The 72,089-nt window shown below is 42.7% G+C and overlaps 1 protein-coding gene across 1 annotated transcript; it reads right to left on the minus strand.

The window, feature by feature from the left end:
* Positions 1–11,699: 11,699 nt before the first annotated feature.
* On the minus strand, positions 11,700–60,210 carry PLP1 (proteolipid protein 1). The gene is made up of 7 exons (XM_029607368.1): positions 59,906–60,210; positions 25,055–25,241; positions 19,678–19,942; positions 18,749–18,917; positions 17,934–18,007; positions 14,549–14,614; positions 11,700–13,977 (listed from the first exon to the last, which is right to left on the minus strand). The coding sequence occupies exons 1-7, from the start codon at positions 59,907–59,909 to the stop codon at positions 13,900–13,902; spliced, it is 843 nt and encodes a 280-aa protein (XP_029463228.1). The 5' UTR covers positions 59,910–60,210; the 3' UTR covers positions 11,700–13,899.
* Positions 60,211–72,089: the final 11,879 nt, after the last annotated feature.

A 72,089-nucleotide genomic window follows, 5' to 3' on the forward strand; every position in this document is an offset into this window, starting at 1 on the left:
CAGGTTAACCACAGCACCCCGGACGTTCACCAAGGTGTAATAGTAGTGGTGGTGGCAACACTGAGGAAGGAAGGAATACTCTTTCACCCTTACCTGGACGATTGGTTGATCAGGGCAAAGTCACCGGAGGAAAGCCGCCAAGCAACCAGCAGAGTCATAACTCTACTGGAGAGCCTAGGATGGGTGGTCAACACAAACAAAAGCTCCCTACAGCCCTCACAGTCGCTGGAATACCTAGGAGTCCAATTCGACACCAAAGAGGACAAGGTCAGCCTGACCCCCACAAGCAGATCAAAATTGTGGAACCGGCTGCAAACCTTGCTTGAACGATCCTCGTCCCACAGCATGGGATTACCTGCAAGTCCTCAGGCTGATGGCATCCACACTGGAAGTTGTGCCATGAGCGCAAGCCCACATGAGACCCCTACAGCGCTCACTTCTATCACTGTGGAGCCCACTGTCCCAGAACTACACCGTACGTCTATCACTCCCGGGCAGAGTTCGGTCCCAGCTATGGTGGTGGCTGCAGACCAGCCACGTGAGCCGGGGATCAAGACTGTCCTCCCCAACCTGGACCCTATTCACCACAGATGACAGTCTACGAGGATGGGGAGTAGATTGCGAGGAGTTATCCGCCCAAGGGCAGTGGAACGCAGAAGAGGCGGGATGGAACATCAACCGCCTAGAGCGCGGGCAGTCAGACCAGCCTGTCTGCGGTTCGCTCACAGGCTTCGAAGCAAAGCGGTCTGAGTAATGTCGGACAACGCCACGACAGTGGCCTACATCAACCGGCAGGGGAGAACCAGGAGCCAACATGTGTCCCCAGAAATAGACCCCCTGATGGCGTGGGCGGAAGCAAACCTCCAGGAGATCTCTGCCGTCCACATCGCCGGGAAAGACAACATCACTGCAGACTTCCTCAGCAGGGAAAGTCTAGACCCAGGAGAATGGAGGCTGTCGTCCGCAGCCTTCCAATTGATAGTGAATTGGTGGGGGACCCTGGACATGGACCTTCTGGCAAACAGATCCAACGCCCAAGTATCCAGATACTTCAGCCGCAGGCGGGAACCGCAGTCCCAAGGGATCGATGCCCTGGTACAGACCTGGCCACCGGGGACTCTACTATACGCCTTCCCGCCATGGCCCCTATTGGGCGTGATCATTCACAAGATACAACTACACAAGGGGCTAGTTCTTCTGGTGGCTCCGGATTGGCCAAGAAGACCCTGGTACGCAGACATGAGAAGACTGCAGGCAGGGAACCCTCTACCGCTGCCCCCCACACAGGGACCTGCTACAACAAGGTCTGATCCTCCACGAGGACCCAGCTCAATTCTCTCTTACGGTCTGGCCATTGAGAGGGCCCGCCTGAGAGAGAGCGGATACTCGGGGGCGGTAATCGACACTCTCCTCCGAGCACGCAAGTTCTTCACATCGTTAACGTACTTAAGGATCTGGAGAGTATTTGAAGCCTGGTGCGAAGACCACAACATCAAGCCATGCTCATTTAAAGTTCCCGTGATCCTGGAATTCTTACAGAATGGACTACAGAAGGGTCTGTCCCTCAACTCCAAGGTACAAGTGGCCGCATTGTCATGCTACGGCTCCAAGAGCGAGGACGACAGCATAGCTTCTCACCCGGACGTGTCACGCTTCCTGAAAGGAGTCAAACACATTTACCCACCACTAAAGTGGCCGGTACCTCTGTGGAATCTCAATCTCGTTTTGGACTTCCTAGCGGGAACCGCCTTCAGACCCCTCCAAGGCCTATGCTTCCGTCTGTTAACCTTAAAGACTGTGTTTTTGCTTGCAGTGTGTTCAGCCCGCCGCATCTCGGAACTACAAGCCCTGTCCTGCCGAGAGCCGTTCCTCAGGCTCACCCCGGGGTCCATCCAACTACGCATGGTTCCCTCCTTTCTCCCCAAAGTGGTCTCACACTTCCACGTCAACCAGATCATCTCGCTACCAATGACGGATGGCTTGAAGAATTCGGAAGAAGCCCGTAGTCTACGCCACCTCAACATCGGCAGACTCCTATCCAGATATCTGTAAATGTCGGAACCCGTATGAAGAATGGACCACCTTTTCATCCTTCACAGTGGAAAGAGACAAGGGGAAGCGGCCTCGCTGGCAACCATCGCCCGCTGGATCAAGGAAGTCATCAAGGCGGCCTATGTAGAAGCAGGCAAACCACCACCTCTACAGGTCAAGGCCCATTCTACCAGAGCCCAGGCAGTATCCTGGGCAGAAACTAGAATGCTGTCCCATGCCGAGATCTGCAGGGAGGCTACATAGTCTTCCATCCACACCTTCTCCAGATTCTACCGTCTGGATGTTCAGGCTCGGGAGGACACGGCATTTGCAAGGACAATAAAAGGTGGACCATGGGCAGCCTCCCACCCAGTTCGGGAGTAGCTTTTATACATCCCATTGGTTCTGAGTCCATCTGCTACACGCTAGGAAATGGAGAAATTACTTACCTGATAATTTCGTTTTCCTTAGTGTAGACAGATGGACTCAGCATCCCACCCTTGGCTGCTGTTATGCATGGTCTTTCAAGTGATTCAAGGGTAAGCCACGTTTTCATTTACCCAGGGCATCCACCCTGCCGGGTGTCGACGCTTTCCGGTTGAGTACACTGGCGGTCTCCAGCTATAGTCAATCAACCAGTTCAAGTTAACCAAGTTAATCAAGTTTTGAACGTTTAACCAAGTTATGAAGTTAATCAATCAGTCAGTCACACATATATCCACAATGCTTTTCAAGGAGAATACTGAAGAGCTGCACTTCCTCCAGGGGTACATGTACTAGAGGCTGACGTTAGATTGAAATCTGAACCGTCTCCAACTGCTAGCAGGAGTTCACTATATCCATTGGTCCTGAGTCCATCTGTCTACACTAAGGAAAACGAAATTATCAGGTAAGTAATTTCTCCAATTCTTAGGCACCTAAGGGCCTGATTTACTAAGGCTTTTCTCCCCCTTCTGTGTCTGTGGGAATAATGCTTTGTAAATGTGGCCCTAGGTTTGTTGAAAATAGACACCTAAAACTGAGGTACTTAAATTGAAACCTGCTATTCACTCACCCAACTTTATATGAATAGCTCAGGAAATTAGTGCTGAGCACCTAACTTTGTTCCCCCAACCTGACCTCTCCCCTGGCCCCACCCTATTTTGAGGTGCCAAAGTTTAGAAGCCTTATAAAAACAGGCATCTAAATTTAGGTTCTCAGGTAAAAAAAAATTCAGTTTGCTCGATCTAGGCATCTAACTCCTTAAGTTTGGAGCCTAGAGCTTTTGAAGATTGGCCTCATCGTTTTTAAATCCAGAGGCATATGTCTCTTGTTTCTGAATCTGCCAGGTAGGTAGTGTGAGTCACGGGATTAGTCCATGTTTTTCCTTGTTTGTTATTCATCTATGTAATTTTTTTTATAGTATTAGTTCTGAGCAGAAAGGATCACATGTGAAAAATAGAAAAAAATGAGTGTGATCACATTTGTTCCAAAAAGTTAGCCCAGTGTAGTGACCATATCTTTATAAAAGTCTGCAAGAATAAAATCAGGAAATAAATAAGTTTGAGATGACTGTTTATATTATTCATACTTAACAGTTCACCAAGCCTTCCATCAATTAAACCTGAAGGAAATCATTTATGTAGAGATGCTCTGCATTAGGGATGGCCAACTCTGGTCCTCTAGACCAGTGGTTCTCAACCTTTTTTCTGTCGGGACACACCTGACAGATGGTTCTCACATGCATGACATGCTGAACCCATGATCGTCATGGGGCTAGATGTAAAAGTACAGTTTCCATCCACTTTCTGTCACCTACACACACCCCAGTCTCTCTCACACACTGTCACCTTACCAACCAGCCTCTCTCTCATGCATGCACACACACAGACTTCCCACTCCCATGCTCTCTCTCACATATACAGCCTTCTCAGTCCCATGCTTTTTTTCACACACACCCCAACAATACCAGGCTTCTTACTCCCATGCCTTCTCAAATACCCAGACTTCTCACTTCCTCTCTCTCTCTCTCACACACACCCACACACCAGACTTCTTACTCCCATGCTTTTTTTTTCTCTCTCTCACACACACACACACACACTCCAGTCATCTCCCTGACCAGTCACTTTTATTGTCTCTCACATATACACACATCACCTCTGACCAGTTTCTCTCAATCACACACATGCTCTCTCACACATTTGCACACATGCTCTCAATCGCACACACATTCTCTCACTTACAGGCTGGCTGTCTTCTCTCTCTCTCACTCACTCCCCCCCCCCCCCCAGCACAAATGGTAGCTGCAGCAGCCTCCTCCTCCAGCCCCTGCAGGCCAAGAAAGAAGAATCCCATCGGCCGCGGGAGGCTTATACTGCTGTCTCCTTTGCCGATTGCTGGCTGCTTCGATTGCTCCGGGCCACGCTACTGCTCAGGGGCCACTGCTACTTTTCCACGCGGCTCGGCTCTTTCTCCTTCCCGTGCACTGCACTGTGTATCACTTCCTGTTCCGGGGCAGGCGCGGGAAGAAGAAAAGGCCAGCCGCGGGTACCATAGCTTCCTCTAACAACGCTGCCGTTCCCATTGGGCTTGAGCATGCTGTTAGCCTGGCGGCAACGGCAGCAGGGAAGGAAGAGCAGCAGGAGAGACCGGGAGCACGCGACACACCTCTGCCGGTGCTTGGCGACACACTGGTTGAGAAGCGCTGCTGTAGAACCTCGAATAGGCCAGGTTTTCGGATATCCACAATGAATGCATGCATGCAGATCTATCTCATGCATATTCATTGTGGCACTCCTGCACTATATAATCTACCAAGGGTCTCCTATAAAGGTGTTTATAAATGACTTCTCTGATATGTGATAATTACCACCTATCCAGACTTATAGAGAAAATCACTCACATTTTGCAAGAATGATTCATATTGAAGTAGGACAGAGGGTTCATTTTGATTTTAGAGATTGTTGGTTTGAGTGACAGGTTTTCCAGCTGATTGATAGGGAAGGAAAAGCTATTTAGGAAAAAACAAGTCCTTATGATCCTTAACTAGGAAGAAAAGCAGTGAGAAGCTAAAGAAGAGCCAGAACAGTGGGATTTTATGAAGCATCTCACAATGGGTAAAAAATTATGTTGATAATTCACGACAAGCCAAAAAATGTGACACAAGCTCAGTGTCCTTTTTCTGCTGCTCTGGTTTGGTTATGTGCAAGGCCAGGAACTGAGTGCCTCTCTTGTTCTTTTCTGTCATATGTGAAGTGAATCCAAGCACTTTTGTTTAAGTGTTGCCTGGTGATATTGGTCTCCTACAAAACAAAGACATGAGAAATTGTTCTCTGATCTATTCAGGTTATTTTCTGGGCAATGCATTCAGTCTTAAGGGGGCCTTAAATCCCCCTAAAAGAATTATCATCACAGCTTATGGATTTGAAACTAAGAATTTTTTTCTCTGCTTGTAGTGCCATTCAAGGATGATGTGCCATTTGAATAATGTTGTCTATAGATGATACCAATGTACTGTCCCAGCCTCTAGCCAGTCACATGTAGGAGGCCTCAAATTTTGCTTTCGTATTCAGGTGTTAAATACACTGGGAATAGATGAGCAAATGTTTGTGTACTTAACAGCTGCAACAGGTTGAATAGTTCACTTTTTTTTTCTACAGCACTATAAACAGTACAAACTTCTGCTTCGCTGAGGTTTGCACTGTTTATAATGTTTGATCAAGGCTATAGACTTTGTTATCCAATATAGACCCGGTATAACACGGGCAATGGAGTCCAAAAATTTGGTCTGCATTATAGATGAGCCTGCATTATATTGAGTTTATATATTTTGCTGTTATAGATAAAGGTGTAATAATCTTATACTGTACAATGTTTTGGATACTGTAAATAAAGATGATATGGAAATAACTGCTTTATTACTAAGAACAAAGTTGCTAAGAACAAAACACCTGTACTCTTATCAAGTAAAACCATCATGAAATAACAAGATATGTTTTAACATTGAAAAAATTGGGAGCCAACCTTTGACCATGTTATAAGTGATTTTGTGTTATAATGAGCAACATTATATTAGGTCTACAGTGTACTTCATCTTGTTGCATTCAGGCACATTACATTTGTATATGTCAACCATATTCAAAATAACTAGCCCATCTTAAACCCCCAAAAAGTGTGACTATTAAGTTAGGGACTTCTGGTTAACCATTGTTACCTGGTTGTGTATTATCAGGTTTATTCTAACAAGACAAATGCACTTCTAGACCCAGAGCTACCAAAACAGCATTTTTAGGCATCCCCATATAGTTACAAACTGCGTGAACAAGTTTCTGTTGAATCAGAGTTTCAAATGGATTCTGCTGATGCTTAGACCGGGAATACCACCTTTGTTTGCAACCAAATCAAAGAACTCATTCCCAGAGTTTTATGAAATTGCAGCTCAAATTATTTTTTGGATAGGTGGCAGAGGTAAAAACAGAAGTTGAGAGACAAGAATTAATGAAGTTTCTTCAGAATGCCTTTGTGTTTTCAGGCATGTCTTCTGATTACATGTTTATTTTTTCCCAAGATCATGTGTTTGTATCACGTACAGAAGCATGAAATACATTGGTAATGTACCTATACAGTTGATCTACAGCAGATATATTTATTGAAGAGGTATATTAACTTGTATCATGTCATCTGTATCTAGTAAAGATGTCTTAAGTAGCATGTTGTTCGTCTTTACTGACTTACACTGTATTACAAAGATTGTAGAAGTATGGAACTTAATGTTTGTTCTTGTATGTCACGTTTTACTTAAAATTAAAAACATTAATGTAAATTTTTCTCATTGTTTTTATGTGGGTAATTGCAATATTTCAGATTAAAAACAAACAAACAAACTGTAGGCAATGATTGTTTCCCCGGGCACAGCAGAAAGTCATTTCTGGAGGAGTCAGGAAACCAAAATGTAAACACTCTGGCTTCCCAGCAGAGATAAAGGAGGTGTAGGATACTTTTATTTGGCCAATACAAAAATGTTAGTGCTTAAACAGAAGCCTCAGTGTATAAGGCATTTATTCTCAAGTAAGGACTCTGTGGACTTGTGAGCTAATTTATTAAATTCAAGTATTGCTTCGATTACGTGAATCACTTCTTCCTTGTTCGGATTGATTTTTTAGAACCTGAACTGTTGATATACCTTTTTGCTGACAAATACAAAACTTTGTTTAGAAACACTTATTTGTAGCAAGCACCAGACCTTGGATCGGATGTTAGAGGGGTATTGCTCAATTTGTGCTTATATGAAAAAAGTTTTTTTTTAAATTTATCTCTGTATTTGTCTCATAATTTTGTATATCTATGCAAAATAACTAAAGGAATAAACATCAGATTTCTATCCAATTCCTCCTTTTTTGAAAATGACAACCCCCCCCCCCCCAAAAAAAAAACCCAGCTGAATTAATTAGCTTTGAGATTTTTCATACGTCTCTACCATTAACACTATTTGAACTTACTTTGAACCAAGGAAAACATCTCATGTGATTATGTAATTATTTTTTTGTTTTTGTTTTTTTTTTACCGTGAAGGCCAATGTACTAACCCATGGAATTTCCTGTGGGTTAGTGGCCTCTTTGCATGAAAGTTTGCTACCTCTGGAAATAAGCTGGGTCGAAAACTTGTGTGTGAAAATTTGCATCTGGGACAGATGTAAAAAAAAAGTTAACCATATCTCATTTTTTTCCAAAAACTAGTGAAGGTGTTTTTGTGTGCCAGTTTTCTACTAATCCAGAAATATAATGAGCTGTTTTGCATGTTTTAATTTCAATAAACATTTGCATGTTGCAGACTGTGCATGAAAGCTTACTGTGGAGGCTGTGAAAAGTATGACTATTTTTTTTTTGCAAGAGTGGCTACGTGTGGGGAAAAATGTGTGAAAACAAAATTTATCCATTTTGAGCATTTTTATGTCTCTTTTTTCCTACACATAGCTCCTCTTGTGAAAAAATGTTGCAAGTTAGTACCAAAGAATATTTTCAATAGATATAGTCCATGAGGTACATATCCGGCCACTGTTTCTTACATATCTGCAGAGTCCTAAGTAATTGAAACAAGGCATCAATTTAACTTATGATCCTTTCTTTCATAAATGCAGATTTAAAAGCTTTTCTCTTTCCCCTGTACTGGAAAATATATAATGTGAAGAAAGGAATTTCTGGAGCCACTTTCATTTTTCATAAATGTTTTTTTTTTATTTTCATATACACATAACCATAGTAATAGAGGTTTTCTACCTTTCAATTTTTATTTAGTTATTACAGAAGAAAAAAACTTGTGAGTAAAGAGAGTGTTTACATATGCAAATGTCGATACCCCATTGATCAAATATTTTACCATCATGAATTTATAAGCAAGGAGTCTTCAGCACATTCTAATATCTTTGTAGTAGGAAACTCAGGTGAGGAAAAGGCCTCAGTAACATGAGCTGAACAGGTAAATCCTTTCAGAAAAGTCGCAGCTTGGAGGAATCAGCTACATTACTTCAATGGACCTGAACACTGTCAGGTAAGCATGCATTTTTAACTTGCACGGTTAAGGAGAAACCTACATAGTATCACTGAAAAGTGCTGGTGTTGACCTACAGATCTCCATTCCATCTAACACACTTCCATTGTTTTGGTACAACAGTATCAAAGACAAACCTTCAGATTTAAATTATTTGTACCAGATCAAGTTAGAGGCCATTTTTTTTTTAACTTTTTTTTTTAACCTGGTCCACTTTACACGCTAGACTACTTAGTGAATTTCCTTATTTGGATCCGTCACAATCTCGCCAAGCTCCAGGACCTCTTTCTTTGGCGGCTCCTTGTTCTTTTCCATCTTAATGGTGCAGTGGCAGTACGCCCTGTTCGCAGAATGGCACATCAGGGCATGTATCTGAAAGAAAATGCAGACCAGCATCCACCTTTACTTTAACACAAATCTGCCATCTGTCACATTTCTTTTCTGCACCTGTACAATTGTGGGTTAATATCAAAATCTCTAGCAGCAGTATTGTTGGGGGAATGTTTGTTGTTGCATTGGTTTTAGTATTTTGTCCATGGATTCTCAGATGAGTCACAAATGATAGGGGAATTCTAAAAGCTGAAGGCTGGTCCCGCCTGCACAAGCAGGGTGCCTTGTGTTGCCATGGAAGCAACAGGATGGATTTCAGCCTGTTGGTGCACGGATTTCCTCCCTGAGGTAGCAGGAAAGTGTACCAAATACATTTTTGGACCAGAAAATTCATGTCCAGTGGAAGCCCCTCATCTACCCTCAAGGCTAGATGTTTATGTAGTGATCGACTCAGAAGAGTTAGAGAAAAAAAGAGTAAAACAAAACATATTATGCCATTGCTGTGGATCATATATTGCCTCCTATGTCATGAATAAGATGGTTGACTTTTACAGGAGGAAAACTGAAGACCTTTTATAATTAAATATAATAGCATTGTATATTATGAAATCATTGGTTATAACTTCTGAAATTAAGATGAATTAGGGGGTAGCACAAGCTACTGTTATATTCCTATAGGTAGCAATGTAAAAATGACAGTGCATTTATATAATTTAAATCAGGTTCAGTAAGTTCAAAAGATAAATAGGTTTTGAAAATCCAATGCTAAATGCCAGTTTTGGAAAGCAAACTTGTAAACCCAGTTAATGCATGCTTTGCCATGGCAAAAGAGATTCAAAGCTTAGAATTTCTAGCACTGTCAGCATAGAGACATTAGACATCATTTTGCATAGATCTGATGTCCTAGAAGCTGCTCTTCAGTTAAAATAAATTGTGAGAAACCCAGAATATGCCAACAGATAAGGACCAAAAGCCCATCTGGTCTGCTCAGCTTAATCCCTGTTGCATTGCCTTAGGCCCCAATTGATCTTGCTTTTCCCCTTCACTCCTTTGTAATCAGGGATTCTCTTTGTTTCAACCAAGAAAATAACCGATGTGTATTTTGTCACCTAAACTAAGATTAGGAGTTGATGTTTACAGCAGCAATTAAAGTCTCTGCTGCTGTGCTTCTGAAAAGTCAGATATGGACTGAAAGAGGTAACCGTGTCTGCTGCATTGGACTGTTTGCCATAAGTAGAAATTAAAATTAACTTGTTTCTTTGGGCATGAGTGACTCATACGCTTCGAGAACAGGAATAAGAACACTATATGGGTTGATTTACAAAGCTTTATGTGCTTAAAATAGGCTTTTAATGCATATTTAACTGTTTAAAAATTCTCCCCCTTTCCCTATTTTGCTAAAATCTGCACAAAATTTCTTTGTGCATAGATTTAGTCAGATAATAAAAGAGCTGGGTTGGCGCATGCCCGGGGTAGGGTTTTTTTTTTAAGTTTAGCCTTTTAACATGATAATGTTAACTTGACTACATTTGTCTGCCTAACTGCGACTGCACAAATGGTGCGCAGGTTATGTATGGTTACATTTAATCGCATATTCAGCTGTAACTTTTGCTGGTTAGCTGCACCTGAACATCTGCTTATCTGTGCTGCTGAGCAACGTTTTGAACATCTACCCTCAAGTGTTTTGGGTGCTTTTACAAAAAAAAACAAACCCAAAAAAGGCGTAACTTTTTCTTGCTCACTTCCTGTGAAACATGTAGGAGTGGTTTTACTGTCAATTTTGGGGTTCCGGAAGATTCGCTCAGCCTTCCTCTGTCGTTCTTATTCTAGAAACGTGTAAGACTGCTTGTAGTGAATAGTATCTCTCTTTGATCCATTAATAAATAACTGCTATTAAAATGTTATTGTCACAGTATTCAATAGCCTTTGAATGTATAATAACAATCTCCTCTCCCAGCTTCCTGCAGAACTTAGAAATATCATTGCAAGATTTTTCCCTTAACAACTGGTTTTTACTCCAGTTTCGAGGCCAGATTCACTCTCCATGGCCCTTCCTGCGATATTGCCTTTATTGCTCCACTAATAAATATAGCTTGCAGCGATCACCTTGCTCTGTAGCAAAGAAATTCATTCTTTACAAGATTCTAAGCCCTTCCTGCCACTCTCTCTCCCCCACAACCTTCCTCCTCTTTATATCTTTTCAGTCTGGCCCCTGATAGAGAGGAAGTCTGTTCTGGATGGGGGGAGGGATATTAAATAAAGGTAAAACTTGACAGTGATGCCCCTAAGTCTAGAGAGCTCAATCCCTCATCTAAATGTCAGTTTGGGAAGATAGGGTCACATGGCAAGGGGATGGCCAAATCAGTAGAATTTGGGTATATGTTTGGCAAAGACAAAATATCCTATATTGTGCCCCAGCTATATATAGATTTCAAAACAGCATTATTCTTTTCAGTTCTCACCCTTCTGCTCATTTATATTGCCCGCCAATGCTTTTTCTTGATTTCGTTTTAAAGAACTAGACTATAAAAATAGTTTAATCAAATACTGCAAACTGGATTTACTGTAGTTCTTTTTATGCCCAATACAAAATACATTGAGTATAGGAAGACAATGCAGAGTACACTGGCCATCTCTTTACCTTCCCCTGTAAGGTGGGTATTTTCATCAAACGACACACAGACTAAAGTTTGATCCAGAATTGTCTAAATTTAATTGTATTTGTTTCTTTAACTCCATAAAATACATTTTTCATACGTTTCAAAACATTCTGGTTTTTTTTAAATTGGAGTTCTAGATCATAAATAAAAGTAATTTTCAGATTTATTAATTTAGTGGAGTTTGTTTGGTAATTTGTTATAATGGCAATTAAAATAAAATACAAGACAGCGTATTTCAGTTTTCCTGATCTTGATCGGTTTCTCACTCCCCCACTGCCGAACACAGACCAAAAAATCCATTTTGACATACTCCGTATTACTTCTTCCTATAATACCTATCTGCTCATTGTAATGTCTATGGTCTTGCTGAAGCTAGTTTCCTAGCAATGACCTTTACTGACTTATAATGTTTCTCACTAAAGAAAGCTCCTTAAAAAAATAAATCCACACTTTTCAATATAAGCCTTGGTAATCTTTAGCCACAACTTCCTTATTTTGCCTTTGAAAAGTTTTTCTTTAAACTTTTTCTAGAAGTGGTTAACAACTGAAAGGATGACCTCTTATCAAAGGCTGCATTTTATCTGGTCAAATTGCCAAATATTAAAGATAATCCTCATCTAAACCCTTCTTGAATAATGCAAAGAAAAGTGTGAAATTCTTGCCTAAGTCCACTCATATGCAAAGGGTGGATTTTGTCTGACGCAGCCCTCAGAATAAAGGCAGTTTGTACAGAACCAGCCAGTTTAATTACAAGTATCTAAAGTGATCATTCTAGAAATGTCCTATTAACCCTACCAAATATTTTGACCCCTTTTCTAGTCTCATATATTACATCTAAACTTAGGTCAAATGCTTACAAGATTCAGTGAGATGGATACCTGCCTTCACACATTGGTCTTTTTGTGTATCCCCTTAGATTAACTGCCAGATCTGGGCTGTTTAAAATAAGTGTTCAGCTTCTGAAATAATTTGAAACAAGTTATGGTAGTGCATATGGTGAGACTCAAATCATTTTGATACTTAGCCAAACTCCGGCCTACAGTAACTCTGCCGTTACCAATTTGATGCCCTACAGGCCGAAATGTTTGCCAGTACTTGTATTTCAATGTATTGAAACATGTATAGTCCAATCAAATCCAGTAAACCGTACATAAAGAAGGTCAAATTTAATGTTTACTATAGTCAGAAACAAATCAAGATCCTAGATTTACAGGCTATTTACTTTTAAAGGAAACATAACCCAATGATAGGAGCACCATTTTGAAGATGAAACAGAATTCAGTGTACACAAGTGGTTAAAGGGAAAAATGACAATACCAGCACATAACAGACTAAAGGGTTACCATATATCTACAAGAGGGACCCATGGAGTTACACTATCAGTCAGTAACAGCCTTTTTAGAATGATCTTTCTATTCAGTTCTGGTGTCCATTTCTTCCACACTGTTTAAAGACTGCAGGGATGTCACGGAGAGCTGTACTTAAGGAGAAGCAAGTGGACAAAAACACAGCTAAGGTTCACTTTATGTTCTGTGTTGTTGAAAGTATAAAGCCAAGATCCCTCTTTGTGTAAAAAAAAAAAAAAGACACCAAACTCCCTTGTGCTTTAAGCAGGATCAGGAAGATTAGAAAGGCAATGATTCCACCACCACCATTTGGTGGATCATTAGGGCTAGTGCTCTCTTCCTCGTAATCCGGAAGATCCTTGCTCTAACCCATTTCACCCTAACTGCAGTAAGCAGTCCAAAGCAAAAAAAAAAAACTTTTTTTCTGTAACACACAGGAAACCTTCCCTTTTCCCCTTCACTTGTAAAAGGAAGATATGATCAAATTCTCTCACATAGCAAAGAAAACCTCTTGTTTCCAGAGAGATGACAAGGGTGATCAGAGTTCTTTCTCTCTCTGTGTAACACATCATGTCTGTCTCTCTCTGAGTGCCCAACAGTAGCAGGGCAATAGCACTGACTTTTGCTTTCCAGAAGCAGAAAAGATCTCTGGTACCTTAAGCTCTGCTGGGAAAAAACAGAATGAATTCCCATTTTCTTTTGCTTAATATTTGGTTGGGAAAGTTCCTTTCCCAGCAGATCTTGCTGCGGAGTGACATTGCTATTCAGGTACACAGAGAGAAAAGTACTCTGCATAGACGTAGGGAAATATCCGTTGTCTGAATCTATCTGAACTCAACTCGTTGAGTTTTGTACCCAAAAGGAAGAGGGATACTTGGCAATGAAGGCGTGGAGAGTTAAAAGGAAGAGACTTGGTGTCATGGCTGTTTTTGTTAAAGCTCCAATGTTAGAGAGAAAAGGGTTTGTTTGTTTTTTTTGTGTGTATCTCAGCTCCTCATTGGAGATTAGAACTTTGTACTGTCGCTTCGGCCCATGACTTTGAGCACAGCAAAGTTGTGAGTGGCGGCTATCATGAAAGTGAGCTGTAAAAAAATTGAGTGAGACAAAAAGGAAGGGGGAAGAGAGAAAGGAAGAGTAAAAATAAAATCGTACATGAGATGGTAATGACCATAAACAAACCATCCTCAATTCTCATCAGAAAACATTCTATAGGAACTCTCTTGTTACGTACATCCTCTTAAATTGTTCAGTTATCCATGTTAATTCATAATTTGTATTGCTGAGTAGGAAAAATACCAGGTTTATCAGCATTTAATTTCATTTGTAAAGGCAAACAACTGAAATATATAGAAAAATAGCAATTAATAGTCTCCATTGAACTTAATCAGGACCTAATTTCATAACTTTTCTAAATGGCTTATCTAAAGAGAAATGTTTTTCATTGTTTCCGAGTGAAATAAACAGAAGTACATTCTTATTATCTTTGAAGTAAACATAGCGTTTGTTTGTAAAACACTTCAAACTTACAAAATCTAGTATAATGACCATGCAAATGGCCTTCCCCGCTAACATACCTCTTCTTTCACAGTATATCCAATAGTGCCTCTTGGGTTATAGGAGCAGAATATGTCAAGGTAAGAATAATTTACTCACCAGTGAAAGAAGTGTTGCTGCGGCGCCAACGAATGCGGCAATAAACAGATGGAACGTCATTTGAAACTGAAAGAAAATGAAGCACAAGGCCTGAGTTTCTCTGGCTTGTCTAATTTAATAAAAATGTTTCTGTGCTCAGAACTCTGCCTCAGAATCCTCTTCCGCCTTTTCAAGATCAGAGCAGAATGAACTGTTCTTAATGACAAACACATCCCAATCCAGTTTCATTCTCTCACAGGTGCGCTCCTGTCTGGAGCTGGAGAAACCATCCTCGCTGGTGGCGACAGTGTAATCGGTAGCAAGTGCTCATTCAGTTGGACCCATCAATGTGCTAATAAGGCTAACACACTGCTGTTTTTTTGTTTTTGTGTGGTCACACACTATTATAACTACTGAGAAGAGGGTCCGCTCCAGAGCTGATTGAAGCTGCAGTCATATGGCAGCACACTACAGAGCCCACGATACTGGGAATTGTGGCATTTAGCTGAGAAATGCGGTTAGTAGTAGCCCTATTTTTGTGAAAAAGTCCATAGGATTTTAAGGTCTGCAGGGAAATTGGTACTTTGGTTTAATGTCTCATGAAGAAGGGCTGCTGAACAGAGACCAATACATGGCCTGATAATTTGATGTAAGTATTGGTCAACTGAGTTTCAATCATGAGATCATAAACTATGGCCAGCTGTGCTTTAGATATGCATAGTTGAAAATACTGAGAAATTGCATCACTGAAAATCATGGCTTACCAGGTAAAATGTGATATCTTTACCATTGATTTTGTTGTATGTTAGGGATTTTAAATGCCCTGAGAGTCCATATTTTGTTACATTCTACATACATTTAATTTTATCGCTTTCAAATCTTATGTTGTTCCATTAAAACACTTGCACCTTGCAAATCACTGGGTCGAGTATTTTAATATTCTTTAATCTTACATTTCCCAGTAAAGTTACCCATTTAATCTATATTGACTAAAATAGTGTAGCAGTATTACCTTCTTTACTTTGCCACTAAATTGATTAAAATATGATTATTATGCTACGTGTTCCTCTTCACTTTTGTATCCTCTGAGTTTCTAGCTGTAGCTTTTAGAGTATTCACAGTTGAAAATTCCCCTAGTTGTACACCAGGGAGATTCTGCCTCAGGCAGCAGCTTATAAACAAGCTTGTTGGTTGAATCTATTTGTTACTTTAAAAGAAAAAAAAAATCCTGAAAAAAAGTTTGTATATAAACCTGTAAACTCCTATAGGTCATGTTTATGAAATATTAAATTTCATGGTTCTTCAAATTTTGATAAATGGATTAGTGAAAACCTTTTTTGTATTAACAGACAAGAATGAGGGTATTTTATTGGCTTATTCTGTAGAATTCCAATTTCCTCCATGATTAGCAAAATATCTTCTTCCATTCATCTTTGCTATTTTATTTGTGGTACAAAGGAAAAGAATGATGTAGGAGAGTGACATTAACACACAAAGCCTGAGCAGAAACCATACGTTTTTTTTCTTGCCCTAAAAAGTTTTTAAGTCAGGTTAAAAATAAACCATGTTTACATCCAGCAGTGGTCATTTTAAGCAGGATCCTGAGGCTACTGCCTGTTCAAATTATCTGTGACTTCTGCTAGCGTGTTGAGTCAAAACGCAGCGTTAACAACATGGTGTCTCTGTGGGGCTTATTGACAAACTTGGCTACAAAAGCAGCCTAGCACAGCATAAATTAGTACTGGTGTGCACCTTGCTGCTAAATTTCACATCCAGGCACTTTACTTCAGAGGCAATATTAATAATAATAATCATCAGCTAGCCTAATGCACTAATAACCAGGAGCAAGCCACCAGCAGTGGCCTTATCCCTGGATATTAATGGAAAAATAGATGTTTGCTTTCTGACTTTCAGGAAGAAGCCTATAAAAACTTTCCCAAGTGGACAGTTTTGCAGGGCAAACCTTAAACCTTGTTAAAAAACAAAAACCTTTCCATTTTAAACATCTTTGAGACTAAATTTGCCCCTGCTTTTCAGTGGTGGTAAATTCATAGCCCAAAGAAGGCTAGACAGAGACAAATCTAATGGTAAATGTCACTGCGTAACCTGTTTGCTTGGGGTGCACCAGTAACTTACGCTACTTTGTTCTAAACTGAATCCTTTACTTAGTGCTAGCACTTACTTTGTAAATTAGCCCATTTATAAATTTATTGCATTTAAGACCACATTTTCCTTAATTCTCTGGTGTTATGCTTACTTTGGATTGTTTATCAAGTTGATTGTATGCAATGATGGCTTTACAGCCTTTGAGAGCAAGTTTAAAAATAATTGGTTAAAATTTATGACACTAGAAAATAATTGTTTTTTCCTTTCATAAGAAGGATAGTTAAGGAGATGAATGCAGCCCAAGAAATATAGGTAATATTTAAGAACAAAAGAAATTGCCGTGCCAGGTCAGACCGAGGGTCCATCCATCCCAGCAAAAGGTTAGATAAAAAATTTTTGGAGGTGGGGGGAAAGGTTAGGATAGGGGGAAGTTCCCTTCCAGGGCACTCCGATTTTGGAGCGGGCTGGGAAGGAATGGGGGAAGCCCGCCGGCATCAGTGCGCACAAGGTGCAGTAGTGTGCACCCCCTTGCATCCACCGACCCCTCCCCCCATCCCCCATCCCATAACTTGCACGCAAGTTATAAAATCGGGCGTACATGTGTGTGCGCCCACGCGCTGTTTTGAAAATCTATCTCTAAGTCAGCTTGATTAATAGCAGTTAATGGACTCCTCCAAGAATTCATCCAAACCTTTTTTCGAACCCAGCTACACTAACTGCCCTAACCACATCCTCTGGCAACAAATTCCAGAGCTTAATTGGGTGTTGAATGAAAAAGAATTTTCTCCAATTAATTTTAAATGTGCTACTTGCTAACTTAAGAGATTTATTTAAGTCACATATTTAAGGTGTTTTATTCCACAGTCCTTATTACCTCCAGACCTGTTGAGTCTTTTTAGTGAGTTATAGTTATCTAATAAATGTTAGCAGTGACCCAAGGTCTCTTTGTTGCTTTAAGGTCAATTAAAAGTAAACGGCAAAAACAATTGCTTATCTGACATGAGTGTTTCTCTTGTATTACAACAAAATATAGATTAAATACAGTGTATATACCTATATATTGTACTTTATAGATTTAGATTATATACAAGGTGCCCAGTTGTACCTCTCCCTGTTCAATGTATTTTTGTTGGTTTATATATCATATCGGTTTATATGTAAACCGATATGATGTTCCCACGAATATCGGTATATATATATATATATATATATATATATATATACACACAATATATTTCTAGGTGTTCTGAAGACATTAAGGTAAGTTTTATTGTTCAGTGGTGTTGTCCCATCTCCTCACCTCACTTGTCTTACAAATGGATAGAAGGTTCGACCCACACACCTTTCCTGGAAAAGCATTCCATGGAAGGACACCTATATAGAAGAAAAATTATATAATTTGAATTGCTTAATCTAATGTTAAAGAAACATTCCAATTTTTAATAAAATATAGTGTTTCAGGATAGTTCACTAAACCAAGGGGAAGACTTGGGCCTCTACATTTGACACAGGTGGATGTATGTTTTAAGCATATGTCATGGATCGCCCATAGGCTAGAGCTGGAACCTTCATCTTGCTTGCTTTGATAAATGTACATGAACCAGCACACAAATACAATTGCAGATTTACAGCTCTAAGCAGCTCACATTTACTTACACACTCTTCTCTTATGAATATTATAAGACTATAAACTCAGATGTTAATGGGACATCATAATCTGTGGAGCTGACCGTTTCCTTTTAAGGGAACTAGATGTTTTGCCGTTTATTCTTCTAAAAAGACCCATCTTGTCCCCTATTTGTGGATCGCAGGTTAAGAACCACTGACGGCAGCATTCTGCTCACTCTGGAACAACATTTCTTATGTCTTGGTACTGACTATAAGGTATCATCACATGTAAAAATGGGTAGTTGATCAGGCCTTCTTTCATACCATACTCAAGTGTTGCAAATATTGTATGCATTGCACTCTTGGCCCAATGAAACCCTGCGCCTGGATCCTCTGTACAGCAAGTTAAAGCAATAACCTTTGGGCTATTCCAAGTGAAAATGTAAAAATTCTCAAGCTGCACCCCCACATGTATGCTGAATAGTACTAAGGAAGAGCAATGCTCACCATACATCCTGGCATCAGCACAAAGGGTACTTATACTGGCAGAGGTCTTGCTGGGGAAGGCAATAGACTGGCATGTTGTCCAGGTATTGAAATAAATGTAGACAGGCACAGCAGAGCAAGCAAACACCAAAATCCACAGGACAGTCACGGCATATGTTACACCAACAAACTATAAAGTTACAAAGAATATAGCAGGAAAAGACAATGTTAGCAAGAGAATCCACTTAAAATGCAAGACTTGAGACTAAGATCTAAATTAAATCACAGAATCATAAAACTGAATTACAAGTCCACCCAATATGATTCAGCAATTTGCCACCTGCAATATACAGAATTGGCATTCTGTACGTTATTGCTCCCTTTGAGAGGTGACTGTATCAATGAAATTTTTCAAATTTGATTATCCTTCTGCAACTTTGGCACTCAGTGTTAAAACACAACGGTTTACTGCGCTAGAAGAATATCAAAGAAAAATGATCATGATAGAAAAATGCAATTTGTTGCAATCTCTTATTTATAATATTTAAACCCTAATTAGGACTTGTTGGGTTGGCCTGTTGGCTCAGTTGGTAAGTGCTCTGCACTTCCATGTGGAAGATCTCTGTTTTAATCCTGGGCCAGATCTTCCACTTCCTGGGTTGGCTGGGGCTGAGGATGCTGCGAAGGCAACATTAGCAGCCCTCCAGGTTTGACACCTACTGGTTGCAGGCTCCTGGAAGGAGCCCTGATGTGTAGCCCCTGGCCGAGATCTGTCATTGCAATTACCGGACTAAACGGAAGATGGGAGAGAATTTAAAAACAAAAATGGGGCAAAGGTTTCCCAGTAGTTGGAAATCACAGCATAAGGATCCCAATATACATTCCAACTGAGCTAGAAGTACAAAGGAGCAAGAGGAAATTGTGGGGCTAAAAAAAAAAAAAAAAATCACCTTGTCTGGGTGTCCTAGCCATTTTCCTATACAATGACACAACCGCTCCAAGGAATGAACTGGCTGGTGGCCTCTGGAACCTCTCCCCTTGGTCTGGCCCCCTGTGATTGTAGCAGTGAGGCCCTTGCCGAAGATAGTGGTCTTAAAATCGCCGAAGATGTGTTTGATAGCAGTGGTGGTATAGAAACCCTCCGCCAGCAGGAGGGCCCCGTACAGGAAGAAAAAGGCAGCAGTCCCATAGATCACATACTGGAATGCATTAATCCTAAACAGACAAAGGAGAATGACACGCTGACACTCATATTAGTGCAATCATTTATATAACCGTGGTTCTCAAACTGGGGACAGGCCTCCCCCTTAGGTGGGAATGGGATATTTGGTTTGCTGTAATAGTGTTTACAATTTTTCTATTTAAAATAATTTTTGCATGGCCTGAAAAGTTTCAGAATCACCAATAAATATAATACATGGATACTGTATGCAATTGTAAGTCACTAGTTTTAAATAAAGCCACGAACGGATAGATTCCTATACTTTTCACAAAATCAGAAATGACTGTAAAATAATATCATCACTAGGTTTTATGACAAGTTTTATGGGTCAACTCAGAATGAATGCCTTCTACAAAAAAGGAGTTTATCTTCACAAATCAGTACCCCTGTAATGAATATCATTTGCAACTTATGATGCAGATGTAACAGCAATTAAATTGGATTGTAATCCACCTTAGGATCAAATCTGAAAAAATAAATACATAAAAAATGAACTATTATTAGGAAGGGAAGTGTTAATAAAACAGAAAATGTCATAATGCCTCTGTATTGCTCCTTGGTGAGACCGCAACTTGAATACTATGTACAATTCTTTTTGCCGCATCTCAAAAAAGATATAGTTGCGATGGAGAAGGCACAGAGAAGGGCAACCAAAATGATAAAGGGGATGGAACAGCTCCCCTATGAGGAAAGGCTGAAGAGGTGAGGGCTGTTCAGTTTGGAGAAGAGTCGGCGTGAATCGGTTATTTACACTTTCGGATAATAGAAGGACTAGGGGGCACTCCATGAAGTTAGCAAGTAGCACATTTAAGACTAATTGGAGAAAATTCTTTTTCACTCAACGCACAATTAAGCTCTGGAATTTGTTGCCAGAGGATGTGGTTAGTGCAGTTAGTGTAGCTGGGTTTAAAAAAGGATTGGATAAGTTATTGGAGAAGTCCATTAACTGCTATTAATCAAGTTTACTTAAGGAATAGCCACTGCTATTAATTGCATCAGTAGCATAGGATCTTCTTAATGTTTGGGTAATTGCCAGGTTCTTATGGCCTGGATTGGCCACTGTTGGAAACAGGATGCTGGGCTTGATGGACCCTTGGTCTGACCCAGAATGGCAATTTCTTATGTTCGTATGTTCTTACTTTATCCAGTAACTAATGAGAATGGTCCTTTTTGCACTGTGCTTTCATGCCTTTCTGTCTCCAAAGTCAGTCATCCAATATTATCTCCTAGCTGAGTATTACAGGCCAGAAAATTAAAATCCAGAACTGTTCTGGCTCAGTCTGGCACAGATGGGCTGCTCAGGTCTCCAAAGAGACAGGGGAGTGTGTGCTGCATGTGGAAATGAAGTAAGGTGGAGGCAGAGACAAAAGAAATGGAAAATGAAGTGCATTGAAAAGACAATTCTTTAGAGAGATATTTAATTTACTGATTTCATAATAAATGATACTATATAGTCCTCTTTTACAGTAAAAAAAAAAAACTTGAGAAACGATTGGAATTGGAGGAAAGAAAGACAGAAGTGGTGCTGTGCTCCCATGCACATTTGTAATTTGGGTGGCTAGCCGCACACCCCCCCCCCCCCTTCCTCCTCATGCCTCAGACTCACCATCTCTGAAGAAAGGAGGGCAGCGATGCAGCTGGAGTTCAGAGTCTCGCTTCTGGTGGCTATCTGAACCCACGCTGGGTGGTGGGGGACGGGGCCTCTTCCACACCCTCACCCTTTTTCTTCCACATAATGCCCTTTTTTGTTCTCCTGACTGGGTGCAGCCGGGACTGCCTAGCCTCATCATCCCTTCCAGGAGGAGCCGGGCAGGCCACGCAGCGCATGAGGATGGGCACCTGCAGCCAAGCCCTGATGTCTTCCATGATTCGCTGGCCGCAGGCGTGACAAGCAAGAGATGGGACCAGCTGCGAGGTTTAAAGAGGAAGGGCAGAGCTTTGCCTCTCTCATTTGCCTCTGCTTTCCCACTCACCTGGCCCTACGACTAATTTCATTCTGTATGCAGAGTGTGTGGCTGATGTAGTTAGAGTACTGGTAGACAATGTTGTAACAGTAGCAGGAAATTAAGTGCTTAGCTAATCTAGAGTGGTGTATGGTAAGGGTGTAAAATATTATGGGGATTAATCATGTAACAGCAAGTATGCTATATTTTGCAGTGGGTGCTTGGGCCTTGAGCTTGAAGGATAAAAATGGGGAAAGAGCTTGCCTGATTTGGCTATGGCAATTCTAACTTGCTTAGAATGGCCCAGGCTTGGACCAGATCTGGCAGGTTGGGCCTGGTTGACACATGGTATGGCCATAAGCTGTAGCTGAAGGGGGGGAGGCCCATTTAAAACTAATCGGAGAAAATTCTTTTTCACTCAATGCACAATTAAGCTCTCGAATTTGTTGCCAGAGGATGTGGATAGTGCAGTTAATGTAGCTGGGTTTATAAAAGGTTTGGATAAGTTCTTGGAGAAGTCCATTATCTGCTATTAATCAAACTGACTTAGGGAATGGCCTCTGCTATTACTGGCATCAGTAGCATGGGATCTTCTTGGTGTTTGGGTACTTGCCAGGTTCTTATGGCCTGGATTGGCCACTGTTGGAAACAGGATGCTGGGCTTGATGGACCCTTGGACTGACCCAGTATGGCATGTTCTTATGGGATGCACGAATAAATTGAGCTTGCATGCGCTGAGTGGATTTTAAAAGCCACCCACATATGTGGGTATCTGCTGCAGCGTGCACATCTCTCAAATTTTCAGAAAGGGGCAGGACCTAGGTTGAGTTGGATCTGGGCATGTCGGGGCCTGGCCAAGAGCTGGGTGCATAAATACGTTTGGCCCTGAAGCATGCTGAGCTCCCCCTATGGAGGAGATGTAAGTTATAAAATAAAGAAATATAGGCAGATCTGCGGGAATTTAAGGGTCGGGGGAGAGTGAAGGCTATTAAACTAGGGGGGTTTGGACAACCTGCTCTTTAACTGGGTGAACTGGGGATGAAATGGTTTGGCTGTCAATGGCGTCGGTGCGCGCCACTTTTAAAATCCCCCGACTTACACGGCACATGCCTGCTTAACATTTGGCGCACGTGTGCACACAGCCAGACTATTTTATAACATGCGCACATTTGTGCACATAGGGGTAGATTTTATAAATCTACGTGCGTGCGTACTTTTGTTCGCTCACCAGGGCAAACAAAAGTACGCTGGATTTTATAAGATACATGCGTAGCTGCGCATATCTTATAAAATCCGGGGTCGGCGCACGCAAGGGGGTGCACATTTGTGCAACTTGCGCGCGCCGAGCCCTGCGCGCGTTGCCCATTCCCTCTGAGGCCGCTCCGAAATTGGAGCAGCCTCAGAGGGAACTTTCCTTCCGCCTCCCCCCACCTTCCCCCCACCTTCCCCTCCCTAACCCACCCCCCGGCCCTATCTAACCCCCCCCCCCACCTCTGTCGCGAAAGTTACGCCTGCTCGAGGCAGGCGTAACATTGCGCGCGCCGGGCCGGCTGCCGCGCGCCATGTTCCGGTCCGGGGGCTGGTCCGGAGGCCGCGGCCATGCCCCCGGAACGCCCCCAGGCCAAAGCCACACCCGCGGTGCGGCCCCCGGATGACGTGCCGGCTGCGTCACGCCCCCCGATGATGTGCGTATCACGACACGCCCCCCCCCCCCCCCAGGAAAGCCCCGGGACTTACGCGCGTCCCGGGGCTTTGCACGCGCCGGAAGCCTATGCAAGATAGGCTCAGCATGCGCGGGGGGGGGGGGGGTTTAAGGGTTACGCGCATAACTTATGCGCGTAACCCTTTTAAAATCTGGCTCAAAGTTTATAAAATGGTCATGTCCCAGGTGCGTGCTGACACCTGTGCGCAAATGTGCACCTGTGTGCTGGTTTGAAAGTTGCCGGCCCTCTATTTATGGCAGGTTTCTAGCTGTGCATGGTCCGGAGCTTGGCACTCCTGAATGGCACCTAACCCCATGCAAGAAAAGTGGGGGCAGGAGATACAGGATACAGACTTCAAGAACACAGGTTAGATTTACCCTGTTAGGTTGACTAATAAAGTTGAAACTACTTATCTAACATTTACCTAGATTTATCATTTTGCAATAAATTTTGCATGAATAGCACCTGCGATTAAAAAAAAGGGGTCATGGTTAGGGTAATTTTTTAGTAAGAGAGAGAAAGCAAACCTCTTTATAAATCTCATATAAGTAAACTATATCACTGTAGGAGAGGCAAATAGTAAATCGGGGTGAGGTTTTGGTGGTGGCCTAGATTTTGGGGGGCGCTTTTACATGCACAGTCAGAGGTACGAACAGCACAGTACACATCAGTGATGATTTGATGTGTTTTGGAGTGAGGAAAGTTACACAAAGATGAGATTTGTACATTTTACTCTCAGCCGAGCTTGACAGCAGTTAGGTAGAGAGTGCATCAAACTAGACCACCACCTAAACCTCACCCCGAGTTACTGGTTGCCCCTCCTACAGGGGTATAAATAGTTGACTCATATGTGTGTCAACGCAGAGGTGCTCTCTCTATCTTTCCTGGAAACAGGATTTGTGATTTTTAGTGCAAATCTCCTTTCAGGCATATCACACAACATAACGCCAGGAAAATGGTGTGGTTATTTCCTGCGTTAAAATGTGTGTAATGCTAAGCGCCCCGCATTTTAATTTACTCTGCCCTAACTCTACCCAAACTCCTCCCAATTGGGAAAAATTGTAAAATTTGCATACGCATCTTGCGATGCGTTATTTATCATGGGCGCTAGGGCCCTAACACGGTTTGATAAATGACCCTGTCTATTTGTTGTGTGGTTTGTTTTATAGGGTAATTAGGGGTGACAAAATGGGGTGCCATTGGGCCATGGCCATTACTACAAATACTTAAATATGCATCCTGTACATTCGTAAAAATAGCCCATATTGTCAATGATATGTTGTGCAGCTTTTCTATGAGATTAACTGTGTTTCTTCTAAGTACATTCTCAATCTATATTTTCATTTTAGTATTTTATAAAATTCCACATTTGATTACTTACCAGAAAGTAAACAATGAAATTATATAGTTCGAAAACCCTAACAAGAGCCTTAGGCTAACTAATTTTCATTTTACTTACACGTGCATGAGGAACTCGTAATCTTGGTAATTTTTGGAGAAGTAGGTTTCGATCAGCCTTTCTGTGCCTGTGAGAGCTTCATGTCCACAGCCGCAGAACAGTGCTACCCCTGAGAAACACAGTACAGTAGCTACCACGGAGGCAAAGGGTACTCCGGACACACATCTTGTACAACAGTCCAGCCAGCCTAGAAAAAGAAAAAAGAAACATTACAGAGAATTCCAACCAGTCTAGGAAGATTAATCCATAATCAAAGGCATTCAGGCTCCAGACAAACCAATCACATATGGACAACTTTAACAGTGCTAGACAGAAAGACTGTAAATATCACACATATACAGGACCTTTCAATGGGCCTGAATATACTAGCATAGACTCCTCCCTCTATCACATACAACTTCAACCACCTGAGATGCTATCCAGAGGGATAGGGGTGTAAGGCTGCAGTAGCCAAAATGACCCAGAGGGAGAGCGAAGTGTGCACTCTCCTTCTGTCCTTCCTTCCAGAGCTTCATTCCTACAGGTCTCACAGCATGTCAGGTCCTGACGGCAAGACAAACAGAGAGAACCAGCAGCACTTGCTTTCAAATCATTTTATACCTATAATGTGTACAAACATAAAACATTCCTTGACCCGCTTTGTGTCTACATCTTCGGCAGGACCCTGGGCTGGTAACTTTCAGCTCTGAACTGTTCCTATGATTTAGAGCAGGGATGAATCAACTTTTTGAGCCTCTGCCTTCTTTACATCCATGCAACTGGTCTGAGCCCCACTAAGTTGGGCTACATCATGTGGGAATGTTTATGTACTGTAGATAGATAGATACACACACACACACACACACACACACACACACACACACATTATTATTATTATTATTTAAAATTTTTATATACCGACATTCATCCAGGATATCATATCGGTTCACATTGTAACATAAACTGGCGCTAGGCATGGCGCTTTACATTGAACGATTAAAACATGCGAACAAGGTATTAAAAGGGGGTGGGAGATAACATGGGAAAGTTTGCATTAAATTATATTATAGCAACGTTTGCAAATATATACATATGTACAATGGAAAATAAAGACTAAGAAGTGCAGGCAGGCTAGTGAGGGAGAAAGGGGAGGAGGAGAGAGGAGAGCTGAGAAGGAGGGAGGAGCGGGGGAAAGAGGTAGGAGGGGGAAAGAGGGAGGGGAGAGAGGGACAGTGAAGGGGAAAGTAGAGGGGAGAGTGGAAGGTGGATATAATGGATAGGAAGAGTGAAAAATTAGGTGTATGCTTTAGCAAAGAGCCAGGTCTTAAGCTTCCGCTTGAAAGATTTGAGGCATTCCTCTTGCCGTAAGTCAACTGGCATTGTATTCCAGAGGGTCGGCCCGGCTATAGATAATGCACGGGCTCTCGTGGAAGTAAGTTTGTAGAGTTTAGGAGAAGGGATAGGCATGGTTGCAAGGTGTGCACATAGGGTATCTTGAATTCCTGGCTTGGTTCAAATTCTTTTGCCAATCAATCAGGCACCCACACTTCTAATCAGTGACAGCCTCCCATTTTCCTCTTCAAATTGCAGAGCGGCGCAAACACGGGCACAGGGAGGCATCACCCCACATCCAGACAGACACAAATAGAAACATATACCTCACACCCAGACAGAAAGACAGAGACCTCACATACACATACACACAAAGACATGGAGGCACCAAACCCAAACATAAACACCCCATGTCCAGACCCAGAGAGAAACAGACGCACCACACCCAGAGAGAGAGAGAAATACAGGCAGACGGATCAGAGAGACCAGATAAACAAGACACCCAGACAGACAGGCCACAGACAAATGGTAAGAGGTGGACTATTTTTCAAAAAACCCAGGTGCCAGCCAAAAGGTTTAGTAGTTGGGAAAAACTCCATCCCCCCTGTCCAACATTTTTATTCTATTTTTACTGTTTTCACTAATTGTTCCTATTCTCACTTTATTTTTCTATTTTTTCTTAGTTTGGTCATCTTTTTTACTTTGTCATGTATTGTTTCACTTAAACTTTTGTTTTTCTTATTTTAACATTTTGCCTTTATTAAGAACATAAGAGATTGCCATGCTGGGTCAGACCAAGTGTCCATCAAGCCCAGCATCCTGTTTCCAACAGAGGCCAAACCAGGCCACAAGAACCTTTTCTAACCCCCTTTCCCTATCTCATCCTTCTCTCACCTCCACCTCCTCCCTCTCTTTGGCTTCTCTGCTTATTCCCATCCCCACCTCTTTTCTCCCAGACAAGTTGCAGCTGCAATCCTTTTCACTGGTAGGGACCTGCCGACAGTATAAAAACACAGAAACAAAGAAATGATGGCAGAAAAGGACCAAATGGTCCATCCAGTCTGCCCAGTAAGCTTATGGTATTATTTGCTGCGCCTTTTAGGTTACCCCATGCTTATCAGTTTCCCACACGGTAAAAGACAGGGCCCTTGTTGGTTGCTGTTTGAATCCAATTCCCTGTTATGACTTGCCATTGAAGCAGGAAGCAATGTCTGAGTTGCATCAACAGTATCAAGGCTTATCATTTAAGGGTAGTAACTGCTGCATTAGCAAGTTACTCCCATACTTGTTTCCCCAGTCCGTAATAGTCAGGGCCCTCGGTTGCTGTATGAATCCAAGTCCCCTTTTCCCCCCTGCATTGAAGCAGAGAGCAATGATGGAGTTGCATCAACAGTATCAAGGCTTATTGATTAAAGGGTAGTAATCGCTGCACCAGCAAGTTACTCCATGCGCTCTTTTCTTCATTTCCATCCTTTAGCCTTTAGGGATCCACAATATTTATCCCATGCCCTTTTGAATTCTTTCCCTGCTTTGGTTTTTACCACCTCCACTGGAAGGGCATTCCAGGCATCCATCACCCTCTCCTTAAAGAAATATTTTCTGATGTTGGTTCTGAGATGTCTTCCAAGGAGTTTCATATCTTTCAGCCTCTCATAATAGGTTTTCTGACACTGACCCCACACCATTTCAGTAGCCCTTCTATGGACTGCCTCCATCCTGTCTTTGTCCCTTTTGAGATAAGAGCTCCAGAACTGAACACAATACTTCAAGTGAGGCCTCACCATGCACCTGTACAAGGACATTATCAACTCTTTTTTGTTACTGGTTACTCCTCTCTCTATGCTGCCCAGCATTCTTCTGACTTTAGCTATCACCTTGTTACATTGCTTTGCCATCTTCAGATCACCAGAGACTTTCACCCCAAGATTCCGCTCTTGGTCCATGCACATTCTTTCACCCCCTTCACATACGACTCTTTGGGATTACCGCATTCCAGATGCATGACTCTGCACTTCTTGGCATTGAATCCCAGCTGCCAAATCTTTGACCACTCTTCAAGCTTTCGTAAATCACTTTTTATTCTCTCTGCTCCTTCAGGCATGTCCACTCTGTTGCAGGTCTTGGTATCATCCACAAATAGACAAACTTTACCTTCAATCTCTCTGCAATGCCGCTCACAAAGATATTAAAAAGAACCGGTCCCAATACCGATCACTGTGGCACTCCACTTAACACGGCTCTCTCTTCAGAGTATTTATTTATTTATTTATTTATTTAAAGACATTTATTACCCACCCTTACTACGGTCAGAGCAGGGAACAATATGAACATACACAATCGAAAGACTAAAAAGGGAATAACATTATTCTTCATAACAGTACTTAGATCATCTGAAAGGGGGGTGGGGGAGAATAAAATTCACAGGAAGGGGAGTTCATTCTATCAAGGAGGTTGAGTTCTGCCCTCACTTCTGGCCCCTAAGTGGCACCTTCTGAGAGTGGATATGTTGGGGTTAGTAGGTTCCACTTACCATTACATGCTGTCTCCTATCAGTCAACCAGTTTCCTCTACCCATATCAAGTATGTATATCCACTTTTCCTATCAAATTTCTCCATTCAACCCTCTCCAAGTTACTTGCACCCTGTTCCATGTACTGCGTTTAAGTTCCATGTAAACCAATATGATATGTTCCTACAAATACCGGTAAATAAAAGCTTTAAAATAAATAAATAAATAATCCATGTCACCACCTTGGTGCTCACTCCAAAGCTTCTCATTTTGTTCTCAAGCCTCCTATGTGGGACGGAATCAAAAGCTTTGCTGAAATCCAAGCAGATGACATTGAGTGCTCTTCCTTGATCCAATTCTCAAGTCACCCAATCAAAAATCAATCAGATTGGTCTGACAGGACCTTCCTCTCGTGAATCCATGCTGCCTCGGGTCCAGCAATTTACTGGATTGTAGATAGTTCAGTTACCTATCTTTCAGCAGTGTCTCCATTAATTTTCCCACCACTGAGGTGAGGCTAACTGGCCTGTGGTTTCCAGCTTCCTTTCTGCTACTACTCTTATGCAGTGGGACCACAACCTCTCTTCTCCAATCTCGTGGCACCACTCCCGTTTCCAGGGATCTATTGAACAGGACCCACCAGGACATCTCTGAGTTCCCGTAGTATCCTGGGATGTACCTCATCCGGCCCCCATGAACTTGTCCACTTTCTGTTTTCCTATCTCTTCTCATACATACTCTTCTGTAAAAGGAGTTGTGTCTAGCCCATTCCCTTCTATGGTCTTGTCAACCAGCAACGGTCCTTCTCCAGGGTCTTCTTTAGTCAACACCGAACGTATTTGTTTAATATTTCTGCATCTCCTCCGGAGCTGGGGGCCTGAGGATGGCAGCTTTGCCTGGGTTGTGGCATACCACAGCAGCTCCTCCCATATCTGGGCCCACCACAGTGAAAGTGGCTCTTCTCCCAGGCCCGCTGAAAAAGATGCGGGGTAAGCAGTGGCATGCTTATGACATCACTATTCTCCTTCCCTCATGAGGTTGCAATGCCTCTGTGGTTCTGAGCCTGGACAGCATAGCCATATTGTTTCTTCCTCTATCAGCTAGCAGGTATGCCCCCTTTCAGGTTCAATCAAGCAGGCCCCCCCCCCCCCCATTTAAGCACCCCTGTTTTAGAGAGTGAGATTTCTCTCTGGAAGATGAGAGAGTAGAAAAGCTATAGCTGCTCTTTCATGGACATGTCTCCTTCCTTTTCTTCTTGCTGCTAGAGTCTTTTATTTATTTATTAACATCTGATATTTGCCTTCTTACCACAAATGGTCTCAAAGTAGATTACAGCAAGATTAATGGAGAAGGTGGCATCAAACAACTGCATCACTTCACCTGTTAAGTCTCCCCTTTCTGATTTAACACCTCTACAACCCTTTTCTTTGTTCTGGGAGAAAAGATAGCCACCGTTTGAGACGGGCATGGAAAAGGCTCTCTCCAAGCGCAATCTTAAAATTTTTATTACCTCTAGCAGAATGCCTCACACCAAGCGCAAAGCGAAGGTAAGGGAGATTTCTACCTCCTCTCCCTTGCCGGAGTCTTCTCAGCCAAGGATTGAGTCCTTTTTTGCGATGCCATCGGAGCCAGTGCCCGTGGAGAGAGCCGCTGTGGATGCCGACATGGAGCGGGTGTCTGCGCTACTGGCCGAAGCGATATCCTTTTGTCCTGGTGCACTGAGAAGTCCCTCTCTACCCCAATCTATGAACATTTCAACAGCCATTGTGGGCCCCAGAGAGGAGGAGAAAAGAAAATTGATGTTTGAAACCCCTGCTGAAGGCACCAGAACAGATATACCAGGTAATGTTGGGTTTCTATCGTCGGTGAGACCTACTCCCTATATTACAACCAGGGACTCTCTTATTTTGGAAGGAGCTAACAATTTGAGGACGAGAGGTATGAGCCAGGCAGGAGCGGGTGAAGTGGAGCCGAGAATCGCCACGGTTGCCTTATTCCCCTGGTAAAGCCAGCGGTGATCACCATGGATTCCTTATGGTCTGCCTTAAAGTCATTGGAAACTGCAATTTCAAATTTGACTAAAATTACCCTTGATTCAAATCAACGTTTCCTTAATATTGAAAATACAATTTCCTTACAAAATACAAAGTTGGAGCAATTGGAATCTCGGGTAGATACAGTGGAATCCCTTCAGCATAAATTTGTTCGATTGGATATTGTGAATGCAAAGAAATTGGAAAATATTGAAAATTCTTTGAAATTGATTTCATCATATGGGATGTTTAAAACCTATCTTATTCATATTTTAAAAATCTCATCTAAAGTGTTACCAGTGATTTCTAAGATATATTATCTTCCTTTTAAGGAAGATATTCCAAGTATCAGCCAGTAGATGTCTCATTAAACCTGACAGAAGTATTGGAGTCATCAATAGATACTGCAATAACAAAAAGAGCGACGCTTTTAGTATCTTTTGCTCTTCCAACTGATCATGATATGGTATTGCGTTTGTTTATACGTAACTGTTTATTACAGTTTCACGGCGAAAAAATATGGATGTATCCAGATTTATCCAGAGCTTCTCAAGAGAGGAAGAAGACATTTCTTATTATGCGACCACAGGTATTAACCAGAGGGGGCAAGTTCCTTTTGAAATATCCTTGTAAGTGTAATCTTAAATACATCTTTTTTGAACCATCACAACTTCGTGCGTTGCTGGACGCACATACCCAAGAGGCTTCTGTATTGGGTTCGGAAGACGGATAATGTATCTCTGATGGATCTCAAACTTTTCAATTGATATAAAACTTATTTATTTATTTATTTATTTATTAACTTTTATTTACCGACATTCGTGCAGCACATCATGCCGGTTTACAAAAAACTCAGGTGGGTGATACAATAAAAACAATGTACATAGAAAATAAAAGTAGAAAACCATTACAATGTAACCTTAGAGCAAATTACTATTTCTTATAACCTTAGAACAAAATACTATTTCTTACAAAAAACACATTAAAACCGCACATTATCAAAAAGAGATAAAGTAAGTAGAGGGGGGATGTTGTCTCTTCTGGGGATCCTTAGGTGGTGGTGGGGGGGGGGGGAAGCGGGGGAGGAAAAAGGAAAGGGAGAATGTTCGAGTTGAGGGGGCTGGGGAGGAATTAAGTATGGTTTGTGTCGGGATATGCTTGTCGGAATAGCCATGTTTTGACTCCTTTCTTGAACGTTTGCAGGGATGTCTCTTGGCGTAGGAGGGTGGGTAGGGAGTTCCAGAGGGTGGGGCCAGCGACGGAGAAGGCTCTCTCTCTGGTGTGGGTAGAATGTGCTGCCTTTAGAGAAGGGGTGTGCAGGGTACCTGCATGGGTTGTTCTTGTGGGTCGGTCGGAGGACCGGTAACGAGGCATTTCGTCGAGCCAGGTGTGGTTATGTTTGTGTAGGGAATTGTGAAGTAGAGTGAGGGTTTTGTATTGTGAGCGGAAGGAGATGGGTAACCAATGTAGGTCTTTTAGTATGGGGGTGATGTGGTCCCTTTTTTGAGTGCCTGTTATGATTCTAGCCATGGAATTTTGTAGAATTTGGAGGGGTTTGATGGTGGTGGCGGGGAGTCCTAGTAATAGGGAATTGCAATAGTCTAGTTTTGTGAGCATTGTGGTCTGTATGACTGTGCGGAAATCGTGTGTGTGGAGGAGGGGTTTGAGTTTTTTTATGATGTTAAGTTTGTAGAAACACCCCTTTATTAGATTTTTGATGTGGGGTTTGAAACTTAGGTGTTGGTCAATGTAGACGCCTAGATCTCTTACAACCTGGGTCTGAGGGGTGGCTGTGGTTGTATTTTGTGGAGTGTTCTGTCGCATGGGGAGAGTGAAGCGTTCAGGCTGCTTAGAGATGATGAGTAATTCTGTTTTTGACGAGTTTAGAGCAAGATGGAGTTCGGTTAGCGAGGCGCTTATGGTGGCGAGGCAAGATTCCCAGCGTTGCAGAGGTTCTTTTATGGAATCCTGAAACGGGATGAGAATCTGCACGTCATCTGCATACAGGAAGAAATTCAGGCCTAGTTTGGAGAGGAGGTGGCATAGGGGTATGAGATAAATATTGAGTAGGGTGGAGGATAGGGATGATCCTTGGGGTACGCCTTGCGTGATAGGAATGTGAGAGGATTCGTGCTTGTCGATTTTTACTAGATACTCTCTGTGTGTGAGGTAGGAGGAGAGCCATGAGAGGGCTGTGTCAGCGATACCTATTTCTGTTAGGCGGGTTATTAGTATCTGATGGTTGACGGTATCGTAGGCAGCTGAGATGTCTAGTAGGGCAAGAAGGTAAGAGTTTCCGTGGTCCATACCTTTAAGTATGGTGTCTGTCATGGCTAGCAGTAAGGTTTCGGTGTTTCGGTTTTTGCGGAAACCGAATTGTTGGGTGTGGAAGATGTTGTGGTCTTCTAAAAACTCCGTTAGTTGTTTGTTAATAACCCTCTCTAGGACTTTGGATAGGAATGGGAGATTGGAAATTGGACGGTAATTGGCAGGGTCTTTGGGGTCGAGGGTGGGTTTCTTTAGGAGGGGCTTGACTATGGCCAGTTTGAGTGGGTCTGGGACACTGCCTGCAGTAATAGAGCAGTTGATAAAGTCCTTAATGTGTTTGGTGATGGCGGGAGTGATGGAGAGGAGGGTTTTTGAGGGAATGGTGTCTGAAGAGTGTGTGGATGGTTTCATCTTTTTTAGTATAGCTTCCACTTCTATGTTGGTGGTAAGGTCAAATGTTTTAAGGGTGATCTTTTTGTCATTGGGAATGGGGGGAAGGGGGGTGGTGTTGTCTGGGAAGCGGAGTAGGATATTGTCGATTTTATTCTTGAAGTATAGGGCTAGTTCTTCACATTTTTTGTTAGAGCTGGTATCATTGAGTGTTGGTGCGTTGGGATTGGTGAGTTCTGAGACGTATGTGAATAGGGCGTTTGCATTAAATTGGTAGTCGTGAATCTTTGCCGCGTGGAAATCACGTTTGGCTTGAGTAATTGCATGGCGGTATGCGTGTAAAGAGTTGTTATAGGTGGCTTTAAGTGCAGCTGACGGTTGTTTGCGCCAGGCGCGTTCTTTGGCTCTTAGTTCTTGTTTCAAGGTTTTTAACTTGGTGGAGAACCAACTTTGTTTTTCTTTTCCTTCATAACCCTTAGTTACAACTTCTCTCCCCAAATTACTTAAAATTATCAGATAAAGAATGTAATGCTTATTGCTAATTTCATTTGATTTTTTTCTGTGTTATCTGTATTTGTACAACAGGTGTTTCTTGTAAACATTTGAAAATGCTTTAAAATAAAAAAAATCTTTTTTTTGCTGTAAGTCTCTTAAGTACACATTTGTTCCCCTTCTTCTGGAAGTCTTCAAATCAAGGATGTAGTGTGGGGGTGGGAAGGGAGGAAGAAGGGGTCATCAAGCCTGGTTTTATGTGCAGGCATTAGGAAGCATTGCACCATCAATTTCCTTACTGTGTTCCTTCTTGCTGTACTTAATCTGACAGAATAAGGTTATTCAAGGCTAGGGTTGCCACCAGGTGATATTTGGCTGGCTTGGTTGGTTTTCTTAAAGAAAGGCCGGTGACCTGCAGACCAGGAAACCCAGCTAATGTAAGTGCTGGTCTTCTGCTGACTACTGGCCTCCAGACTGGCCAGATGTTCCTGGTCCCTCTCTCTCCTGCCTGGCAGATCTATAATTTACAATTGCAAACTGCTTTGGGTCAATTATCTACTTTATGCTAGCTTTTTATTTAAATATAATGTAAATTCACTCTAAGAAGTACACCAAAAGATCTACCACATCATTATGTTATTAAATCTTTTACCTTCATAGATAGCATTTTAAACAGTGCTTCAGAGGAGCCAGCTGTCTAGAACAGACACGATCAAGTGATCAAAAGTAATATTGAAGGTATTTCTTCTTTAGAAAAACAGCATGAGTCTCTTGGGAAATGTGGTTGGGCTTTGATTAAAGGTCAGGAATTTATACAACGTAGATTGGAGGCACTTGAGAATAATTCCAGGAACTTAAATTTGAGAATATTTAATTTTCCTAAATCCTTAAGTTTCTCTCCAATTGATTTGTTAAGGATTGGAAAGGAATACGAAGAGTGAGGTTATCAAATTTGCGGATGATACAAAATTATTCAGAGTAGTTAAATCACAAGCGGACTGTGATACATTACAGGAGGACCTTGCAAGACTGGAAGATTGTGCAAGTGCAAGGTGTTGTATATAGGGAAAAATAACCCTTGCTGTAGTTACACGATGTTAGGTTCCATATTAGGACTACCACCCAGGAAAAAGATCTAGGCATCATGGAGGATAATACTTTAAAATCGTCGGCGCAGTGTGCTGCAGCAGTCAAAAAAGCAAACAGAATGTTAGGAATTATTAGGAAGGGAATGGTTAATAGAACGGAAAATGTCATAATGCCTCTATATCGCTCCAAGGTGAGACCGCACCTTGAATACCGTGTACAATTCTGGTCGCCGCATCTCAAAAAAGATATAGTTGCGATGGAGAAGGTACAGAGAAGGGCAACCAAAATGATAAAGGGGATGGAACAGCTCCCCTATGAGGAAAGGCTGAATAGGTTAGGGCTGTTCAGCTTGGAGAAGAGACGACTGAGGGGGGATATGATAGAGGTCTTTAAGATCATGAGAGGTCTTGAACGAGTAGATGTGACTTGGTTATTTACACTTTCGAATAATAGGACTAGGGGGCATTCCATGAAGTTAGCAAGTAACACATTTAAGACTAATCGGTGAAAATTCTTTTTCACTCAACACACAATAAAGCTCTGGAATTTGTTGCCAGAGGATGTGGTTAGTGCAGTTAGCGTAGCTGGGTTCAAAAAAGGTTTGGCTAAGTTCTTGAAGGAGAAGTTCCTTAATGGCTATTAATCAATTTTACTTAGGGAATAGTCACTGCTATTAATTGCATCAGTAGCATGGGATCTTCTTAGTGTTTAGGTAATTGCCAGGTTCTTGTGGCCTGGTTTTGGCTTCTGTTAGAAACAGGATGCGGGGCTTGATGGACCCTTGGTCTGACCCAGCATGGCAATTTCTTATGTTCTTATGTTCTTAAATTCTATGTTGAGGTTATTAAAGTTCCTCGAGATTCTGTCCCTCCTATTACTAAGGCTCTTATCTACCCTTTAGACAGGGTGACAATGTTAGTGGTCACTACATGCTAATATATTAGAACATCTAACTGCTCTGTTGCAGGAATCTTAGAATGAAATACAGGGTACTGCTACTTTGAAGAGAAGAACATAAGAAATTGCAATGCTGGGTCAGACCAAGGGTCCATCAAGCCCAGCATCTCGTTTCCAACAACTGATGCAATTAATAGCAGAGACCATTCCCTAAGTAAACTTGATTAATAGCCGTTAATGGACTTCTCCTCCAAGAACTTATCCAAACCTTTTTTGAACCCAGCTACACTAACTGCACTAACCACATCCTCTGGCAACAAATTCCAGAGCTTTATTGTGCGTTGAGTGAAAAAGAATTTTCTCCGATTAGTCTTAAATGTGCTACTTGCTAACTTCATGTAATGCCCCCTAGTCCTATTATTCTAAAGTGTAAATAACTGAGTCACATCTACTCGTTCAAGACCTCTCATGATCTTAAAAACCTCTATCATATCCCCCCTCAGCCGTCTCTTCTCCAAGCTGAACAGCCCTAACCTCTTCAGCCTTTCCTCATAGGGGAGCTGTTCCATCCCCTTTATCATTTTGGGTGCCGTTCTCTGTACCTTCTCCATCGCAGCTATATCTTCTTTGAGATGCAGTGACCAGAATTTTACACAGTATTCAAGGTGCGGTCTCACCATGGAGCGATATAGAGGCATTATGACATTTTCCGTTTTATTAACCATTCCCTTCCTAATAATTCCTAACATTCTGTTTGATTTTTTGACTGCTGCAGCGCACTGAGCAGACGATTTTAAAGTATAATCCACTATGATGTCTAGATCTTTTTCCTGGGTGGTAGCTCCTAATATGAAACCTAACATCATGTACCTACAGCAAGGGTTATTTTTCCCTATATGCAACACCTTGCACTTGTCCACATTAAATTTCATCTGCCATTTGGATGCCCAATCTTCCAGCCTTGCAAGGTCCTCCTGTAATGTATGACAGTCCGCTTGTGATTCAACTACTCTGAATAATTTTGTATCATCTGCAAATTTGATAACCTCACTCGTTGTATTCCTTTCCAGATCATTTATATATATATTGAAAAGCACCGGTCCAAGTAGAGATCCCTGAGGCACTCCACTGTTTTACCCTTTTCCACTGAGAAAATTGACCATTTAATCCTAATTTCTGTTTCCTGTCTTTTAATCAGTTTGTAATCCACGAAAGGACATCGCCTCCTATCCCATGACTTTTTAGTTTTTGTAGAAGCCTCTCATGAGGGACTTTGTCAAACACCTTCTGAAAGTCCAAATACACTATATCTACCGGTTCACCTGTATCCACATGTTTATTAACCCCGTCAAAAAAATGAAGCAGATTTGTTAGGCAAGACTTCCCTTGGTTAAATCCATGTTGATTGTGTTCCATTAAACCATGTCTTTCTATATGCTCTACGATTTTGATCTTGAGAATAGTTTCACTTTCCACTATTTTTCCCAGCACTGAAAGACTCACTGGTCTATAGTTACCCAGATCGCCCCTGGAGCCTTTTTTAAATATTGGGGTTACATTGGCCACCCTCCAGTCTTCAGGTACAATGGATGATTTTAATGATAGGTTACAAATTTTAACTAATAGATCAGAAATTTCATTTTTTAGTTCCTTCAGTACCTTAGAATGCATGCCATCCAGTCCAGGTGATTTGCTACTCTTTAGTTTGTCAATCTGGCCTACTGCATCATCCAGGTTCACAGTGATTTCATTCAGTTAAGAACATAAGAACATAAGAAAATGCCATACTGGGTCAGACCAAGGGTCCATCAAGCCCAGCATCCTGTTTCCAACAGTGGCCAATCCAGGCCATAAGAACCTGGCAAGTACCCAAAACCTAAGCCTATTCGATGTTACCATTGCTAAGGGCAGTGGCTATTCTCTAAGTGAACTTAATAGCAGGTAATGGACTTCTCCTCCAAGAACTTATCCAATCCTTTTTTAAACACAGCTATACTAACTGCACTAACCACATCCTCTGGCAACAAATTCCAGAGTTTAATTGTGCGTTGAGTAAAAAAGAACTTTCTCCGATTAGTTTTAAATGTGCCCCATGCTAACTTCATGGAGTGCCCCCTAGTCTTTCTATTATCCGAAAGAGTAAATAACCGATTCACATCTACCCGTTCCAGACCTCTCATAATTTTAAACATCTCTATCATATCCCCCCTCAGTCGTCTCTTCTCCAAGCTGAAAAGTCCTAACCTGTTTAGTCTTTCCTCATTGGGGAGCTGTTCCATTCCCCTTATTTTGGTAGCCCTTCTCTGTACCTTCTCCATTGCAATCAGTGGCGTAGCCAGAATTGATTTTTTGGGTGGGCACAAGGTTAACATAGGTGGGCACAAGGCATGCAGGTCTACTAGTTGTTTTCTTACTGATAAATAATGCCATATACTGCACCCTAGAATGGCTTTCTAAGTAGTTTGCAACAGCCATTATGTGTCATGTATGAAACTTTAAAATAATTTACTTCAATTATTTCAAGTATAGAAAACAATCAAATCCAATCATATAATAAAACAAAAATTAATGTATTCTTTCATGAACCATCTTTGCAGAAACCCAGAAATCTTCATAAATACAATAAAATATAATTAATCATCAGAACAGGTGCAGCGCAAAGCTGCGGCAATTCACATTACAAGTAACATGAAAAAAAAATTCAAATTCTGGTGTAATCTCAGCAAAAAATAACCCTCCACTGCTATTTTGTGAAGTAACAAACTCTTGCAAAGAAAGAGGCATCTGGAACCTTGCCAAACAATCACAGCACTGACTCTCAGGATTCAAACAGCAACCTTATGAAAAAGCAGCAATGCAAATACTACACCAGGCCCTAGAACATTAATACATCACCTACGGGAATAACAGAACAGGCTGGACTACTACTACAGAGAAACTATATGCTAGAAATACTCATTTCTGTCACAAACAGGCAAAACTGAGACCGACCCTTACCTAATATAGAAATAAGAGACTATAAATTAGAAACAGAAACATGTAGATAAAGCCAAAATAGAAAGCCTGAGAAACTAAAATGTCTGAACAGTGGAATACTTAAGAAAGAGCAAAATACAAAAATATAAGAATGCACATTCCCAAAGATGACATATTTAAATTGCTAACATCTCTCTCTCTCTCTCTCTCTCTATATATATATATTTTTTTTTTTACCTTTGTTGTCTGATCTTTGTATTTTTCTAATCAGTTGGTCCTGGTCTCTCTTTCCCATTTTTTCCCTTGTCGCTCATTTCCTAATTCCTCTTCAGTGTCTTTTCTACTACTGTCTTCTTCCCTTCCACACACACACACACATATATACATAAATGCTTTCTCTCACAGACTCCCTCACACACTCAGGCTCTAACTCTCATATGCTCTCCCCCCCCCCCCCCCCCCCCAGCTCACATTCTCTGCAGACACACATACAAGCTCTCACTTTCTCACCCCTCCCCAGGCTTATATTCTTATGCACACACAGACGCACATCCAGGCACCCATTCTCATCCACACACACAAACCCATTCTCCCATTCTCACCCACACATACACACATTTAAGGTCCCATTCTCACCCACACATACACACTTTCAAGCAACCATTCTTACCCACATATTCAAGCTTCCATTCTCACCCCCACACACAAACCCAGGCTCCCATTCTCACCCATATATATACACATTCAAGCTTCCATTCTCACCCACATATTCAAGCTTCCATTCTCACCCACATATTCAAGCTTCCATTCTCACCCACACACACACAAACCCAGGCTCCCATTCTCACCCATATATACACACATTCAAGCTTCCATCCTCACCCATATATACACACATTCAAGCTTCCAACCTCACCCACATATTCAAGCTTCCAACCTCACCCACATATTCAAGCTTCCATTATCACCCACACACATTCAAGACTCCATTCTCACTCCCATACACACCCAGGGTCCGATTTTCACCCACACACACACAAGGCTCCCATTCTCATCCTCACATACACATTCAAGCCTGTGCACAGTTTCCGCTTCCTCCCCCCAGAGCAGGAAGATCAGCTGGCCTCCTGCTATCTTTGGGCCGTATGGCCGACCGATCTTCCTGTTTGGGGGGGGGAGGAGAGCGGAAGCGCCGTGCACAGTTTCCGCTTCCTCCCCCCAGAGCAGGAAGATCAGCTGGCCTCTCCTGCAGCCACTGGCCTCCTGCTATCTTCGAGCCATACGGCCGACCGATCTTCCTGCTGGGGGGGGAAGCGGAAGCTGTGCGCGGCGCTTCCGCTCCCCCCCCCTCCCCCCGCAAACAGGAAGATCGGTCGGCCATATGGTTGTAGGACCGCTTCCCCACGTGTGCCGTGATGGCGCGCCAAGCATGGGTTCTCCTCTTCACTGTCGCGGGGATGGGATCCCGCGACAGCCTTGCAGTTCCGGTGTCAGTTGGGTGGGCCTGGGTCTAAATTGGGTGGGCAGCTGCCCACCCAGGCCCACCCGTGGCTACGCCACTGATTGTAATTATATCTTTTTTCATCTGACTCATCACCCCTGAAAACCATCTCCAGAACTGGTGTTTCCCCAACATCCTCATTGGTAAACACGGAAGCAAAGAATTCATTTAGTCTTTCTGCAAAGGACTCTTCTTCCCTTAGAGCCCCTTTAACCCCTCGGTCATCTAATGATCCAACCGACTCCCTCACAGGTTTCTTGCTTCGGATATATTTAAAAAAGTTTTTATTATGAGTTTTTGCCTCTATGGCCAACTTCATTTCAAATTCTCTCTTCGCCTGTCTTATCAATGTTTTACACTTAACTTGACAATGCTTATGTTTTATCCTATTTTCTTCAGATGGATCCTTCTTTCAATTTTTGAAGGATGTTTTTTTTGGCTAAAATATCCTCTTTAACCTCATCTTTTAACCATGATGGTAATCGTTTTGCCTTCTTTCCACCTTTCTTAATGCATGGAATACATATGGACTGTGCCTCTAGGATTGTATTTTTAAACAATGTCCATGCCTGTTGAACACTTTTAACCTTTGCAGTTGCACCTTTCAGTTTTTTCTATTTTCCTCATTTTATCAAAGTTTCCCTTTTGAAAGTTTAGTGTTAGAGCTGCAGATTTACTTGTTGTCCCTTTCCCGTTATTAGTTTAAATTTGATCATGTTATGATCACAGTTGCCAAGTGGCCCCATCAGCATTACCTCTCTCACCAAATCCTGTGTTCCACTAAGAATTAAATCTAAACAAGCTCCCTCTCTTATTGGTTCCTGGAGCATGATCATATATGGACTATGAAAATGTTTTTTTGTTCTGATAATAAGAGTTTCTTAGACCAACAACTGGCTTTAATTCCTGATGTCACCATGGCAACCTTACTGTGACCGAAGGCCTTTTTGGCTAAACAGCAACTTGTGTTTGACATTGGTGCATCATTTCTTTTACAATTTGCCTGTAAGAGTATTTTGAAAATAGGTGTTAATAAATATATTTTATTGGATCCTGACCATTTGGAAGAGTTTCTTCGAAATTGTGAAAGACCCTCACCTGTTCTCCCTTAATGTAGTATTTCCATTTTGTTAAATGATAGTGAGTTATACTACTAATTGCACTGCTGTTTCTTTTTACTTTTCTCCTTTCAAGTGAAAAGGTCCCCAATATGTGGTCTTGAGTGAATAAAAATTTTCTATTCAACTATCAGTTATTACCTTATATGTATATTACTTTCTCTTTTGTTATCCGATGTATTCTGAATGTGTATTTGACCTGTAAAAATTTGAAAAATTCTGAAAATAAAGAGTTAAAGAAAAAACCAAAAGTAGTCAATGTACCTGTAGGTAAAGAACCAATTAAGGGGGTCATTTATCAAAATGCGCTAAGGCGTTTTTGCATGCGTTAAGGGCTTATCACATGCAAAAAGCCCCATTAATGCGTGCGATAGGCCCTTACCGCACGCGAAAACATCTTTAATGCATGCGATAGCACCATATCGTATGGTGCGATGCAAATTTGAAAAAGAGGAGGGGTTAGGGCGGGGAGTGGGCTGGGTTTGCCAGTCAGCAAAATGCTAATTTTAACTACACCTTTTTGAAAGGCGTTAAGCCGTGTGATAGCTTGCGTTACCAGGCGGTAAGGAGAGAGAGAGAGAGACAGGGGGCCACTTGGCGATAATGATCATAACATGATCAAATTTGACTTAATGACTGAAAGAGGGGCAATAAGTGAATCTATAACTCTAGCACTTTGATAAAGTGAGCAAGATAGAAAAACACTGAAATGTGCAGCTACAAAGGTTAAGAGCGTACAATGGACAAGGACATTGTTTAAAAATACCATAATAAAATGCCATACTGGGTCAGACCAAGGGTCCATCAAGTCCAGCATCCTGTTTCCAACAGTGGCCAATCCAGGCCATAAGAACCTGGCAAGTACCCAAAAACTAAGTCTATTCCATGTTACCATTGCTAATGGAGGTGGCTATTCTCTAAGTGAACTTAATAGCAGGTAATAGACTTCTCCTCCAAGAACTTATCCAATCCTTTTTTAAACACAGCTATACTAACTGCACTAACCACATCCTCTGGCAACAAATTCCAGAGTTTAATTGTGCGTTGAGTAAAAAAGAACTTTCTCCGATTAGTTTTAAATGTGCCCCATGCTAACTTCATGGAGTGCCCCCTTGTCTTTCTATTATCCGAAAGAGTAAATAACCGATTCACATCTACCCGTTCCAGACCTCTCATAGTTTTAAACATCTCTATCATATCCCCCCTCAGTCGTCTCTTCTCCAAGCTGAAAAGTCCTAACCTCTTTAGTCTTTCCTCATAGGGGAGCTGTTCCATTCCCCTTATCATTTTGGTAGCCCTTCTCTGTACCTTCTCCATCGCAATTATATCTTTTTTGAGATGCGACGACCAGAATTGTACACAGTATTCAAGGTGCGGTCTCACCATTGAGCGATACAGAGGCATTATGACATTTTCCAGTTTATTCACCATTCCCTTTCTAATAATTCCCATCATTCTGTTTGCTTTTTTGACTGCTGCAGCACACTGAACCGACAATTTCAATGTGTTATCCACTGTGACACCTAGATCTCTTTCTTGGGTTGTAGCACCTAATATGGAACCCAACATTGTGTAATTATAGGATGGGTTATTTTTCCCTATATGCATCACCTTGCACTTATCCACATTAAATTTCATCTGCCATTTGGATGCCCAATTTTCCAGTCTCACAAGGTCTTCCTGCAATTTATCAGACCAGATGTATTCATCACATCAAGAAAGGTGGAAGGAAAGCCAAACAGCAACTGGCATGGTTAAAAGGTGAGGTGAGAGAGGCTATTTTAGCCAAAAGAACTTCCTTCAAAAATTGGAAGAAGGATCCATGTGAAGAACACAGGAAAAAGAATAAGCATTGGCAAGTTAAATGTAAAACATTGATAAGACAGGCTAAGAGAGAATTTGAAAAGAAGGTGGCCATAGAAGCAAAAACTTATATTAAAACCTTTTAAAACTATAGCTGAAGCAGGAAGCTTGTGAGGGAGTCAGTTGGACTGTTAGATGATCAAGGGGTTAAAGGGGCATTTAGGGAAAATAAGGCCATTGTGGAAAGAGTGAATGAATTCTTTGCTTCAGTGTTTACTAATAAAGATGTTGGGGAGCTACCCATTTTTTCAAGAGTGATGATTCAGATGAACTGAACCAAATCATGGTGAACCTGGCTGATTGACAAACTGAAGAATAGCTAATAGCCCAGATAAGATGATATACATCCCAAGGTTCTGAAAGAATTAACAAATGAATTTCAGATCTATTACTAGTAATTTGTAATCTATCATTAAAATCGTCCATTGTACCTGAAGACTGGAGGATGGCCAACATAACCTTGATATTTAAAAAGTCTCCGGGGTGATCAGGGAATCTATAGACTGGTGAGCCTGACTTCAGTGCTGGGAAAAATTGTGGAAACTATTCTAAAGTACAAAATCACAGAACATATAGATAGACATGGTTTAATGGGATACAACCAGCATGGATTTACCTAAGCAAAGTCTTGCCTCATAAATCTGCTACATTTTTTGAAGGGGTTATTAAACATGTGGATAAAGGTGAACCAGTAGATGTAGTGTATTTGCATTTTCAGAAGGTGTCAAAGTCCCCCATGAGAGACTCCTAAGAAAATTAAAAAGTCATGGGATAGGAGGCAATGTCCTTTTGCGGATTGCAAACTGGTTAAAAGATAGAAAACAGAGAGTAGGATTCAATAGTCTGTTTTCTCAGTGGAAGTTAGTGGAGTGCCTCGGGATCTGTACTTGGACTGCACTTTTTAACATGTTTATAAATGATCTGGAAAGAGGAATGATGAGTGAGGTGATCAAATTTGCTGATGACACAAAATAATTTAGAGTAGTTAAATTACAAGTGGATTGCGATAAATTGCAGGAGGACCTTGCAAGACTGGAAGATGGCAGATGAAATTTAATGTGGACAAGTTCAAAGTAATACACCTAGAGAAAAATAACCCATGCTGTAGATATACGATGTTAGGTTCCATATTAGGATCTACCACCAAGGAAAAAGATCTAGGCATCATAGTGGACAATAGTTCAGTGTGCTGCAGCAGTCAAAAAAGCAAACAGAATGTTAGGAAATATTAGGAAAACAATGAATGAAATGGAGAAAGTCATAATGACTCTATATCGTACCATGGTGACACCATACCTTGATTACTGTATACAGTTCTGGCCTCCGCATCACAAAAAAGATATAGTTGTATTAGAAAAAGTATAGAGAAGGGCAACCAAAATGATAAAGGGAATGGAACGGCTCCCCTATGAGGAAAGGCTAAAGAGGGGAATTATAATAGAGGTCTAGAATGGGTAAATGTTAATCAGTTATTTATTCTTTCAGATACTACAAGAACTAGCATGAGGTTAGCAAGTAGCATATTTAAAATAAATTGTAGAAAATTATTTTTCACTCAGAGCACAATTAAGCTCTGGAATTCATTGCCAGAGGATGTGGTAAAGGCAGTTAGTATAGCTGGGTTTAAAAAAGGTTTTGACAAATTTCTGGAGAATCAATAAATTGCTATTAATCAAGTTGACTTAGAGAATAGCCACTGCTTATTTCAGGCATTAGTAGCATGGGATTTATTTAATGTTTGTGTACTTTCTAGGTACTTGTATCCTGGAATGGCCACTGTTGGAAACACGATGCTAAGCTTGATGGACCCTTGGGCTGACCGGGTATGGCAACTTCTTATGTTTTATGTTCAGGGGTGAGAATCTGGAGAAAAGGAGTGGTAGTATATGCTGGGAGAAGAAGAGAAGAGGAAGAGATGCTGAGCACAGGGGAGAAAAAGGAGATTCTGTAGAGGAAAGAGAGAGGAGTAATATATTGGGGGGATTATGGGTAAAGCAACCTAATAGAGAGGAGAACTGGAGGGTGAAAGGGAGAGATGTGAAATCTATGAGTGGAGAGAGAAGAAGGGGAAAAGGCAGAGAAGAGAGAAATGGATCAAAATGAAATGAAAAGTGAAAGACAAATGTCAGAGACAGATATAGAGGAGGCAGTGAAAATGACAGGAAGAGAAGAAACAACAAATGAACAGGAGACCCTGGAAAAGGAGTTAGAGGAAAATCAACAACAGGAAAGCAAAATAATAAAAAGAGACCAGGACAAACATAATTAGAAAAATACCGGTAAATTTACCAGATAACAAAGGTTGATAAAAACATTTTATTTAGTGATTGGAATATGAAAGCTTTGGGAATGTGCCTTTTAAAATCTTTATACTTTATTCAGTACAAGAGAAAATGCATTTCTATTTGTATTTCTCTAGTGTTGCACTGTATGAAGAGTCTGGTTTCTTGGGGTTTGCATTTCAGTTTTTATTTGAACATTTGAAATATGTGATCCTTTATTCTTTATTTGGTGAGGGTATCTGTGTTCTGCATGTGTGACTGAGGTAAAGGTTTCTGCTGTTGTGTAGTTTGTGTGTATGGAAATGTTGCAGTACAGCTTGTGCTTCCTCATTGGTGTTCTAGGCTGGTGAAATATTTGCAGTATTGCCTTTTCATAGGTAAAGTTGTTTGTGTTTGAGTCCTGGGAGTTAGTGTTATGAAAGTTTGCTAGATATATACTGGAACACAGTATTCTAAGAGATGTCTCATCCATGACCTGTACAGTGGCATGGTCATTTCTTTTTTTTTTTTTGCTGATTATGCCCCTCCCAATGCATCCCAGCATCCTTCTGGCTCTATTTATTTATTTAAAATATCTTATATACCGCCTATATTAGAATCTCCAGACTAAGCGACACACAATAAAATATACATAACGTAGTCATGACAAAATATACAGGCTAAAATGTTTTAACATTCATAAAACAGATTTAAAAAGGATAAAATCAAATGAAATTAACGAGCCTTTTTATATGGAAAACTTGTAATCCGTAATTACATGAAGCTCCAGTGGCAATTCATTCCATAGTGTTGTCTCTGTCACTAAGAATGCTTGGTTTGGGATTCACTGAAGATGTACATCTTTAAAAGAAAGTATTTTAAGCAAACATGTATCTGTAGACCGCAGAGAAAGGGTTAGATCGTACCTATCCAGCTGGTCTGCCAGGCTGGAGGTTACTTTCCTCCTGAAGAGCTTTAAAAACCAAGGCAAGCATTTTGAACTGAACTCTCTGGGCCCCCACCTTGTCACTAGCTGTGTTTTGGGAGACTCTGGAAGACATGAATCATAAGTTTGGGTGGGAGGGGCAGTTATTGGCTGTAGGGGTGGAAGGGGAGGGGTAAGGGAAGGACAGAAGGTTGGACAACTGGCAGGCAGATTTTTCTCTTTCAAAAACTTGGCCGACCTAGCTAGGTGTGTCCCAGGGAATACAGTGAGAACCCCTTGCTTAGATGCTCAGCTGGTGCCTCTTTAGGTCATACAGTCCAGTTATTTTAATCCCCAGTTTGTTTATAGAATAGGATAGTGTTCCTATTGATATAATGTGCAGAAATGCCAAGGTTAAGTGCATGATAGCATTTGAATGAAGCTTTTTTAAGACTTCCAGGGGTGATTCGGGAAACTATAGACCGGAGAGCTTGCCTTCAGTTCCAGGAAAAATCATGGAAAATGTTATAAAGAATAAAATCACAAAACATTTAGATAGTGTAATGAGAAGAGCAACAGGGTCCTATCCCGGAGGGACAGTAAGCGGGTCCAAACTAAACAGTTGTCAAACTATCCCAAGGTGAAACAGCAGGGGGCGTTTAGACAACCTGTAAGGACTACAATACCCAGAGTTCCAGAGCAGCAGTGGAAGGCTCGTGACCAGGATGAGGCTGAAGTGGCTGCTGAAGGTGATCTTGGGGGAATTAGATTCAGCTGAGTCCATGCTGTGGGAAGGAGAGGGTGTGTCCCTGAGTGAGGAGGAAAAGGAAGAGAGCAGTTTCTCTGAGGAGGAGGAAGAGATGGATTGGGAGATACCCACAGAGGATTTGTCTGTATCCAGCATGGAGATAGAGTAAGTGGGGAAGTATTGTAAAACTGAACTGAGAACAAAACCAAAACCTGCAGGGAAGCAGTGTTTGTCTCACCTGGTTTCCCAAAAGGCACTAACTAAGAACAGTGCTGATTGTCTTGGGTGGTAGAGGTGAAGCATTGCTTATAGCACAACTATAGGGGAGAAGGGGCGAGTTGTGCTGGATCCCCAAGCAGGGCTGTCATGGCTAGGATGGAAGCCTGACAGCAGACATTTGGCTACGGAAGTTGGGGAATGTAGTTTCAGTGAAGAGATATTAGAAGAAAGACTACTGTACAACCCTAAGAAAGGGGGAATAGACTGGAACTAATAATAAACTGTTCTGTGTTGTTTTTTTTGTTTGTAAATCTTTGCTCGGAGGGGGAGGGGAAGAACTGCTGTTTTCCCTACCTGTTGGAGCTTTGAAAAGGGCCTTGCTAGGGGGACTAGCCCGGGCCAAGATTTGAACCTGGCTCAAAAGGCTTGCCAATAACTGTTTTGGAGAGACGCCAGAGTTTCTGGGATTGCGTCAGATACCAGCGGTTTCAGCAGTGCTACGGTGCCTGGATGGTTTGCAGAGATCTGGGAGAAGAAATTACGCCCAGCCGGGGATATAGCTGGAGGAGTCCACGACAATAGACATGGTTTAATGGGACAAAGCCAGCATGGATTTACCCAGGGGAAGTCTTGCCTCACAAATCTCCTACATTTTTTTAAAGGGGTGAATAAACATGTGGATAAAGGTGAATCGGTAGATGTGGTGTATTTGGATTTTCAGAAGGTGTTCGATAAAGTCCTGCATGAGAGGCTTCTAAGAAAACTAAAGTTATGGGATAGAAGGCAATGTCATAAGAACATGCCATACTGGGTCAGACCAAGGGTCCATCAAGCCCAGAATCCTGTTTCCAACAGTGGCCAATCCAGACCATAAGAACCTGGCAAGGACCCAAAAACTAAGTCTATTCCATGTTACCTTTGCTAGTAATAGTGGTGGTTATTATCTAAGTCAACTTAATTAATAGCAGGTAATGGACTTCTCCTCCAAGAACTTATCCAATCCTTTTTTAAACACAGCTATACTAACTGCACTAACCACATCTTATGGCAACAAATTCTAGAGTTTAATTGTGCGTTGAGTGAAAAAGAACTTTCTCCGATTAGTTTTAAATGTGCCACATGCTAACTTCATGGCGTGCCCCCTAGTCTTTCTATTAGCCAAAAGAGTAAAAAACCGATTCACATCTACCCGTTCCAGACCTCTCATAATTTTAAACACCTCTATCATATCCCCCCTTTTGTGGATTGCAAGCTGATTAAAAGACAGGAGTAGGATTAAATGGTCTGTTTTCACAGTGGAGTGCCTCAGGGATCTGTACTTGGACCGGTGCTTTTTAATATATTTATAAATGATCTGGAAAGGGATACGACATAACTGTTAGGAATCTGTGTTGTGGGCTCCTGAAAGGGGATCGAGTTAGCAATCTGTTAGGAAAGCTCTGTGTTAGAGCTGGGAGTTAGTAATTTGTTAGCTATCTGTTAGCGATTTGCTAGGAAGTTAGCAATCTGATGTATATCTGCTGCTCGAGTTAGCAATCTGTATGGAGAAGATGCTTGATGGGAGGAGCAATCAGATAGGAGGAGCAATCTGTAGAGAAAGCTCTGATATAGTTGTGAGTGGATCCCTGGGCCGATGGCAGATGACCACGCTCTCGGGAGGAAACCCCGAGAGGGACCACCGGCTAGGCTGGAGTATGGAGACACACATTAGTTCTTTTATTAAACAGGTTATTAGAAACCACAAAAGGTGGCAGTAGTGAGCTGATATGCGCAGCAGGGCTGTAGTCCCTCAGGTACTGGAACAACGATCCCAGGATGGCTGAGCTGTTGAGAAACTGTAGAAAGTGAGTAGGCAGAGTAGGCAGCGTTCATAAATAGAACTAGATGATAAAACTCATGTAAGGTCTCAAGTAAGCTCAGGAACTGGAAAGGATTAGGCCCTCGAGGAGCGAGTACCTGGTTTCAGGGAAAGCTTTGAGAGAGCGATGGTAACTCACAGTTGTTTGTAGCAGTGATAGCTTCCAGGCAGTAGAGAATCTTCAGAGTGTCCAGGAGCATGGGCCCTCGAGGAGCGAGTACCGGTTCCTATCTGTAATCTGAAAATAAAGAAAAGAGCGAGGCCCCCGAGGAGCGGGTACCTCTGGTAAGTCCAAGGAGGCAGAGTAGCTTGGATAGCCGAAGCGAGTACGTATCCGTATGCTTATCCGTATCCGAATCCTTGTTCGTATCCTTGCTAACTCGATTTTTTAGCGTTTTCAAAGACCTTTAAATATTGGAAGCAGATGACGTCATCTCAGGGGGGCGCCCCTGAGGTTCACACCCTTGCTGGTAGAGATGTGAATCGGAACCGGAATCAGTTCCGATTCGGGTTCGGGGACTATCGGGGAATTTTTTTCGTGCGGTCCGATCGTTTTTTTTTTTTTTTTTATAGGCTGCACCCGAGCCGATAAACAAAAACCCCACCCGACCCTTTAAAACACATCCTTTAGCTTCCCCCACCCTCCCGACCCCCCCCCCAAAAAAAAAAAACTTTTTAAAACTACCTGGTGGTCCAGTGGGGGTCCCGGGAGCGATCTCCCTCTCTTGGGCTGTCGGCTGCCACTAATCAAAATGGTGCCGATGGCTCTTTGCCCTTATCATGTGACAGGGTATCCTTGCTATTGGCTGGCCCCTGTCACATGGTAGGAGTAATGGATGGCCGGCGTGCAAAGGACCATCGGCGCCATTTTGATTAGTGGCAGCCGACAGCCCGAGAGCGGGAGATCGCTCCCGGGACCCCCACTGGACCACCAGGTAGTTTAAAAAAGTTTTTTTTGGGGGGGGGGGGGTCGGGAGGGTGGGGGAAGCTAAAGGATGTGTTTTAAAGGGTCGGGTGGGTTTAAGGGTTGTTTTTGTGTGTCATTTTTCCCGTCCTCCCCAAAACGATAAGAGAACCCCATGAACAATTTCGTGGGGTTTTCCTATCAGTTTCGGGGAGCCCCCGATTTCTGCCGATTTTGAAAATATCGTACGATATTTTCAATCATCAGAAAAACGATTCACATCCCTACTTGCTGGTACAAGAGTCGGGACGCGCAAGCGCGTCATAGGCATCAGGACAAGATGGCGGAGTTGCAGCATCGAGCCGGTCTGGGGACACCGGAGGGAGACAGCATGGAGACGCCATGGTAGCCAGCCTTCCATCAGACCCAGAGGGAGTCGCCATAGAGGTAAAGAGGGCGGAGTGAGGGCATCGAGCAGCGACGGACGCAACAGTAAGTTGATCAGATTTGCAGATGACACAAAATTATGCAGAGTAGTTAAATCTCAAGTGGATTGTGATGAATTGCAAGAGGACCTTGCGAGACTGGAAGATTGGGCTTCCAAATGGCAGATGAAATTTAACTTAGATGAGTGCAAAGTGATGCATATAAGGAAAAATAACCCTTGCTGTAGTTACATATTAGGTTCTATGTTAGGAGTTACCACCCAGGAAAGAGATGTAGGCGTCATAGTCAATAATACAATGAAATCATCGGCTCAGTGTGCTGTGGCGATCAAAAAAGCAAATAGAAAGTTAGGAATTATTAGGAAAGGAATGGCAAATAAAAGGATGAATGTCAAAATGCCTCTGTATCGCTCCATGGTGAGACCTCATCTTGAATACTGTGTCCAATTCTGGTCCTTGCATCTCAAAAAAGATATAGTTGCACTGGAGAAAGGTGACCAAAATGATAAGGGGAAAGGAACGGCTGCCCTATGAGGAAAGGCTAAAGAAGTTAGGGCTATTCATTTTGGAGAAGAGACGGCTGAGGGGGGACATGATAGAAGTCTACAAAATAATGAAAGGACTTGAACAAAATAATGTAAATCGGTTATTTACTCTTTCAGATAATAGAAGGACCAGGGGGCACTCCATGAAGTTAGCAAGTAGCTCATTTAAAACAAATAGAAGAAAATTATTTTTCACTCGGCACATAGTTAAGCTCTGGAATTCATTGCCAGAGGATGTGGTTACAGCTGTTAGTGTAACTAAGTTTAAAAAAGGTTTGGATAAGTTCCTAGAGGAAAAATCCATAAACTGCTATTAATTAATAAGCAATAGTAGCTTGTGATTTATTTAATGTTTGCCAGGTACTTGGACTTGGATTGGCCACTGTTGGAAACAGGATACTAGACCAGATGGACCTTTGGTCTGACCCAGTATGGCACATCTTATGTTCTTATGTAAGTCACAAAATAGGTATATCAGGGTTTGCTTGAATGCGTTAATTCAAATTTAAGTAAAGTATGGTATTTTCCTTTGGATCAGCATTCAGCTTAACACATTTATAGTATTTATTTGGTATAGAATCATTGCTTTAATTAGAAAATAATAGAAAAAGCAAGAAAATGATGATCCAAACGCTTTTATTATATATTTTGCTAGATGTTATTGAGGCATGCAGAAAAAAAAAGGGGGTGTGGGGAGTTTGTAGATGAGTGTGATTTTGTGTATTTGCCAACTGCTGTAGATTGTATGGATAAGAAAACCTTAAACTTAGTATGAATGACCTTATTCTTCAGCTAGTGACCCTTTGTGCCAGGATCCAATGTCTCCTCCTTTCCCTCCCCTCTTCCCCCCAGCCCTCCCAAGAGCCCGCACCATGTCGCCGGCTAGCACAAGAACTCCCAGAATCAAAGGGCTGTTTTGGTTAAAAGGCAGCTGGCATTCAGCAAACAATTGGATGCAGGAGGTAGGGAGCAACAACAAGGGCCACTTGTATCACTACAAATCCTGGCCTTTCTATTTTGGTGCAGCTGACAAGCGAGTTCAGGGAAAGAGCAACTCCTAAACATAAGAAGCACCAAAGCTGGGTTACCTCTGTGGTTTTAGATCCTCCGTCTTTCACGTGAGCAATGCATCCCTTCACCCTTCTCACCTTGCTTTGCAAAACACACTTGCGGGCACTGTAGATTTCTTGATGGGATTAATAAAAAAAACAAAAACAAAAAAAAAAACCCCAGCTCAAGTATACAAGGATAGTACAGACTGGTACAAGGCAGGGAATGAAAGAGAATGGGAGATGATGGAGGGGAGAAGCAATATTTACTTATTTATGGAAATTTCTAGTCCTCTAATTGAAAAACCTTGCTTGCTCATAGCAGATAATCTTCAAAACGTAAAATGCAATCGTATGGCAGAAAACTAGACAAACCATGCAGAACCATTAAAAAAAACCCCAAAACAAAACAATAATAAATAACTCGTTTCACTGATGTTAAACAGGGCTTCCTGGATGCTCAATCAGGACGACAAACTGGTTTTTTTGTTTTTGCTTACTACTGCAGGAATTCCTTTGAGTTTAAATCTTTATAAAAAGTTTAGGAAAGAATGCCATTTGGCATCCTAGATTAGACACTACTGCTCAAGATGCTCAGGACATGTCCATCATTGTCTTCCAGTGAAAAAAAAAAAAGGCTGTTTTCCCTTCCCCTGACATGCTGACAGCAGAAATCTGAAACCAAGAATGTGAAGCAGAAAAGCAGCAGCAGCAGCAGCAATTTCGCTGAAATCTTTCCTCCTGCAATGGAAAACAAAAAATCCCAAGGGCTTGTGAAAATTAAACCACAAATGAGACATTTCTTTTAGAATCTGATATTCAGGTATGACCACCTGCTTCCTATGTGAATCAGCAATTAGGATGCGAGATGAACCGATCTAGCTACAGCTAGCCATTTATTTTTGGAAGATAAACTTTCTCAGGGAATGACATTTTCAGCATCCCTTCCCTGACGGGTCTTGGCCTGTTGGCCCTGACGGACAAGTATCTACCAGTACCTCTGATATGTATAGGTCCATCTAGATCCTTGCTGTTCAAGCTTAGGGCCTGATTTTCTAAGGCTTTTCTCCCATTCTGTTTCTGTGGGGGAAAACGCTTAATAGTTGAGGCCCTAGGATTGTAAGCCCTCTGGGGACAGGGAAATGCCAACAATGCCTGCAAGTAATCCAGTCTGAACGGCAAAAGATAGGATAGAAATCAAATAGATAAACATAATCAGATACCTGGCTAATCAGTACTGAAAATGTTGGCCCCTCCCGTGTGCATCTTTTGATGATCCTTTCATCTGTAAAGCCCTGGCTTCAACCTGGTTTATAAATGAGAACGAAAGGGTGGGGTTCCTTAATATGCAACAAATGTACACTACTCTTTCTGCTTCCACCGGTATTCTCAGTTCAGAAGAGGAGCGGAGCTGGAACCATGGCAGGGGAAAAGTGTGGTAAGCTGCATGAAAGAAGCTTGAATACCACCCAGAATATTTTGTATGTCTATGTTCAGCATAAAATGAACCTCTTACCAAAGGAAAACTTCACTGAAGAAGTTGGGGTTGGCCAGTAAGATTCAGGCATGTAACAGAGGTGATTTTGCCTTGATTCTGGGGAGAAAACTGGAAGGGACAGACGTGCTGGCAGAAAAGGGCAACAAAGAATTCAAATACCTACTAAGGAATCTATGATTATTAAAAGAGTAACATATAGAGGAGAAAATGGGGAAAAAAAAATTAAAATAGAGATTGCTTGTGTGCAATGCATTGAGATTGTGATGTACTATAAAGATGAGAACAGAAGTAACAATTTTAAGAAGCCCAATGAGCTACCAAATCAAGCTTAAAAAATATAAAGAAAATCCCCTACATAGAGTGGGGAAAGATCTAGCAAAGCTTGAGGAATAGTGAGGAGCCTCGGAGGGTGCAAAAACTCAAGGGAGCGATACTGTGCAGGGGGCTGAAATTCTTCTAAGCACAAAACAAAAAGGGGATCTGGAAGTGATCTTATCCGATGATCTTGAGATGGCCAAACAAGTGGCTAAGGCAACGGCAGAAGTCAGAAAGGTGCTTGGGATACATAAGGAGAGGAATGATCAGCAGAGTCCCTGGTGAGATCTCACGTGGAATACTGTGTGCACAGTTCTGGAGACCTTCAAAAGGAGATAAACTGAAATGGTCAGTGCTCTTCATTCCAAAGCATAGACAAACATCTAAACGTGTATCTCTTAGAGGAAAGGCAGGATAGGAGAGATATGAAAGAGACACTTAAACACCTCCAAGGTTTCGATGCACAAGAGGTGAGCCTCTTTCAATGGAAGGAAGGGTCTGGAGTTGAGGGGTTATGGGATGAGGGTGAAAGGGGGGTAGATGCAAGAGTAATCTAAGGAAATATTTATTTACAGAGATGGTTATAGATGCATGGGACAGCATGAAACAGCCTTCCAGTGGAGGTGGCGGACACAAGGACAGTGTCTGAATTCAAGAAACATAGGAAAAGGAGAGGGCATCTCTGAGGAAGTGCTAAGGATAGATAGTTGGTGCGGATGGGCAGACTAGATAGCTGTATGGTCTTTGTCTGCTGGCCCATTTCTATGTTTCTATCAGAAACAGGATATCAATCAAGCCCCTACTTGCTATACCTAAAAACGAGTGGAATAAAAGAACAAAAAAATGAAAATATGTGAGGTCTTCTACTATAACTGTTTGCTCAGCAACACCACCCTGGGTGAGCCCATCTGATCTTGGAAGCAGGGTTTGACCTGGTTCAGACCTACACAGGAGATCATCAGGGAAGACTGGTGCTGTGGGCTGCAGGAGGCAACACCAAACCACTGTAGTACCCATCTAACAATGTCCTACTCACATGGTGGGGTACTTCACCACCACCTCCCCTATAATTGTTTACTTCATTTGCTTCCACGTGCTAAGGTTTTTGACTCCCTTTAAGAGCCTGATATCTCTCCGTGCCTCATTCAGCCCCCAGTCCTTTTCCACTCTCCCTCCCTCTCCTTTGATTACCCATATCCGTATAGTACTTTTTCACATCTCCACTCTCAAGCCTGGTGGCATAAATCTCCTCCTGGTCCCTTGGGGGGGAAAACAACTTTGCTTCTTAGGAGAATGCTGTTCATTGAAATGTAAACTGCTTCTTAGTTACATCACAAAATACAGCAAAAACAGCACATACAGGTATAGATTTTCAATAGCCCATCTGTGGGCAAAGCATGCAGGCCGCTTTAGCTCGCATTGTGCCAGTTCTCAAAGCGAAACAATTTGTGCGAGCAACTGCAAAGAATGGGTTTGTGCATTTTGCACCTGCTATTTGTGCAGATAGCCGAGAGGGGGGCTAAAATAGCACGAACACAGTATTTTACTCCCCTGACCTAAACACGCCCTCAAGATCACCCCTTTTTAATGTGGCTAAAAGCACCAAGTGCTATGGATATCTGCTCATACTTTCAGCCACGTTTGAAGTGGACAATTATTGGACAACTGATTTTCCTGGGTAAATGACTTTGATAATGGCCCTGATTGTGTACAAGATGAAGGTTACTTGAGTTATTATCTTTCAATAGACTTCTAGTATAATGTGTGTACCACTACTTAATGTTTAGGAGTGAATTAAAATATTACTATCTGTGTCAAGCACTTGGAAAACCTTTTCGTAGAGCAGGATTTCAGATTTTCCAATGCTGCTGAAACATATTATGTTTCATGATAATAGTAATAATTACGACTTTTTTTTTTCATGCTACAGACTTCTGGCATTTTTCTAGCAGGTCAGTAGGATAGTTTTGAGTTTAGTTTAAAAGAAAACATTGATTTTACTATCCTGGGCCTTAAAACTCATCCTTAACAGCTTAGAACTTAAGAAGAGCCATGCTGGGTCAGACCAAGGTCTGTCAAGCCCTGCATCCTGTCTCCGATAGTGGGAAGTCCAGGTCACAAATACCCGGCAGATCCTATGAAGCAGGATACAAGTTTCCTGTTACTTCCAGGGAGAGTAATAGGGTTTTTTTTTTTCTTTGGAAGGTCAGTTCTTTCTTAGAGATTCATACTTGATTGAATGTCATATTTTCGATATCAAATATTAAGCTGTTGCCGCAGAAAACATAATCGACATTTTCAGGAAATCTGGAATATTTTGGACCATTATGTATCCCAGGTACTGTAATTAAAACCTTTTTTTGTTGTATCATTAGATAAACTGTGTGGTACAGTATGGCAGTAGTCCCTCCCAGACGAATTAACCTTACGTTCCCTAAATGGAAATTGTGCAGAACATTTCATATGGCTTCAAATAAAATATATGAGCATGAAAAAGGAGAAACGTTGATGGAACATTAAAAGACTACAAACTGCTTCACATTCACTTAAGAAAAAGAACTGAGGAACAGGAAAGCAGTTTCCTGATCAACTGTCAGTTTGCAGAGAAACGTTCAACAGATCCTAGGAATGCAAACTAAACGAAACAGGAAATAACCACTGCTGTGTCCGAGTAATGTTCAAACTTCCTGCCTGGGAATGAAGTCAGCGGGTGCTTTGCACCCGTGGATCTTGGAACTAATTTTGAAGAAGGAAATTGCATCCCTTTGAAAATTGGCTACAGGTACAAAGTACCCGCACTCTTCTGCACCTGCTTTTCGTAGGGGTGAAATGGCTGTGGAACATAATTCACGTGGAATTGTAAATGCAATCCATTTGCATCATCTTCCGATCCTATTCCAAGCATGACCCCACGAATGCCTCCCCTAAATGCATTCTTGGGGCCATGGCTGGGATAGAGTAGAGGAGTAGCCTAGTGATCAGAGCAGTGGACTACAAATAGGGTTGCCAAGTGGCTCCAGATTTTCAGGACAGGCTCATCCAGTCCTGCTTTTACTCCCCTGCATGCAGGTACTCATAGTCTTGTTTTTCTTAGGGAATGCAATAGGGAAATCAGAATAAGTCCCAGCATGCAGTGTGGCAAAACCAGGACTGGATCAACCTGTCCTGAAAATCTGGACCAAGCTGGCAACCCTAGCTACAAACCAGCGAAGCCACGGCTCAAATCCCACCGCTGCTCCTTGTGACCTTGGGCAAGTCCCTCCACTTCTATTGCCTCAGGTATAAAACTTGAATTGTGAGCCATTTTCGGAATAGGGAAATATCTACAGTGGCTGAATGTAATCTGCTTTGAAATGGCTGAAAGGTGGCATATAAATAATGTAAAACTGCATATGCAGGAGCAATTTTCAAAGCTAGTGTTTTAGCCAGGTATATAGGCTTTGCCTTTGAAAACAGTCCTCATCATTATGGGGAACTATTCAGTAACTTGGGATTCCAGCAGCCCTAGCAAGATGCTTGAACTGGAAGGCTCTGGTTTACAGCACTGTGGAACCCCTTGACAGCAACATCTCCCCACATTAGACTCTTGCACATTTTATCCTAAACCCATACCCAGTACTTGCAAGTAAAACCTGAAACCAAATCCGTTACCGTTTCAGACTTCAGGAACGGAATTTATTCATATACTTCGAAACTTATCGTAAAACATGCCACTCGAGAATTGCAAGGTTGAGGATACAGCATTTCCTTTTGTGAATCCCAATCAGTGATGTTAGCTTGGGTAACACTACCCAGCACTCTGTCCAGCAGCAGAGTCTCCCTCCTGTCACCGACTGCAAGAACCTCATCAGGAAACCCTAACGTCAACCACTGCAGGACTTCCCTTTTGACCTTAATTGCTCTGCACTAGTTGCCTGCCTTCCCACTTCGTCCTCATCCCATCTCGTAGAGCCATTCTGCTTCCATATCTTCTGCTGCTCCCACACATGATCACTCGAGTCTCCTTTGCTCCTGTAATCATATCTTATACGCCCCTCCTCAAAATGTCACCCTTTCATGCTTATATGCGCCTTCTTTCTCGTTTTCCTTTGCTAATTGTAAACTGAGGTGCAAATGTAACTGGGATTTAGTTAAAAATGTGATTGTAATTTGCCTTGAGATCAGCATGGTAAAGGCAGAATATCAAATGTTTACAAGAAATAAATACTGTAAAGTAATGCCTAATATCCCAGCTGATATCCTCACCTGATATCCCAGCAGTAAGACTCAAGATGCAGCCACAAATTTGCAAAAACGGAGTATGACATGAAGTACCTGATATTAAATTATTTACTTTCATGAGTGACCTTTCTGGATCCCACATGACTGCGCTTCTCATCATATCACACTCACTAAAATGTGATGGACATCTGGAAGCCTATTTCATGAGAATCATTTGGAAATAAAACCCTTACTTTTGAAAATATAAAAGGCTGCACTTGATCTTAGCTAAAAGGCAGAGAAGCAATATATAAGAGAGCAATATATAAGAGAGGTTGACAGAAAGTTCTCACCATGGTGAATGGGTCTTAAGCGTTACCAGATTAGAAATTCCTTTCGCTAACTGGTTTAACCTGAACAAGTCAATTGCCTATGTTACACTCACCACTGAGCCCCAGAGAGGATACCTGTAAAGTGTTTTGGAATACACACTGAATGAAAGACAAGGTATAACTACAGCCAACTATTCTTCATGCCTGATTGGAGCATCTAACTTTTCTCATACCACTTAAATTAAATGAAGCTGACACCAGTTCTTAAAACGTTTCTTCCTGGTGCTAAGCACTTAGTAGTTAGAATCCACGTCCTGTTTTTTTGTCTCCCTGTTCCAGGCCTTTTCAGATTCATATAATTGTTTTTTCATACAGTAGCCTGTGTTCTCATATTGGCACCTGACAGTTAAGCCATTTCCCCCCCAAGATCTTCTCAAAAATTAAATTTTTGGAAGCAATTTTACACACTTTTGATAGATGAATGCATACAACTCTCAAATACCTGCAGGACATATTCAGGATAACAATTTACCTCCTTATTTTCTACTTATGATTTCTAACTATTCTTTTATTTGAAAACAGCATTTTTGAATATAGAGCATTATAGGAACAAGTTTCTTCTTAATGGGAATAAAGGGAAAGAAACTCAATGGATCAATACATTCAATTATTCTCAGTCTTTTTAAATTGCCTATTTAGATGCCTTAAAATCTAAAATATATATTTTTTTCATTCAAAAACTACTGCATTTTGACTTTGCAACTAGTCACAGCTATGGTAAGAAATCTACCTTTCACTAACAGAGGTTAAAGAATCAAATGCAAAAAGTCCCTTTCAGTAGGAAAAAAAAATGATAGACTTCACTGTTCTAAATAAACATGATTTGGTATAGAACTCTACAAATAAATAAAATGACTTAATGTGTAGAAATAGTGCAGAGCATAATTTAGATATGAAAACCATTTTAGAAAAACAACTTTTCACTTCTATCTCCATATTAGTATAAATTATTAGAACAGCCCTTATAAATCTTCACTTTTTGAAAGCTTGTAAAAAAAATTGATTATAAACTAAAGGAAGTTTTCTATTTCTTTGAAAACTTACCCATTGTTTCTGGATCAAAAGTTCGATTTTGCTGGCTGTTTGTGCTGGGCTTGAACAATCCTTGCTGCTCCCTTCTCCTTCTCTCCTGCTCTCCTTCTCTTGTGTCTTCTGTTCTTTACTTTTTCTGTCGGAATATCTCAGGCCTCCTTTGCAGCAAAGAAAAGGGCCCTTTGATGGAGAGCCAAGCCCCTTAAAGGGACAGCTCCCTTCTCCTGCACCCTCTTTCCACTCCCCCCTCCCCTCTTTGAGGGATAACCATTGTTTGCAGGGTTTTGCTTCATCTTGTCGCAGGGAGCTAATTTCACTTCTCCTCTAGATGCTGTTTCTGTTTAAATATACTATAAATAAAAAAAAAAAGTGTGAGTTTCAGTCAGTTCATGCTTTGTGCAAAAGTCTGCATAAAATGATTAACAAACAAAAAACAAACAAACAAACAAAAAACCCCCAAAACTTCCACACAACCCAAATCATTTTTTTGTGAAAAAACAATGCTGCAGTTTTCCAGGGAATTCAGCATGACTTGAAAGACTAACATCCTCATTTTCACAGGTACAGGTAGCAGACAGGCAATTCGTGCAGATGATTTTACATATGCTTGCTAACCGCCTTCCATCTGCATATATTTATAAGGTTTTATATTCAAGGTGGGCCATCCATTTCTCAAGTTCCAGGCAGCCAGCACACTGGACTTATTCTGCAGGCATTAGGACAGTGTGCTGATACCGGGTCTGCTTGCATTACTGTATGCCAGCCATTGCTTTCTTTAATTTCTCGCCCTTGCTTACATAAATACAATGGCATTACTTTTAAAATTGTCCATTATTGGAGATAATTAGCAAAGTTGCCACACTGAGGTAAAATCCTGGGGGGGTTGCAGACACCTGCCCCTGTTTTTCCTCTGGGCACTTTCTCCATAGAAAATAACGCCTATGGATTTGATGATGCAATCTGCATGCATTGGTTTTCTTCCCTGATCAGAACCCGTCCCTGGGAATTCCTCCTCTCGACGCAGGTAAATGAATATGCATGGTGGAGAAATACATGGGCATTTCCCTGCATAGAGGGAGAGCAATTTTTAGACTACACTTTTACCCGGGTGAAATTGTCTTCAATAAAACTATTGTGATTTCAGTTCAAGGTGGACTGCTGGGAGCTCTTTTTGCAAATCTTCCTAACTGGCATGCTATGAGCATTTTGGGGTTGAAACACACAATTTTAAAGACTTCCTGAAGAAAGGAAGCTTGTCAGGCCTGTAAACCAATGTAACAATTCTGCTGTCATACAAATAGCTTTGCACGACATAGGATTCTATTTAAAAAAAACCAACTTGGAAAAGGTATAATTACAAATATTTTACAGATATTTATTTGTTATGAGACCTGCCACTGAAAATCAAACCACCATCAGATTATAATTATAAAGCAATCGCTCCCCTTTCGTTCCCACCATCTTCAGCTGGAGTAGCCAGTGAGGGTCATATTGCATCTAGTTAAAAACATGAGCTGTGCTTGATCCATTTTTACGGCTGTCATTCTTAATGGAAAGCACAAGGCTTATTTTTACACAGCCTTTGGCGTGGGTGTTTATGTCAGTGAGTCGATGTTGGTGTTGGAGTCTGCATTTGTTACGCAGAGCAGCTCATGTATTGCTTATGCTGGTTTATCTGCACATTTATCATTAGCGTTAAGATTGCCTTCTTAAAGCTTCTAGCTCCAAACAACCAGGGACACTTTCAGCCTACCCTGATTTTTGAGTGCTCTTGAACTATATGTTGCTAGTAGAACTACAGATTTCAAAATTATTTGACATTGGAGTTGAAAAAGCAGACAGGACTATATGGTTCCCTTTTTCTCAGCTCTGTTGTCTGTTCCTGTCTTAGGGACCTATGTACAGGGACGGCAACTTTCAAACCTCCGTGCGGGCGTCCATGTGCGTGCAGTTTCCGGTGCTCGTACATCGACATGCGCATGTGTGCGCGAATCCTGTCTCAATCACTTAAGGGGGGGATTTTAGTAGGTACGCTCGGCTTCGCGATAGGCCCGATTCCCTCTTCCCTCCCAGTTTGCCCCTGTAAAGGAGCGAACTTCCTAAAACCCCTACCTAACCTGCCTCCCTATTACCCTACCAGGCATGACCCCTAAAACCCTTAGATATTTTTGTTTTTATACTTACCCGCAGTCCGTAGCAGCGGCAGGTTACACAGCCGTCAGGTCCAGGTGCGCGCTTGTGTGCGCTGATGGTGCTGTCCCAGTCTGCCCATGCCCTGCCTGACCCAGACCCCCCCCCCCCCCCGGCCCACCCCTTTTTCGACTTACGTACTTTATTCGCGTATCGGGAGATACGCGCCTGGCTGGTGGGCCTCTTGATCCGTGCGGTGCGCTCGTGTCCCGGTCATGCGCATATTTCCTGGATTTCCCGCGCGCAGACCTTAATTGTCCATTATTTTAAATTTTCACTATAGCAGTATTTACTCCTGAATTGTGTTTGTGATCTGACACTCAGTCTATTTCACAGAAATAAGCAGCATTGCACAATGTGTTTTGAAATACCTTTTTATGACTTGGAATTCTGTCATTCACTTTCTACCCACTGGGCTAATTTAATATTCTTTATTATGATTTCATTTTCATTCTTACCATAGTTTTCTGCTGGGAATTTCAATGACAGTAAAACCAGCATTAACTGACGTGTCTTTGTTTAAGAAGCACAGAACATTCTCTGCATTTACAAGTGGCCAGTTTTCAGCTCGTTTAACTATTCAAGCAGCTGTAAATTCAGAATATGAATTCAAATTATATTCTGTCAACACAGTGGTGTGGAGGTGGGTGAGGGAGAGAAGGGCGGGCTTATTAAACAGAGCAGAAAACTAAACTGAAGGGCAGACTTGTTTTTCTCCAAAAAAACACAAGCTTATGTACAAGTGGGAACCATACTTTGTACTCCGCAAAAATAAATTCACATTCAGTACATATCATGATTATCATTTGGGTCGTCTACGGGGACTATGTTGAATTTCTAATGTCAGAATGTTCTGATTAAAATAATACTGTGAGTAGTGAAATGTGATGCTGCTCGACTGTAAAATTTCAAACATATCTCGTCTTGGTTTCTCTCTTTATTGTCAATAGGAGACATCTCTTCCTGTAAGAATTAATGCTCTGTTGTAGGATTCTGGAACATTTAGGGAAATAAATGCCAGGCTCAGCCCTTCTCTGTTTTAGGATCCAGCTCTGACAAGAGAAATGCTTAACACTATGTAGGCTTATTAAGGGAACAGAAAAATGTGAATGTATAAAAATTAAAGTAACTGCAATCATTAAAGCACCAAATACTAAACAATAAAGAAAAACTTGTCTTTTTGTTCTTTTAAGTTTTCACTTTCCTACTTGAAGGTGGTACAGTCCAAACCATAACCCTGAGAGTTCTCGCTATTTTTGTAAATGAGAGTGCCTGTCAAGGCATTATGTGACTTTGCAATGGAAAAGCCATGCAAATGACCATGAAAGAGAAGGGGTTAAATTTTAAGATATGGAGAAAGCTCACTGGATAGCATTTTTCTGTAATCTTTCAATTGTTCATTGAACTGTTGCGCGCCCCTTTCATGTCCGGCCTGCACACAGGCCTGCTCACCTCTCTGGCTCCTCTGCAGGTCCCAGGTCGGCCTCCCTAGCAGCAGCCACAAGCTCCTCCAGGCCTTGGCATCCCGCGGCGGTGGTCGATGGGCCTTCCACTGTGCACCAGGCCTCACGCTGGAGTTCGGCACCTTCCGAGGCATTGGCCACGCCCCAGCCTTGTTTCTGCATCCTACTGTTCCAGCATCCTTCTGTTCCTGTGTTCGTCTGTCGTCTCCCCAGGTAGTACCTTCGGACTGTCTATCTGGTATTGACCTCGGCCTGATCCTGACCTGCTGCCTGCCTTCTGACCTCAGCTTGTTCCTTGACCACTCTGCCTGCTGCCTGCCTTCTGACCTCAACCTGCCTGTGACCCCGTCTGACCTCCGGAACCTGACCTCTGCTTCGTTGACTACTCTCGGACTGCTTCCTGGTATTGACTCCTGCTTTGGCTGACACTCCTCGAATTGACCTCCGGATCCTGACCCCTGCCTGAATGACCATGTCTCCTGATTCTGACTCAGTTCCTTGCCTTGTCATCGTCTACACTGTTCTGGTCCTCCTTGCTCCATCTGACCTCCAGCCTCGAACCCGATCGTGCTCCTCTCCAGTCTGTGGGCATGCCTGTATACCATCTCTCCAGGAGACCCTGCGAGGCCCACCTAAGTCCAAGTGGCCCAGGTCCCTATGGGCTCCACCCGGGGGGACCGCGGGCTTTCAGTAGTGAAGCTCATCCTAGCCTCCCTCTCCTCCGGTGCTCCGCCCCCTGGGAGCAGTTGCTTCCTGGTCCCTACCAGGGAGCCATTCTCCACTGCTTCAGGACAAGGGTCCACCCCTGAGCACAACAGGTTGCCAAGGCCATGGACTTGGTGGAGACTCCTGCCTCCGGGTTTGGCTGCTACAGTCAAAGAACATCATCAAGCTTTGGAATTGCTGGCTTCTTCGGTGGAAGAGCTTTATTCCCAGCTATGAGATACAGCTTTGGCCAATCCCGTGGGCCTATCAGCCTTCATGCTTACCAAAGCATCTTTGGCACTTCCTGCACCTCCTCGATACAATGGGGACCCACGCTCCTATTGTGGCTTCCTTAATCAGTGTTTCATGCAATTTGCACTGCAACCCTCTTTGTTCCTGAAGGAAATCACCAAGGTGACCTTCATCCTATCTCGCCTGGAAGGGAAGGCTCTTGCATGGGCCTCTCCCTTATGGGTACGCTCTGATCCCATACTTTCCAAGTTATCTGAATTTATTGCTCTCTTCAAGCAGACCTTTGGAGACTCAGGCCGCCAGGCTGTAGCCAACCATAACATACTCCACCTTCGCCAAGGGTCGCAGACCCTCTCTGAGTATACAGTGGAGTTTAGGACTCTGGCCACTGAGCTTGGGTGGCAAGAAGATTGTCTGCAAGCCATCTTCCTAGATGGACTCTCCTGTGCTCTCAAAGATGAACTCTCCGTCTGTGAGACTCCCATGTCTCTAGAGGACCTGATTTCCCTTGCTGGGAAGATCGATCATTGCCTCCGGCAAAGGTGCCTAGAAGTAAAGGCTTCCCGCTCTCCTACACCACGTCCAACGTGTGTTCCTAGTCCTCCAGCTAAACCTCCAGCACCACCACCCTCTTCCGTGGTGGAACCTATAGAAGTGAACCGTGGGCGATTGTCTCCGACTGAACATCTCCATCAGAGGAAGGATGGTCTTTGCCTTTACTGTGGCACTTCTGGACATCGTCTGCAGTCCTGCCCGGTTCGTCCAGAAAACTGCAACGCCTGAGCCTGGCGGGGGTCCTAAGCTTAGGGGCTACTGTTACTGGCCCTCAACTCTTGCTTCCCGTCTCTCTGGGCATCAAGGCCCACTCCTTCGCCACCACTGCTCTTGTTGATACCGGAGCAAGTGGCAGCTTCATCATTGTCAAGCTTCTGAACATTCCTCTTCAGCCCTTAGAGGTGAGCCTCCGTATTACCTCCATCCAAGGAGAACACCTTCCAGGGCACTCTCCACAAAGAGGAGATGTCCTTCTATGTATTAAAATGATCAACACATCCAGCTATCCTGGGGCTGCCCTGGCTCCAGAGCCACGAACCCCAGTTCGATTGGCATTCCCTGCAGTTGGTGCAGTGGGGCTCTAAATGTCAGAAGACATGTTTACATTCTGTATCCCCAGTAGTCCCTGTTCTGAAGTCTGTCACTTTACCTGGTTTGCCGCCGCAGTACGGTGACTTCAAAGATGTCTTCTCAAAGCAGAAAGTGGATACCTTACCTCCGTTACACAAGTTTAATTTCCCTATAGAACTTCTGCCGGGCACAATGCCTCCCAAAGGCAGAACTTATTAGGGAAGTGAATCGTTTTTTGACGATTTAAAAAAATCGTCTGATATTTTTTAAATCATCAAAAATCGTTAGAGTGCGTGATATAATAGAAATTCCCCCGATTTATCGTGAAAAATCGTTAATGGGTTAGTGTCCACTAACGGGAGTTATTTGGGGGGGAGGGCGGGAAAACCGTCACATCAAAACAACCCCTAAACCCACCCGACCCTTTAAAACTAAACCCTTACCTTCCCCCACCCTCCCGAACCCCCCCAAAACTTTTTACGAGTACCTGGTGGTCCAGTGGAAGCCCCGGGACCGATCTCCTGCTCTCGGGCCATCGGCGCCATTTTGGCTGCCACTAATAAAAATGGCGCCGATGGCCCGATAAAAAAAAACAACACACCGACCCTTTAAAAATGACCCTTTTGCTTCCCCCACCCTCCCGAACCCCCCCAAAACCATTTTAAAATTACCTGGTGGTCCAGTGGGGGCGCGGGGAGCGATCTCCCGCTCTCGGGCCATCGGCTGCCACTAATAAAAATGGCGCCGATGGCCCTTTGCCCTTACCATGTGACAGGGTATCCGTGCCATTGGCCGGCCCCTGTCACATGGTAGGAGCACTGGATGGCCAGTGCCATCTTTAAAAAGCAAAGGGGTCATTTTTAAAGGGTCGGGGTGGGTTTTTTGTTTATCAGCTCGGGCGCAGCCGATAAACAAAAAACCAATCGTGCCGGACTATAAAAATTGTAAGATTTGAATTGGAACCGGAACCGAACCGATTCTGGTTCTGATTCACATCTCTAGAACTTATCCCCTGTCTTAACCTGAGACTCAAGCTATGTCTGAGTATATTAAAGAGAAAAAGAGTTCATTCGTCCTTCTGACTCTCCTGCTGGAGCGGGGTTTTTCTTTGTTAAGAAAAAGGACGGCGCTGTACGCCCTTGTATTGACTACAGAGGGCTCAATGCCATAACCTGCAAAGACCGATATCCCCTGCTCCTTATCAGCAAGCTGTTTGACCGCCTTGAGGGGGCACGGATCTTTACCAAGTTGGATTTGAGAGGTGTGAACAATCTGGTACGCATCCAACCTGAAGATATCTGGAAAACCGCATTCAACATGAGGGATGGTCATTATGAATATATTGTGATGCCCTTTGGGTTATGTAATGCCCCAGTAGTCTTTCAACGCCTTATGAATGAAATTCTCCGAGACCTCTTGTACTCCTTCATAGTCGTATATCTTGACGACATCCTAATCTTTTCCAAAGACCTTGAATCTCATCGAGAGCATGTTCAAATCATCATTCAATGTCTGAGAGAAAACCATTTGTATGCCAAGTTATAAAAATGCCTCTTCGAGCGTAATCGCTTGCCCTTCTTAGGGTATATCATATCTGATCAAGGTTTCTCCATGGATCCAGAGAAAGTCCAGGGGATCTGTGACTGGCCTCAGCCAGTAGGCCTACGGGCCCTACAACATTTCCTTGGCTTTACCAATTATTACCAGAGCTTCTGTTGCATCCGTCTCTGCTCGACGCCATCACTCCGCCTTCTTTACCTCTGTGGTGACTCCCTCCAGTTCTGATGGACGTCTGGCTGCCGCAGCGTCTCCATGCCGTCTCCCTCTGGCATCCCCGAACTGGCTCGACGTTGCAGATCCACCATGTTGACTGATGACCTAGGGCGCGCGCGTGTGCGCTCTGATTGAAGTACCAGCAAGGATACGAACCTCAGGGGCGACCCCCTGAGATGATGTCATTGCTTCCAATATTTAAAGGTCTCTAATTCGCTATCTAATTGAGTTAGCAAGGAGAGGATTCAGATACGGATTCGGCTATGTTTCCTCCAAGCTACTCTGCCTCCTCGGACTTACCAGAGGTACTGGCTTCTCGAGGGCCTCACTCTTTTCTTTACTTTCAGATTACAGATAGGAACCAGTACTCGCTCCTCGAGGGCCCATGTTCCTGGAAGCTATCGCTGCTACAAACAATTGTGAGTTACCATCGGTCTCTCAGAGCTTTCCCTGGAAACAGGTACTCGCTCCTCGAAGGCCTAAACCTTTCCAGCTCCTGAGCTTCCTTAAGACCTTATGTGAGTTTTTGTCATCTAGTTCTGTTCATGAACCTTGTCTACTCTACCTACTCACTTTCTACAGTTTCTCAACAGCTCAGCCATCCTGGATTGCGGTTCCAGTGCCTGAGGGACTACAGCCCTGCCGGGCATATCAGCTCACTACTGCCAACTCTGGTGGTTTCCAAAACCTGTTTAATAAAAGAACTGATGTGTGTCTGTCTCCATACTCAAGCCTAGCCGGTGGTCCCTCTCGGGATATCCTCCCGGGGGCATGGTCATCTGCCACCAGCCCAGGGATTCACCACTACTATCTCAGATTCATAACAGTTTGATAACTACCAGCATAGCGGAATATAACAGAATCTGAGACACTACAAGATAGCTGACTCCTCCTTCTTAGGAGCCATTCATTCAGATTGCTCCTCCCATCTATGCCCAGCTTTCTTAACAGATATAACAGATTGCTACTCCTCACGGAGCTTTCACTACAGATTGCTAACTCCATACGGAGATTTATTACAGATTGCTAACAACCTAGCAAATCCAGAACAGATTGCTATGTCCGCAGTCTAACTAACAGCAGATTTAGAGCAGCTTCATTGCCAATTATTCTACCATACTTGCCCCACTTACCGCCATGACTAGGAAAGGGGCTAATACTCGACTATGGACTCCCAAGGCACAAGCTGCCTTTCAGATGATTAAGGAAGCTTTCTGTTCTGGTTTTGCCTTCAGCATCTGGACCTGAGACGTCCATTTGTTGTTGAAGTTGATGCCTCTGCAAATGGTGCAGGAGCTGTCTTGAGCCAGTTTTCTCCCAAGGGTAAATTGATACCTTGTTCATTTTACTCCCACAAGTTCTCTCCTACGGAACAACGTTACACCATTGGTGACCGAGAGTGGCATCCCTGGTTGGAAGGGGTGCAACACAAGTTTACCATCTTCATGGACCATAAAAACTTAGAGCACCTCAAAGAAGCTCAACTCCTAAATCCTCGACAAGCCCAAACGGTGCTCTTCATTGAACGGTTCAACTTCATTCTATGTTTTCGCCCAGGGTCCAAGAATCTCCATGCTGACGTGTCAAGTTCATTTGAACCTGAAGATGTTTCTGAAGTCCCTAGCTACATTATAGATCCTGCTTGTGTATCCCTTGCCATGACCACTACAGTTCCTACTGGAAAAACCGTCGTTCCACGTAAATTACGGGAACAAGTTCTGAAATGGTATGGAGACATTATTGGTGGCCCAATATGGTGCAAGATTCCCAAAACTATGTGGACTAGTGTCCCGTCTGCGCCCAACAGAAACCACCTACTGGAAAGCCTTGGGGCTTACTCCAACCACTTCCAGCACCTACCGAGCCATGGTCCAGCATCTCGATGGACTTTATTACAGACCTGCCTCCCTCCCAGAACAATACTGTAATCTGGGTCATCATCGACCATTTTTTGAAGATGGATCACTTTATTCCCTTGCTGGGCCTTCCGTTGGCCCCAGAATTAGCTAAGTTGTTTTTGAAACACATTTTTGTCTCCATGGACTCCCCAAGGAGATTATATCCTACCGAGGACCAAAGTTTGCTGCCTAGTACTGGCATTCCCTATGTAAAAAATTTAACATTGCCCTGAGTTTCACGTTGGCCTATCACCCACAGGCCAATGGTCAAGCTGAAAGGACCAATCGGACATTAAAGACATTCCTCCGTTCCTATGTAAATAATCAGCAAGATAACTGGTCTGACCTACTACCTAAGCTGAGCTGTCGCACAATACCCATGTCGCTGTGGCCACTGATGTATCTCTATTCTCCGTGGTATTCAGATAACAACCTTAGCTGCCTCTTCCAGTTCCTTTGTCTGTTCCTTCTCCAGCGGCGCAATCCATGGCCCACACCATTTGTCAAGTGTGGAACCAAGTAAAAGAGTGCCTTTCCCAGGCTGCTGAACAATCCAAGCGTACTTCGGATGCCCATAGATGTTCTGCTCCACTCTTCCGTCCTGGCCAGAAGGTGTGGCTAAATTCTCGACACATACGACTGAGACTTCCCTCTCATTGCTTGGCTCCTAAATTTCCATTTCCAGTACTTCGTAGAGTGGGAGCTGTATCGTATCAACTCCAGCTACCTCGTGTCATGGGTATCCATAACACATTCCATGTGTCACTGTTGAAGCCTTTGGTCCTCTCTTGGCCCTCACGTAGAGTCCCATCTCCTCCATGGGTCTCTACAGAACCAGATACATCTCTTCAGGTAAGAGAGGTCCTCGACGTCCGTCAGTGTCGAGGGAAATGGGAATACCTCCTAGCCTGGGAGGGTTATGGGTCCAAGGAGAACTCGTGGGAACCTTCCCACAACATCCTTGATAAAGAACTCCTGAAGACCTTTCATAGGACTCACCCTGACAAGCCACAGCCACATAGGGGGAGGCCTAGAAAGGGGGGGAACTGTTGCACGCCCCGTTCGCGTCCGGCCCATGCACGGGCCTGCTCACCTCTCTGGCTCCTCTGCAGGTCCTGGGTTGGCCTCCCTAGCGGCAGCCGTGAGCTCCTCCAGGCCTTGGCGTCCTGCGGCGGCGGTCGCCGGGCCTTCCACTGTGCACCAGGCCTCATGCCAGAGTTTGGCACCTTCCGTTGCATTGGCCATGCCCCTACACGCGCGCAGTCCGCCCGGCCTCTTGTAGGGCCTGGGGTGGGTCCTAGTTCCGCGGCACTACTTGATTGAAGGAACTATTTAAGGAAGTTCCTGCCTGCACTTCCTTGCCTTGGCAATCGGGTCGGCTTATTGCTAGATTGTCACTGCGTGCTAAGTCTTGTTCCAGTTTGTTCCAGTCTCGTTCCAGTTTTGTTCCAGGATTCTACTGTTCCAGCCTTGTTCCTGCATCCTACTGTTCCAGCATCCTTCTGTTCCTGTGTTCGTCTGTCGTCTCCCCAGGTAGTACCTTTGGACTGTCTCTCTGGTACTGACCTTTGGCCTGATCCTGACCCGCTGCCTGCCTTCTGACCTCGGCCTGCCTGTGACCCCGTCTGACCTCTGGAACCTGACCTCTGCTTCGTTGACTACTCTCAGACTGCTTCCTGGTATTGACTCCTGCTTTGGCTGACACTCTTCGAACTGACCTCCGGATCCTGACCCCTGCCTGATTGACCACGTCTCCTGATTCTGGCTCTGTTCCTTGCCTTGTCATCACCTACGCTGTTTTGGGCCTCCTTGCTCCATCTGACCTCCAGTCTCGAACCCGATTGCGCTCCTCTCTAGTCTGTGGGCACGCCTGTCTACCATCTCTCCAGCAGACCCTGCAAGGCCCACCTAAATCCAAGTGGCCCGGGCCCCTACGGGCTCCACCCGGGGGGACCGCGGGCTTCCAGTGGTGAAGCTCATCCTAGCCTCAGTCTCCTCCAGTACTCCGCTCCTTGGGGCAGATGCTTCCTGGTCCCTACCAGGGAGCTGTTCTCCACTGCTCTAGGACAAGGGTCCATCCCCAAGCACAACATGAACCTGATCAGTAACCAAAAATATGTCCTACTGTCATCTTAGTGTCACACAAATTTTTTCTCACAATACCTGCTCAAGAAAACAGTATGGAATGGAATTTTTTTGTGATAAAGTTGACATACAACTGCAGACTTTATCATAATTAACTTAACTACACCTCTCCGATAATTTGTTCTCCTGTGTAATTTTGTTCTGCCAAAATCACTAATGAGCTGATTTGCATTATTCTGTAGCTCATTAACAATGTCACATAATTTTTGAAAATGGTTTTGTAAAATGCAAAAACTATGTGTGAAAAAACAGAAAATAACACGTTTAAAAATTCACAAATGTGAATATATGCGCTCTTTGCCATTTTTTGCACATGATATTGCATTTATGAAGCCATTCATAGGTTTATTGATTTATACTATTGATTTATATTCCTCTTTTTCAGTCACTTTAAAGCAAATTACATTGAAGTACTATAGATATTTCTCTGTCCCTAGAGGGCTTACAATCTAACCTGATTCACTAATAGGTGAATTTTAAAAGTCTGGCACACCGAAATTAGGGGGTGCATGTATATGTCGAGTCAGTACGCACCGAGCAGATACTAAAAGCCACCAGGATATGTGCATACATGCCGCTGCATGCACAAATTAAAACTTTCCAAAAGCGGACAGGGCATGGGCATGGTGTTCCGGGATTTAAACT

This window comes from Rhinatrema bivittatum, chromosome 6 (assembly GCF_901001135.1).
Source record: "Rhinatrema bivittatum chromosome 6, aRhiBiv1.1, whole genome shotgun sequence".
In the NCBI taxonomy this organism is placed as follows: domain Eukaryota; kingdom Metazoa; phylum Chordata; class Amphibia; order Gymnophiona; family Rhinatrematidae; genus Rhinatrema; species Rhinatrema bivittatum.

Bases quoted from the DNA above. Each gene is read 5' to 3' on its own strand.
- PLP1 (XM_029607368.1), bottom strand. The intron at 18,918-19,677 runs GTGATTTTTTTT...GTAACTTTATAG, and splicing joins GGCTAGGACACCCAGACAAG to TTTGTTGGTGTAACATATGC. The intron at 14,615-17,933 runs GTGAGGAGATGG...ATTTTCTTTCAG, and splicing joins CCATTTGTAAGACAAGTGAG to TTTCAAATGACGTTCCATCT.